General features: G+C 35.5%; 1 protein-coding gene across 2 annotated transcripts; it reads right to left on the minus strand.

Moving 5' to 3' along the window:
• Positions 1 to 1,510: 1,510 nt before the first annotated feature.
• LOC148940353 (uncharacterized) lies at positions 1,511 to 49,659 on the minus strand. Of its 2 annotated transcripts, XM_089105815.1 has the most exons (4): positions 49,566 to 49,657; positions 25,989 to 26,164; positions 15,737 to 15,898; positions 1,511 to 3,660 (listed from the first exon to the last, which is right to left on the minus strand). In XM_089105815.1, exons 2-4 carry the CDS (start codon positions 26,032 to 26,034, stop codon positions 2,813 to 2,815), a joined length of 1,056 nt encoding a protein of 351 aa, XP_088961941.1. In that variant the 5' UTR covers positions 26,035 to 26,164; positions 49,566 to 49,657; the 3' UTR covers positions 1,511 to 2,812. The 2 variants fall into 2 exon arrangements, with proteins under 2 accessions (XP_088961941.1, XP_088961942.1); XM_089105816.1 differs by lacking the exon at positions 25,989 to 26,164 and having other exon boundaries at positions 49,566 to 49,659.
• Between the last annotated feature and the right edge of the window lie 22,430 nt (positions 49,660 to 72,089).

Consider the following 72,089-nt stretch of genomic DNA (forward strand, 5'->3'; position numbering starts at 1 on the left):
GAACCATATATGCCCCCAGGGCATAACTTACAACGCCTGCCCCCGGGCCCTGGGGGTTGTGTCGACACCGGAGTTTTTGTTATATGATCTTCAATCTCAAAATTTTTATCGGATGCATTTGGGAAAAAAGGGCGTGGGGGGGGGGGGGCTGGTTACCCTCCGATATTTTTTGTCTCTTAAAAAGTGAACTAGAACTTTCAATTTCCAACCAAATGATCTCTATTCTGAAGTTTATATACGCATTCCTTCCATAAAAGCCATATATGCCCCCAGGACATAACTTACACCACCTGCCCCGGGCCCTTGGGGGTTGTCTCGACACCAGAGTTTTTGTTATGTGATCAGTGAACTATTTTTAAACAAAATGGCTTTCTCAAATTTTTTTTTTGGATACATTTGAGGAAAAAGGGGCGTGAGGGGGGGGTAGTTGCCCCCCAATCTCTTTTGACTGTCAAAAACTGAACTAGAACTTACAATCAAGTGAGCCCTCGCTGTGTCGACTCCGGAGTTTTCGTTATATGGTCTTTGAACTATTTAAAAAAAAATTGTCATCTCAAAGTCCATATCGGAAGGGTTTGAGGAAAAAAGGGCGTGGAAGGGGGGGGGGCTAGGTGCCCTCCAGTCTCTTTTGATTCTTAAAAAGCGAACTAGAACTTTCAATTTCCTATCAAATGAACTCTCTTTGAAGTTAATAAGAGCATCCCTTCCATAAGAACCATATATGCCCTCAGGGAATAACTTACAACGCCTACCCCAAGGCCCTGGGGGGTTGTGTCAGTACCGGATTTTTGTTATGATCTTTGAACTATTTTTAACAAAATAGCTATCTGAAAATTTTTATCGGATGCATTTGGGACAAAAGGGCGTGGGGGGGGGGGCTGGTTGCCCTCTGATCTCTTTTGACTCTTAAAAAGTGAACTAGAACTTTAAATTTCCAATCAAATGATCTTTATCTGAAATTTATATGCGCATTCCTTCCATAAGAACCATATATGCCCCCAGAACATAACTTAAAACACCTGCCCCCGGGCCCTTGGGGGTTGTGTCGACACCGGAGTTTTTATTATGTGATCATTAAACTATTTTTAACCAAATGGTTTTCTCAAAATTGTTATTGGATGCATTTGAGGAAAAAGGGGCGTGAGGGGGGGGGGGGAGTTGCCCTCCAATCTCTTTTAACTGTCGAAAACTGAACTAGAACTTACAATCAAGTGAGCCCTCGCTGTGTCGACCCCGGAGTTTTCGTTATATGGTCTTTGAACTATTTAAAAAAAATGGTAATTTCAAAGTTCTTATCGGATGGGTTTGAGGAAAAAAGGGCGTGGAGGGGGGGGCTAGGTGACCTCCGGTCTCTTTTGATTCTTAAAAAGAGAACTAGAACTTTCAATTTCCAATCAAATGAGCCCTCTTTGAAGTTTATAAGAGCATCCCTTCCGTAACAACCATATATGCTCCCAGGGCATAACTTATAACCCCTACCCCCGGGACCTGGGGGGGGGGATGTCGACACCGGAGTTTTTGTTATATGATCTTTGAACTATTTTGAACAAAATGGATATCTCAAAATTTTTATTAGATACATTTGGGACAAAAAGGGCGGGGAGGGGGCTGGTTACCCTCCGATCTCTTTTGACTCTTAAAAAGTGAACTAGAACTTTGAATTTCCAATCAGATCAGCCCTCTCTGAAGTTTATACAAGCATTACTTCCATAAGAACCATATATCCCCCAGGGCATAACTTACAACACCTGCCCCCGGGCCCTTGAGGGTTGTGTCGACACCGGAGTTTTTATTATGTGATCTCTGAACTATTGTTAACAAAATGGCTATCTCAAAATTTTTATCGGATGCATTTAGGAAAAAAAAGGGCGTGGGGGGGCTAGTTACTCTTCTATCTCTTTTGACTCTTAAAATGGGCACTAGAACTCGCCATTTTCAATCGAATAAGCCCCTTTTGAAGTTTATATGACGACCCCTTCCATATAAATTGCCCCTGGAAAAAAAGAAGTAAATAATAATAAAGATTGGAGCAGTATGGCCTTTATTATAGGCAACGCTATAGTGTTGCCTCTGACCTAGAGTTTTAGGAGATAATACACACAGAGCAGAAAACTAAAAACTAATTTGACACAAACAAAATGTAGAAATAATAAATAAATTATTATAAAAAAGGGCAGGAAATTTATTGGAGTAATTATGCACTAAAATCTAATTCATGCCAATATTTCTCTATAAAGGGCAAATCTGAATTCATGGTAATATTTCTGCTTCAAATAAAAATTACTGAATATTTAAAGCTAAATTTCTGCTTAATTTGGAAGTCTGCTTATATTCCACACTGAAGCCTTAGATCCCTTCTTTAATGTAAATTCCCTTCATATTTACTCTACTAAACTTGAGAAAGTCTGGCTTTAACTCCAAATCAGTAAAGATATATTACATATTTGAAGGTTTTTAGCCATGTGAATTCCCTTCACATTCAACACCACGGAATATTTTGAGAAAAACTCCTGCTTAAACTCAAAATCTCCAAAGATATCTTATATATTTGTATTTGTTTTTTGCCATGTGAATTCCCTTCACATGGACCAACATGGAACACTTGAGAAAGAGATCTGCTTAAACTCGATGTCTGTACATTTATCTTGCATATTTGAAGTTTTTAAGTCATTTAAATTCCCTTTGCATTTGTCATCACTGATTTTTTTCAGAAAATGTCTAAAGGCTGCAGACGCATCTCACTGATTTCAAGCTTTTGATCAATGAGGATTCTTTTATCCTGACTAAAGCTAGATCTGGTTTTAAGTAGCTATCACATAGAGTGTGTTCTCAAATGTTTAGTCAAATCAGATTTTCGAGAAAAGCCTTTGCTACACACTCCACAGCCGTACGGTTTTTCTCTAGAGTGAGTAATCATATGACCAGTCAAAGTTGACTTAGCTGAAAAACTTTTATTACATATGTCACATTTATATGGTCTCTCTCCGGAGTGTATTGTCAAATGCTTATTTAAATCACATCTTCTAGAAAAACTCTTTTTACACACTTCACAAGCGTGCGGTCGTTCCCCAGAGTGAGTTTTCAAGTGAGTATTTAAATATGACCTTGTGGAAAAGCCCTTTCCGCATATCTCGCAGGCGTAGGGTTTTTCTCCAGAATGGACTCTCATGTGGCAAACCAAATCACATTTTCTAGGAAAACCTTTAGTACACAGCTCACAATTATAGGGCTTGTCACCAGAGTGAATTAGCACGTGGTTAGTCAAATTTGACTTTGTGGAAAACCTCTTTTGGCATATCTCACATCCATACGGTTTTTCTCCAGAGTGTGATCTCATATGTTCGGTCAAATGAGCCCTTAGAGCAAACTTTTTCTTACAAACTTCACAGTGGTGCGGTTTACCGTCCGGATGAATTCGTCGGTGTCTAGATAGAAGAGATTTTAAAGGAAAGCGTTTTTTACATACATTGCATATGTGTTGCCCCAATTTGTCAGTTGATTGTTCATTAGTTGGTGGTAAGTTAACAAACTGAGTTGCCGTAGGTTCAAAAACTGGCTCAATTTCTTCACTTATGTGTACACTGACATAATCCAATATATGAGGTTCTTCATCTTGTTGTCCAGATTGGGAACTGTCCGACAGTGAAGCCACATCGAGGTCTGCAAAAAAAGGAGTAAATATTCTAAATAGCGACGAAGATCACACCGTCTTTCGATAATAAACAATAAGTAAAACAATAGGGATTTTTTTTACAAGACAAAAGACAGTGGAATGTGAACTTCAAATGAATATTCCGACCCTATATCCAAGGGCCGTCCTTAAAAAAGAAAATATAAACTTTCCTGAAGTAATGATGCTAGGACTGTTTTGAAAAGATTTTAGTTTTAAAGCTCGTATTTTAATGAGTTTCTTTTATATTTTTTTTCTTTGTTTTACTGAGTACGGCCCTTGGATATAAGGTCGAAATATTCATTTGAAGTTCGCATTCCACTTTTTTGTAAAGAAAAAAAAATCCTATTGTTCTACTTGCTGTTTATAGTAAATAACCTTTAAAGAATCCATGGGGGTAACTAGAAATTACCTCTTTGAATTAAAATCAAGTTGCCATCAATCCATGGCTAACTGGAGAAAAAGCCAAGACAGTTGATAGTTTGAGTGAGAGGCATAAGCCTTTTTCAGGAATGTATAAAAATGATGTCATTTTCCTTTGTTGATAGATAGCCTATCATCCATCCATTCATCTTGGGATTATTCATTGAGTTATCATGCTGAATTATCTACCCTTCCAACAAAGAAACAAAACAATTGTAAAAAAAAGTAAAAAAATCAAAAACTGGCAGGTAATAAGCAATAGCTATCACTTTGGCTGAGAAAGGATCCAAGTAGCAAGGAGCATCGATCTCCTACCTCTACCCCATTAAACATCTAAAACTTTTTTGTACAATTAATATTTTCTTCTTACTAAATAAAAAATAAAAAAATGTACAATAATGTATCAGATGCAAAAACTAAGTTCTTTTATGGCATTAGCTGTAAATTTCGTTACCTTTAAATACTCATATGAAGTTCGCAACAAAGATGTTTAATGTTTTTTCTAACTTATGTCAAAAACTTAGGTTTTTTCACTGTTGACAGTAAATGCAAATATTCAATATTTGACTAATTCATTTCAAAAGAAATAACAGTTTGATGACTTTTACTTTCTTAAAATCTTGGCATTTGAGCAACAAAATATTTTTGGGAGACCAAAATGTTCAGAACATTTATTTATTAACGTATCCAAAACTGCTCGAAATCTTCCATGCCTTAGCACTCCTTTTTCTAGGAAAACTCGAGTTTTAATTTCAGCAACACTTTCTGAACTGAGGGGGTCCAAGGAGATTGAAAATAACATCAGAATATAAAAACACTATCATTTAAAACCCCGTTTTTACCCTAAACGAGATAAGAGGGAATTAAAAAAATATCAAAATTTCGAAATGTGCAGTATTTTCTGGATATGAAGGTCGTTTTCTAATAATTCGGACTCACTAATAACTCATTTTGAATCGAAGCGTGGAAAAAAGGGGTTAAAATGCCATTTAAATGGCAAAAATGGCAAAGGTTAAAATGCCCATTTTTTCTCATTCTTCATGGGATATGTCAGGATGCCGAACTGGACAAGCATATTCAAGGTGCGGGCAGACAAAGAAAGTATAAATCCTTAAAAAATGGGAGGGGGACGCTAAATGTATTTAAGAGCTTAAGGAGAGAAATAACCGCATTAACTCTAAGGAAAATATCTTTAGGTGGATATCCCACTTCATATTAGAAGAAATTGTGACCCCGAGTAATCTAAAGGATGATACAGAAATATCTGGAGATAGACGGTTGAGGAAAAAGGGTGAGATTTTAAGGAAACAGATTGGCATTATCATAGGTTTAGAGGGGGTTTACTCTCATATCTAAGATCGCAGCGTCGTCAGCAATATCACTGAGCATACTCACAGGGATGCTTACTAAGTTTCTGTAGCAGGTTTCAACAACTGTTAGGTCATCTACAAATTTCCATCTGTTGGGGAATTCCTTATAGAGGCTATTAATCATAATTGAAAAAAGGAGGGGACCTAATAGAGTACCTTGGGGTACTCCATTGTGGACAGGGAGGGGACTGGAATAATGATTCTGATATTTGACTATCTGTAATCTGCTTGATAAAAAGGAGGCAACCAATTTAACCAGGAACGAATCAATACTGAAATCAGTTACGAGTTTCTCAACTAAAATATTGTGGTTAACAAGGTCAATGGAAATAATATTTAGCCAGCAATTAGGTTTTTCGAGAATTTTCCCAATTGAGTTAATAAGAAATACAAGGTAATGGGAAGTAGAAGTGGATTTGAGGTTCCCGCATTGCCTCAAGTCAGTAAGAGGTAGATTTTTTTTCTTTTAGCAAATCTGCAAGGAATCCTTCATATATTTTAGAGAATAAAGACAAACACCTCCAAAGCCGGGTTTCCGTCTTACTTTTTAAAGGGGGGTGATGAAACCCTGTTTCCATATTTGCAGATATTGGACAGACTCAGTAATCTCATTGAAAAGAACAGACAAGAGCATTGAAGGGAAGTCACTGAAAGCACTGATAAGAGGAAACAAGATATCTAAATGGCAGACACTTGTTTTTCGTAGTTTCCTAATTTTTCTTTCCATCTCAGATAGGGATATGGAGGGGAAAGCAGGTGGAGGATCATCAGTAGGTAATTTACAAGACAATGCCGGAAGGCTCTGGACAATGGAAGCAAGGAACCTGTTAAGATTATTACCAGTAACTTCAGGGGATTCATGTAGGTTGAAATTAAGCTGGTCTAGACTCCTACCACACAACTTTTTTTTTACCTCGGAATACCAATTTTTTGGTTAATTAGTAAACAATTCTTCGGCCTTATTCTTGTAGTAGGATCGGGCAGATTTACGTATTTCTTTTTTAATTGCTTTTCTTAGTTTATTAGCTTCATCCAGTTTACCATTTCTGGAAAGATTCAATTTTTTTCTAAATAGCACTTTTACGGGTTGATTAATGAATGGTTTGTCACTAGAGCAATTTTTAAATCTCTTTTCTGGGAAAAAATTAGATATTCATCATTTAGATTTTTATTAATGGCAAAAATTTTTTCATCAAGTTTATGCAAATTATAAATATCGGACCAATCTTCAGTACGCAGCCACGTTCCGAAAGAAGTACAGCTACTACTCAAACAGTACGCAGCCATGTTTCAAAAGAAAGAAGAGCAGTATTTTTAAGAGGGCGGTAAGAGCCCTAAGTTACAGAGAATGAATGCTTAAAATTAAAACCGGGGAGCAGGAGGAGGGAAACATGATAACTCCCACCCAATGGAGGCAAAGCTGAAGGGGGCCTGAAAAAATTATTCATATTAGTAAGAATGACATGTAGAGAGGTGTTTCCCCTAGTTTGGTATTTTAACTATTTGCTTAACTTTGAGAGAGGAGCACAGCGAATCACAAACCAAAACAAGGTCATTGGCATCACCAACAAAAAAAGTCCGGCATTTGGATACTTAAGATATCAGCACTGGTCTACAATTGCTGCATAAACTTACATTTAGAATCAATATTTTGATTTGGTGAGCAATAGAAGACAGCTATTGCAATAACTCTTGTAAGGACAAAGGGTTACATTAGGCCTGATACTTAGCCAAAGGATTTCATCATATTCAGATAAATTAAGGGCGCGGATAATTTTGGGGTAAAGGTTACATTTAGTAAAAAAACAGGAAATCACTTCCTTTTTTTCAAACTGAAAAAAAACGTGGATAATAGCGGCTATATTTCATTTTCAAACAGTTCGTGGTAACGAACTGTAAGTAAGGAGCGACCCGGCTCAACAGTAACCGAAACTCTAAAAAAACGGAATTTTGATACTTATAAATACATCAAAAGAGTCAGATTTTTATGCTGATTTTAAATATATTAATTTAATAAACTTTATCCACAAAATAAGTTTTTCAAAGAAAAGTAAAGAACTCCATTAAACAAAAAATGAGCAAAATAAAATCAAATAATCTACCAAGCTCGAAACTATCACAAATCAGCTTCGATAAATAAATGAAACCCAAAACGAACAGAAATTACAATAAATAACCGAGTCAAACTCAAAACGAGCCGAAATTAAGATAAGCTGGGCGCAAAGCTCCTATGTCTTCCCAAGGCCAGAACAAAATTTGCACTTTACTAAAAAAATATGAATGTTTTTACTTTTATAACTTCTATTAAAAAGGGCAAACACCCTTTGAATTTCTAATCGAATGAGCCTGTTTTGAAGTTTCTACGACAACGCCTTCTATAAAAACCTTATATGCCCCTAGGGCATAGCTTAAAACCCTTGCCCCGAGGGTTGTGGGGGAGTGTCCTCCTCAAATAGATATTTTCTATCTGGAAATCAGCTACGCTGACAAAATGGCTATCTCAAAACTTTGATTGGATTAGTTTGGGGGAATGATGGGTGTGGGGGGGGGGGGCTAGTTGCCCTCCAATCACTTTTGACTATTAAAAAGGGCACTATCCCTTTGAATTTCCAATCGAATGAGCCTGTTTTGAAGTTTCTACGAAAACGCCTTCTACCCCCAGTAGAAGGTGGCATATAAGGTCTATCCCTAGTCGACCTTACATGCCCCCAGGGCGTAACTTAAAACCCTTGCCCTGAGGGTTGTGGAGTTGTCCGGGTAGGGAGAGCCTTTTTTGAAGTTTCTACGACAATGCCTTCTATAAAAACGTTATATGCCCCCAGGGCGTAACTTAAAACCCTTGCCCTGAGGGTGGTTGGGGAGTGTCCTCCTCAAAATCAAATTTACTCTCTTGAAATCAACTACGCTGAACAAAATGCCTATCTCAAAATTTTGATTGGATGTGTTTGGGGGAAGGATGGGCGTGGGGGGGGGGCTAGTTGCCCTCCAATCACTTTTGACTATTAAAAAGGGCACTAGCCCTTAGATTTTCCAATCGAATGATCCTGTTTTTAAGTTGCTACGACAACACCTTCAATAAAAACCTTAGATGCCCTCAGGGCATAACTTAAAACCCTTGCCCCGAGGGTTGTGGGGGAGTGTCCTCCTCAAAAGCATATTTTCTATCTGGAAATCAACTACGCTGAACAAAATGGATGTCTCACAATTTTGATTGGATGTGATTGGGGGAATTAAGGGCGTGAGGGGGGGGGGGGGGCTAGTTGCCCTCCAATCACTTTCGACTATTAAAAATGGCACTAGAACTCTCAATCTCAAATCGAATGAACCCCTTTTGAAGTCTCTACGACGACCCCTTCTATATGAAGTGCCCTGCTTTAAATAAGAAAAAAATAAACTCTACATTGTCAACATTGTCCTTACATGCCCCCAGAGCATAAATTTAAACTTGCCCTGAGGGTTGTTAGGGAGAGTCCTCCCCTAGAGGATGATTTCTGATTAAACGTTAGTTATCTTCAACAAAATGGTCGTCTCAAAATATTTATTGGATGTGTTTGGGGGAATGACGGGCGTGGGGGGGGGGACTAGGTGCCCTCCAATCACTTTCGACTATTAAAAAGGGCACTAGCCACTCCAATTTCAAATCGAATGATCCCTTTTCGAAATTTCTACGACAACTCCTTTGATACGAAGTGCCCGGGTATGGAGAAGTTGAGGAGGGGGCAGCCCCTTTCATATAAGGAATAATTTCTGTTCGTTTTAAGTTTTAATGTCGCTCCTTACTTTCAGTTAAAAAAACTGGTTTTTCTTTATTTAATTGGTTAACAGAGACGACCTATGTATTCACGATGGAAGAGGAACCTTCCATGGAATTGGACATTATTGTAGCGATACCACCAACCCAACAAAAGACTACACTGAGCCTCCGTAGACTGTAGTAGCTAAATGCTCAAGTCCAACAGATCAGAACCACTTCATATCTATCTGCACACCTACATTGGAACAACTCCTGGCACTTTACCAAGCCTCCGTGCGGTTGGAAGGGTTTTATACAGATGCTAGGGACTCATACTCATCCGGTGGTGGCAGATATACAATTCTTACCTAATCTAGACCAAAATCCCACAGACCTATTTTGTATCTACTCGAGGCTATTATTTTTTGCTTTAAAACAGAATTATGGAGTTATTGAAGTAGAATTCAAAGAAATAGAGCTCGATCCAACTCCTGGTCTTGTCTACTGTTTTTTTAAAACATTGCAATGATAGTAAGTCTCTAAACTCGCTGTATAAACAAAACTAATCAGCATGAAATGATTATTGCAAGCAAAAAAAAAAAAAAAAAAAAAAAAAAAAAAAAAAAATGATGCTTGGCAACTTTCACATTTAAATGAGCTATTTAGGAGTCGTACGTTATAAAAATGAATTACTAGGGGCTTTACCATATAATGCAATAAGTATTTGCTCTGAATACGGTCGGGCATATAATTTGTGGCGAAGCTGTTAGACGAGAATGCAAAGGATTTTGATTGGTTGAAGCAGCACTCATTACTGCACTCATTTGATTTGGACCAGGATTGAATCCACAGGCTGAGTAACAGGAGCTAACTGAAGCACTTTAGCTAGCGGAAGTACTATGATACCGATTCATGGCACCAGGGGTCAACTCAGAGGATCTGGTCGATGCAAAAGCCATCAGAGCATCCTTTAAAAAATGAATGACACACAGTCAACACTAGCCAACAGAAGAACCGCGCAAATTTGATTCCCAACATGCAAAGATGGTTTCAATTCTAGGGAGTTTCCTCACTTCTCGACCAGCATCTGCCTTAACCGGCCCTTACGTTTCAATTTAGTACCCTAAGCCTTTCCTGGGATAATACTGATACGCCTTTTGGCAACCTGCATGCACATAGTGAGGTTTAATTTACCCCAAAATCGCCCTCAATATTTTGCGAAAGCATAGGATGGCTAGCCCCTAGCCCCCATAGCATTTCCTGGCTGAAGGGCCATGAAACAGAGATCATCACTGTAATAATTCAATGTTGTATTACTTACTTTAATTACCCTTTCCACATTCTCTACATGTTTCACCTTATAACTCTTAGTAATAGGCCTACTAGTAGTTGTAGCAGTAGCAGTAGTATCCATATAGCACTTTTTCGTTAGTTCAACATCCTCTTGAACAAGCCCTGAATGTTTCAATTTAATAATCTAAGTTGTTCCTGACATATTGCTGATACGCATTTTTGATAGCCTGCATATACACAGTGTGTTTTGATTAAGTTCAACATCCTGCTCAACCTCCCCTGACAATCTCATCTTAATATCCTTAGTCTCAGTAATAGTGGTAGTCATAAAAGCAGCAGCAGTGGTAGTAATATGTATATTCTGCCGTTTGGTTAGTTCAGCTCCCATTCAACATTTCCGGAAATTTTCACCCTCATGCCCCTAGCCGTAGTAGGGTGATTCCAGGACAGCAGCAAGCCACTCCTCTCCTTCCTTAGCAAAGGCCGGTCATATCTACTACCGATAACTCGCCCTTCTGGTGTCCTGCCCCAATAACAATTTATCCCATTGCTGGGAGAAGGTTTTGTGACGGGCGGAACATATCCATAAGCCAAAAGGCCGTGCCCAGTGCCCATTAGAGGGGCCTTCCAACTCCTCCGTCTGAATTTATGATCCCAAGAAGTGAGTGTTCTAGCTTTATTTATAGAGCCCCACAGCCCGGGTCTCCTCCTGGTCGGCGCCTGTCTGTATGGAGGTACCCTGCATATCTGCACGATGTTCCCGTACCCACCACCTGAAAACGCAATGAGTGGCTTGGGCCGATTCAATACAGAAATAAATTACCATGAGGTGCAGTTTGAGTTTTCCCACAAGGAAGGGGAGCAAAACCTCAGAAAATACCTGGAATATATAGATAAATACATATAGCATATAAAACATATAGATGTATTGAGAATACTACTGCTACAGCTACTACTACTAATGGGCTACAGCACCAAGCCGCCTGATGCAAACACAGCTACGAACGCTCCTCTTCCACCCGAATCGATTCAAAGCTCTTTTAACCCTCCAAAGAAGTTCCCATTTTTCTTAGATCTGTCCTTATGACCTCATCCCAACCCATTCAGGGACAACCTGCTTTTCGGTTGACCCTAGACGGTTGGCCAACAAGAACAATCTTTGGCAGTCTGTCATCCTTCATCTACATAACGTGTCCTAGCCATCTCATCCTTATTCGCATTGAACCACATATTCATAGAACTTACTGTATGAGATACGGTCTGTCAGTCGGGTACCCAAAACAATCCATAGGCCATTTCTCTGGAAAACATCTAGCAAATCCCCTTCCGTTTTTCGGAGCACCCACACTTCAGAACCATGCTTGACCACTGTCATCACTCTAGCTTCCAATGTTCTAATCATGATTCGCAGACTTATATTCCTATTCTTCAAAGCTTTTTCAACTGCGAAAAAATATACCCTGGCCCTTAGCTATTCTTGTTTTAATATTTTCAAAGCACTTAAGTGGTATCTTTATTAATAATACCACCTACGTAAGTGAAGCTGTCTGCTTGATCTATCTTCTCATTACTCAGCTTCGTCTCTTCATCTTCACTTATTCCTAGTATTAGCGACTTTGTCTTCTTGACATTAGTTTTCGAACCTATTCTTGTACCCTGAACTCGCAAAACCTCTGAAAGTTCATTCATTGTGCTAGCATTTTCATCTAGGAGGCTTAAATCATCATCATAATCTAAGTCAAGGAGAGTTTTACTTCCTCATTTTATTCAGTTTTTTCTCATTGCCTTTGCTGTGCTCTTTAGGACAAAGTCTATCAAACTCATCTGTATAAGTGGAGATAGAACACAACCCAGCTTAACTTCTGATTTAATATAAAACCAACTACCAACCACATTTCCTATCTTAACCGCAGCAATGTTATTCTCATAAATAACACTAATCACTTTAATGTATTTATCTGTTGTATCATACAAGGACAGGACCATTCCCCAAAGCTCTTCTATCACCTGAATGAAGCGCTAGCTCATTGTCTATAAGACTGAGGACTAAAGGCGGTCGATGATACTTCTGAATTACTAATCTAAGGGTAAAAGACTGGTCGAAGCATCTTCTACCCTTTCTAACACCACACTGTTCTTCTCTTAAAACTTTATAGTATATCTAAGCATAAAAAGTATCTTATTACCAAGTAACTTGCCACCTACAGAAACATGGTTAATGCCTTTATAATTAACACACTCACTCTAATCACCTTTCTTATGGAGGGTTTAATTAGTTTTCCTAAAATCGCCAGGTAGTTCCCCCTTTTCAAAAATCGTATTCATAATCGTCAGTAGCTTATCTCTAACCTCACAACCACCATATTTAAAAAAACTCATATGCCACACAATCAGCACCTGGGGTCTCATTATTTTTTAATCCTGCAAACACAGCTACGAACGCTCCTCTTCCACCCGAATCGATTCAAAGCTCTTTTAACCCTCCAAAGAAGTTCCCATTTTTCTTAGATCTTTCCTTACGACGTACTCCCACCCCATTCAGGGAGAACCTGCTTTTCGGTTGACCCTAGACGGTTGGCCAACAAGAACAATCTTTGGCAGTCTGTCATCCTTCATCTACATAACGTGTCCTAGCCATCTCATCCTTATTCGCATTGAACCACATATTCATAGAACTTACTGTATGAGATACGGTCTGTCAGTCGGGTACCCAAAACAATCCATAGGCCATTTCTCTGGAAAACATCTAGCAAATCCCCTTCCGTTTTTCGGAGCACCCACACTTCAGAACCATGCTTGACCACTGTCATCACTCTAGCTTCCAATGTTCTAATCATGATTCGCAGACTTATATTCCTATTCTTCAAAGCTTTTTCAACTGCGAAAAAATATACCCTGGCCCTTAGCTATTCTTGTTTTAATATTTTCAAAGCACTTAAGTGGTATCTTTATTAATAATACCACCTACGTAAGTGAAGCTGTCTGCTTGATCTATCTTCTCATTACTCAGCTTCGTCTCTTCATCTTCGCTTATTCCTAGTCTTAGCGACTTGCTCTTCTTAACATGAATTTTCAAATCTATTCTTGCACCCTGAACTCGCAAAACTTCCAAAGATTTATTCATTTTGCTAACATTTGCATCTAGGACGCTTAAATCATCATCATAATCTAAGTCTAGGAGGGTTTTATTTTCTCATTTGATTCAGTATTTTCCCATTGCCCTTGCTGTGCTCCTAAGGACAAAGTCTATCAAACTTATCTGTATAAGTGGAGATAGAACACAACCCAGCTTAACTTCTGATTTAATATAAAACCAACTACCAACCACATTTCCTATCTTAACCGCAGCAATGTTATTCTCATAAATAACACTAATCACTTTAATGTATTTATCTGTTGTATCATACAAGGACAGGACCATTCCCCAAAGCTCTTCTATCACCTGAATGAAGCGCTAGCTCATTGTCTATAAGACTGAGGACTAAAGGCGGTCGATGATACTTCTGAATTACTAATCTAAGGGTAAAAGACTGGTCGAAGCATCTTCTACCCTTTCTAACACCACACTGTTCTTCTCTTAAAACTTTATAGTATATCTAAGCATAAAAAGTATCTTATTACCAAGTAACTTGCCACCTACAGAAACATGGTTAATGCCTTTATAATTAACACACTCACTCTAATCACCTTTCTTATGGAGGGTTTAATTAGTTTTCCTAAAATCGCCAGGTAGTTCCCCCTTTTCAAAAATCGTCTTCATAATCGTCAGTAGCTTATATCTAACCTCACAACCACCATATTTAAAAAAACTCATATGCCACACAATCAGCACCTGGGGTCTCATTATTTTTTAATCTTTTTAGTACTGTCACTAATTCTTCCTCAGAAAATAAATCTTCTTTCACTTCAAAAGTGTCACAAATTTTTCATTTATTTCTATATCTTTTCGTGTAACTCTATCACGGTTTAGCACACCCTCAAAACTTTCTGCCCATCTCTCTTCAACTTTTCGTTCTCACTTATTGTAGCCCCGTTCCTCTCTTCAACGGGGACAAGTCCAGATTGAGTATTCCCTCTCAATTTATTAACATTGTAGTACAATATTTTATAATTATGCCGTCTAGTTGCATCTTCCGGAACTTCGGTAATTGTATGCATGGCCTCCACTTAACACCCCCTTAATTCACATTTTAATGCTTTCTCTCCTTTAAGGAAAGAAAGAACCCTTTTTTTTAAAGAAAGAAAGGGTTTATTCATTAACAATAAACATAACGAAACCTGAAGCAAAGCTTGTTTATTTAAATAATCACCCCACTAGGCCTAAATATAAATCAACTTACGAAAAGTAACTACAATAAAACACCAAAAACAAAACAAGAAACGACAAAAAAATAAAAAAAAACGCCACTCTACCTCCCATCATCAATCCATCAAACAAAAAAAAAAACAAAAAAAAACAATAATTTGTGTAACTTAATAAATAAAGAAACGAGAGAACTCATCGCCCATCCTTCTCATAAACCCTAAAACAATTGTATTCCAGCAAACTTCGGAACTTAGTTGGGTTTGTTTTATGTACTAAATTATGTGGCAAAGTATTCCAGGCACTAGGACAAACATGGCGCAAAGAAAATTTTGATCGTGTAGTAACTATTCTAGGATTCCTATACTGACTTGAACTACTTGTATTATGCTCGTAAACACTTGAATGGGGTAAAAAAGATCGTTGAAGCAATTTGGCAACCAATAATTTTGGTACTTAAACATAAATAGAGCATTATAAAATTTTACTTGCTCATCAAATAATTCTTTCACTCAAATAATTCTTTTAAAGGCCCCTCCCGGTCTCCTCCTCTGTTAAACATAAAGCATTTCCCCTAATATTCCTAGCTGCATTTCTAACTTTCTTCCCTAAGACATTATCAGTGACTTTACAAACAATATAATATATAAATATATAATATGTGTGGATATACAGAGTAGAAATAAGATATTAATGCTCTGATTTAGGAATATAGTCCCTTTTGGCTACATATTTGCATTATTTTCTGGTTTTTATTAATCAAATTTTTTCCTTGTTTTAAAGGAGGGTGCTCCAATGAGCTAAATCAAAACCCAAAATAAAATTGACCTGAAACCTAAAGGTGAGGATGTAATTTTAATTTGAGTAGAGTGGAACAGAAAAATTCTCAGAATAATTTGAAACCTTTTCTAAAAATGGTAATCTTTTAATTTGGCTATACATACCTTCATCTCCAAACATAGTTGATGCAAGTAAAAAGTGGTCTGGGTCAGGCTTTAGTTTTTCAGATACATCACTAGGAGAATCATCATCTGTTGGCATTGAAACAAGATTGCCAGTGTCAAAATGTTCGTGGACATTACTCGGAGAATACTGTTCATCAAATTCTGAAAAAATTCATAAATACAAGAACTTAAGGTTTATGCTCACTATGCATGTTTCTGGCCGTTTTTAAATAAACCGCGTACCGTCTTCAAGTTTCAATTAAAGATGACAATTTTTGTATTATTCGATAGCTGAGACTTAGATTTATGAATTCACCGCATTACATTTTTTGAAATATTATTCAATTTTTTTAGACAGAAAAAATTATTTTTAAAAACAGAGAATTTGCGACTAATCTGAAGCTACTTTTTCGACTGAATAGACAAGGTATTTGTATCATATTGTTTATTAGCTTCAGATTTATGTAGTCACCGTGTCAAATTTGTTACATTACTTAGAAGTTTCTGTAGAAAATAACGTAAACTTGCAAGAAAATGCAAAAATTATTACAAAAATAGATAGACTCTGCTTCGCTATTTCTCATTCAAAGAACATAGGCGGATCCATCTGGAAGGGCATTTGTAATGCCTCTAGAGCAGGTGGTTACCGTTTTGTCTACCTGTTTTACAATCAGCCAAGAAAAAAAAGTTCTCGGCTAGGCTGATTTGAATATTCTTTTCTGTGATTCATCTTGACAACCATTTTTGAAAAACAACTATTTAAGAAGAACTAATCAATATTCAATACAGAAGAAACAAAATTTACACTTATAAAGCCTAAATGTGCTTGTTTCTGTTGTCACGTCAAGTCACGAAACTGTAAGGGTGAGGGGGAGATGAATTTTCAAATCTAGAGAAGCAATTATGTAGTTAAAAAAATTTAATAAAAATTTCAAAAAAAGACCTTTTCCTATAAAAATTTCAAAAAGCTATTTTTCAAAATCTATCGTGGGAGGGGCCAGAGAGGCAAAATTCAAGTGTGTGGCAAATGCTCCCTAATCTCCGCACACAATAGGCACCCCTGTGTTCCTGGTGGCCTCTGGTATGGAAAAAGAAGAAGAGATATTTAGCTTAAGTCTAAACTAACCAATGCTCTTTTTTTTAAACAGCTTTATGAAAATATGCACAAGTACTAACATTTAAGGTGAAAATACAAAGACTATTGATTCTATAAGAATTAAATAAAAAAAAACAAGTTTTTTAAACTGAAAGTAAGGAGTGACATTAGAACTTGAAACGCACAGAAATTAGTCCGTAATTAACAAGGACGGTCCCCTCCTTATCGCCTTTCTCCTTACACATAAGTTTTTATTGTTTAAAAAAATAAAAATCTGAGATAGATTAAAACTTTAGCGTAGAGAGCAAGGCGTTGAGGAGGGGACAGCCCTTTCATATACGGAATAATTTCTGTTCGTTTTAAGTTTTAATGTCGCTCCTTACTTTCAGTTTAAAAAACTTGTTTTTTTTATTTAATTTCTGATCGTTTTTAGTTAATGCAGCTTTTATTTGCATAAAAATTTTACTTTTCTTTTGCTAAATGGATGTCTTCACAAATTAACTTACGTAACTAACTTCTATATTCGTATATTTTTCTACTGGCAAAAAATACAAAGTTGCAGATTTTTGCATAGCCTATATGAGCTTGAAACCTATGTAATAGGGTTTTCTGATACGCTGAATCTGACGGTGTGATTTTCATTAAAATTCTTTAACTTGTAGGGGATACTTCACCCCTATTTAAAAAATCGTATAAATTTTCTCAGGTTAGTAGCCTTTGATGAGTAATACTAAACTTAATAAAATTTATATATTTAGAATCAGCATTATAAACACATTCTTTTGACACATTTATTGACATCAAAATTCCGTTTTTAAAAGTTTCGATTACTATTGAGCCGTATCGCTTTTTTTTTTATTGTTTTTTTTGTTACGTATATGTTATTACGTAGGCCTATATGAAGGGGTTCTCCTCTAAGTCAATACCACGCCCTTTACGTTAAAATTTAAAAAAAAATTTTTGATTCACAAACCCCTTAATAAAAATAGCCTCTTAATTATAATAGATAGCTATTTTTAAAGCAATAAAAAAAAATGTAGCGTAAAGAGCGATGTATTGACTTGGGGGAGAACCCCCTCACTTACGTTATAATTTCTGTTCGTTTAAAGTTCTAATATTACTTCTTACATTTCAGTTGAAAAAACTTGATTTTTTTTATTTAATTTCTGATCGTTTTTTAAATAATGCTTGGAAATCCGGCGCCCCCTTCATAGAACTGTCCCTTCCCCCAACGAAACATCCTCCACGGAAATATTCTCCAGAGTAACCCCCTCCTCTAGCCCCCAGCCCCCTCCAGAAAAAATCCTTCCTTAAACTGGTTGTATACTTCCCCATAACCAATAAATAATGCTGGCAAGTCTGGCGCCCCCTTCATGGCAATTTCCCTTCCCCCTTGAAAACTTCCTTCATGAACAGATCCTCCAATATAACCACCGACCCACCCTTCCCTCCCCCTACCAGAAAAAAAACTCCTGAAGACTTCTGTATACTTCCCAATCACCAATTCTATATGTTAACATGGGGTAAAGTTCATAACTTTTAGCCCTCCCTCTGGGAACTTCGGGGGATTAAGTCATCCTAAAAGACATATTTATCATATTTTCGACCATGCTGAACAAAATGGCTATCTCAAAATTTTGATTGGGTGATTTTGGGAAAAAAATAAGCGTGGGAGGGGGCCTAGTTGCCCTCCATTTTTTTTGGTCACTTAAAAAGGGCACTAGAACTTTTAATTTCCGTTCCAATGAGCCCTCCCACGATATTCTAGGACCACTGGGTCGATACGATTACCCCTGGAAAAAAAACAAAACAAAAAAAAACAAACAAATAAATACGCATCCGTGATCTTTCTTCTGGCAAAAAATGTAAAATTCCACATTTTTGTAGATAGGAGCTTGAAACCTCTACAGTAGGGTTCTCTGATACGTTGAATACGATGGTGTGATTTTCATCAAGATTCTATGACTTTTAGGGGGTCTTTCCCCCTTTTTTTGAAAATCAGCCAAATTTTCTCGGGCGCGTAACTTTTGATGGGTAGCACTAAACTTTTGATGGGAAAGTTATATATTTGAAATCAGCATTGAAATTTTATTCTCTTGATATATCTATTGGTATCAAAAACCCGTTTTCTAAAGTTTCGGTTACCATTGAGCCGGGTCGCTCCTTACTTACAGTTAGTTAACACGAACTGTTTGATCAACCAATATGGTTTATTAAAACCCATGCAAGGATTGGTTAAATCCCATTTCATTTTTGAAAGTGGTGCTGAAACCTGCATGAGGAATTACTCTAATTCATTCTGCTTCTAAAATTGTTTGCCCATAGTCAGAATCCCTTTTTTGTTTAGAAAAACTGCCAAAAAAATAGGTTAGGTTAGGTCCTATATCAAACTAAGGATGAGTACATCGAACCTACCAGATTTCATCGTATTGCAATCTGTATGAAGAATCACTCTTATTCATTCCATTTCAATTTTTTTTGCCCTTAGCCTCAACCTTTATTTTAGGTTAGATTATCAATGGGGCTGTTATCAAACAGTTCGTGGTAACGAACTGTAAGTAAGGAGCGACCCGGCTCAATAGTAACCAAACTCGAAAAAACAGAAACTTGATGCCAAAAGATATGTCAAATAAATCCGATTTTTATGATGATTTTAAATATATAAGTTTCATCAAGTTTAGTTTTACCCATAAAAAGTTAAGCGCCTGAGAAAATTTGCCTTATTTAAAAAAAAAGGGGGAAACACCCCCTAAAAGTCATAGAACTTTAATGAAAATCAAACCATCGGATTCAGCGTATCAGAGAACCCTACCGTAAAAGTTCCAAGCTCCTATCTGCAAAAATGTGGAATTTTGCGTGTTTATTTGTTTATTCTATTTTTTTATTTTTTTTTATTTTCCCCAGGAGTGATCGTATTGACCCAGTAGTCTTAGAATATCGCAAGAGGGCTAATTTGAACGGAAATTAAAAATTCTAGTGCTTTTTTTAAGTCACCAAAAACATTGGAGGGCAGCTTGGCCCCCTCCCACGCTCATTTTCTTCCCGAAGTCACCCAATTAAAATTTTGAGATAGCCATTTTGTTCAGCATAGTCGAAAATCTAATAAATATGTCTATGAGGATGACTTAATCCCCCACAATTCCAAGGGGAAGGGCTGCGAGTTATGAACTTTGCCCATTGTTTACATATAGTACTGGTTATTGGGAAGTATACAGACGTTTTCAGGAAGTATTTTTTCTGGTGGGGGGGGGGCAGGGATGGAGGAGGGGGTTACTCGGGAGAATCTTTCCGAGGAGGATGTTTCCATGGGGCAAGGGACATTTCTATGGAGGGGGCACCAGATTTCCCAGCATTATTTAAAAAACGATCAGAAATTAAATTGAAAAAAAAAAAAGTTTTTTCAACTGAAAGTAAGAAGCAACATTAGAACTTAAAACGAACAGAAATTATTACGTATATGAGGGGTTCGCCCCCAAGTCAATACCTCGCTCTTTACGCTACAGTTTTTTTAGTGCTTTCAAAAGAGCTATATATTCTAATTAAACGGTCTTTGTGATTCAGGGATTTGTGAATTAAACAAGATTTTAACTTTTAACGTAAATAACGTGGTATTGACTAAGGGGAGAACCCCCTCATATACGTAAAAACATATACGCTATAAAAAAAACATAAAAAAAGCGATACGGCTCAATAGTAATCGAAACTTTAAAAAACGGAATTTTCATGTCAATAAATGTATCAAAAGAATGTGCTTATAATGCTGATACTAAATATATAAATTTTATTAAGTTTAGAATTACTCATCAAAGGCTACGAACCTGATAAAATTTACCTGATTTTGAAAAGAGGGAGGAAACATCCCCTGAAAGTGAAAGAATTTTAATGTAAATCACACCGTCAGATTCAGCGTATCAGAAAACTATTACATTGGTTTCAAGCTCATATCTGCAAAAATGTGCAACTTTGTATTTTTTGCCAGAAGAAAGATCACGGATGCGTGTTTATTTTTTTTTTCAGGGGTAATCGTACCGACCCAGTGGTCCTGCAACATCAAGAGAGCTCATTCGAACGGAAATTAAAAGTTATAGTGCCCTTTTCAGTGACCAAAAAATGCTGGAGGGTAAATTGGCCCCCTCCCACGCCCCTTTTTTCCCAATTTCGTCTGATTCATAAGGAAACATAAGGAAGCAAGTGTTTTTTGTACTTTCATCAGAGATATTTCTTCTAATTAACGGCCTTTGTGATTAAGGAGTCATTCTTAAAGAATTGGAACACGATTTGAACTTAACGTAATGAGCGAGGTATTGACTAGGGGGCGAACCCTATAATATACGTAATAAAAATATACGAAAATAGAAGTTCGTTATGTAAGTTAATTTTTAAATTACGTTAGAAACAAATTTAGAGAAAGCCATTTAGCAAAAGAAAAGTAAAATTAATATGCAAATTTTGTTTTACTTATTCAATGACGGCGAGCAAAATTAAAAGCTGCATTAACGAAAAAACGATCAGAAATTAAATAAAAAAAAAACAAGTTTTTAAACTGAAAGTAAGGAGCGACAGTAAAACTTAAAACGAACAGAAATTATTCCGTATATGAAAGGGGCTGTCCTCTCCTCAACGCCTCGCTCTTTACGCTAAAGTTTGTATTGTTTAAAAAAATTAAGTTGCTGGAAAGTCAAACTTTAGCGTTAAGAGCGAGGCGTTAAGGAGGAGACAGCCCCTTTCGTATACGGAATAATTTCTGTTCGTTTTAAGTTTTAATGTCGCTCCTTACTTTCAGTTTAGAAAACTTGTTTTTATTTTATTTAATCTGCTTAAGGAATCACTCTTATTCATACCATTTCTAAAATTTGTTTGCCCTTAGCCTAAACTTGTTCTAGCTTATGCTTCAATGGTATCGAAATCTGCAAAGAGAATCATTCTTATTCATTTCACTTCTAAAATTGTTTACCCATAGTCTGAATCCTTTTTTGCTCATAAAAACTGCATAAAACAGGTCAGCCGTATTTAAAACTAAGGATGAATACATAGGGTCTACCAGATTTCATCCTATTGCAATCTGTATGAAGAAACACTATTATTCATTCTATTTCAAATTTTTTTGGCCTTAGCCTTAGCCTTAACCTTTATATTAGGTTACTTTAGGTTTCAATGGTATTGATATCTGCATAAGGAACCACTCTTGTTCATACCATTTCTAAAATTCGATTATCCTTATCCTAAACTTTATTCTAACTTAGGCCTTAATAGTATTCAAAATCTTCATAAAGAATCACTCTTATTCATTTCATTTCAAATTTTTTTTGCCCTTAGCCTTAACCTTTATTTTCGGTTACATTATCTTTCAATAGTATTGATATCTGCATAAGGAATCACTTTTGTTCATACCATTTCTAAAATTTGCTTATCCTTACCCTAAATTTTGTTCTAACATAGGCCTCAATAGTATTCAAAATCTGCATAAAAAATCACTCTTATTCATTCCATTTCAATTTTTTTTGCCCTAAGCCTTAACCTTTATATTTGGTTACATTAACTTTCAATGGTATTGATATCTGCATAAGGAATCACTCTTGTTCATACCATTTCTAAAATTCAATTATCCTTATCCTAAACTTTGTTCTAACTTAGGCCTTAATAGTATTCAAAATCTGCATAAAGAATCACTCTTATTCATTCCATTTCAAATTTTTTTTTTGCCCTTAGCCTTAACCTTTATATTCGGTTACATTATCTTTCAATGGTATTGATATCTGCATAAGGAATCACTCTTGTTCATACCATTTCTAAAATTTGCTTATCCTTACCCTAAATTTTGTTCTAACTTAGGCCTCAATAGTATTCAAAATCTGCATAAAGAATCACTCTTATTAATTCCGTTCCAAATTTTTTCACCCTTAGTCCAAATCTTTGCTGTTAAAAAAACTGCATAAATCAAGTTAGTCCTATTTAAAATTAGAATTTTAGAAACAAGTTTTTTTGACTGAAAGTAAGGAGCAACATTAAAACTTAAAACGAACAGAAATTATTCCGTACATGAGCGGGGCTACCCCTTCCTCAATCCCTCGCTTTTCATGCTAGTTTTTTTTTTAGTACTTTAAAAAAGGCTTCTAATTCTAATTAAATAGCCCTTGCATTTCAGGAGTCGTTCATAAAGAATTGTGACTCATTAAAACTTTAGCTAAAAGAGCACGGTATTGGGGAGGGGGCATCCCCCCTCATGTACGAAATAATTTCTGTTCGTTTTAGGGTTTAATGTTGCTCCTTAATTTCAGTTGAAAAACTTTTCTCATTTAATTTGTGATCTTTTCAAAATAATGCAGGGGAATCCGCCTCCCCCTTCATGTGAAATCCCCCTCCCAATGAACAGAGGCGTTTTAAAACTTAAAATAAGCTACTTATTAACAACAAATTCCTTTACATTTTGTGCCTGCATATTGGGCTATAGATTTAAAAGGCTAAACTTCCCAAGTTACTCGTTTAGCAATACAAGGGCCTGACATTTGATTTGATAAAGAAAAACTTTTTTGAAGAAGGAACAGTCTATACCTGCTTTTTATAATTTGTGCCTGTGTATTGGGCTCTTACTTCAAAAGGCAGATTCCGAACCAGTACTTGAGCAATAAAAGGCTACAGCGTCTGTGTTCATTTGGTAAAAAAAAAACATTCTGAAGTTTTATTTTAGAGGAAACAGTCTATAGCTACTTTTTTCTCAATTGGTTTTTGCAAATATGCCACTACTAGTAAAGGCTGAAGATCTTAAGTAACTATTTGAACAATGCAGGGGTCCAACATCTTAATCAAGATATTTTTTAAACCATGTTGGCCTGCCATAATAAAAAGAAGAAACTATCAAAAATGGGAGATTTTTAAGGCCAAACAAAATATGGACAACTGCCTCTCTTCTTCAGCACCAACAAAAAAAAATATTTAAAGAAAGTGCCAAAAAGGAGGAAAGAAAAACCAAAAGCAGTTTAAGGAATGGAATTTTAAGAATAATTAATACAGCAAAAGAGTTGGTTCTTTATGCTGATTCCAATTATATAAAGTTCATCAAGTTTAATGTTACATTCCAAATGCAACAAACCTGAGAAAATGTGTATGATTTTCGAAAAAAGTGAAAAATACCCTCAAAACGGCAAGTGATCGTTATTAAAATCACCCACTAAATTCAGAATATTAGAGAAGCCTACTGTTGAAGTTTCACGCTGCTATTTACAAAGATGTAGAATTTCTCTTTTTTTTAGAAGAAACATAAAGAATGCATGTTCATTTTTTTTTTTTTTATGAAGTAATCACCCAAGTCAGTTGGTAAAAATGAATACTCAGCCGGTAAAATCTATCCTCCCCCCCCCAAACATTTTGGTTGGTGAAGCCTCGGGTCGTTACCAGACTGAGTCTACGGGAAGTAATTACTTGTACTTTTTAGTCCCAGCCTGTTATCTTTGTGCACTTCCATCACAGTGCGTCTTTTCTGCTTTTACTGCCAATAATGAGGTATATTCAATAATGAGGTAATGGCAATAAGCTATCGAAAATAATTCACAACGCAGTTAAGTTCTACAAGTATGAGATGGAAAGAATATTTCACCGCCGTAACAGTTGTACGACATGATTATTTATAGTTATCTTTGAATTTCTGAGACAATCGCTCAGTAGCGCATGTGATTTCATGCAGTAAAACTCGGGCTTCATCTATCCTTTCCATCTTATACCTGTAGAACTTAACTGCGTTGTGAATTATTTTCGATAGCTTATTGCCTTTATCCAGCGAACGAAATAGAAAGTTCGACAGCGAGGAGTAAAAACAAGTTTAATACTCTTAGTTTCTCCAATCATACCTGTATCATAATATGATTTTGACGCACTCTGAAGTCCTCTAGTAAGACTTATTATAGATGACGCTGTTTGACTTCCAAGTAAGCAAAATAAACTAGTAATAGTAGGCAAATCCAGGAAAGTTTTATGCTATTTCCTCTTAGATTAGAAGCTCACGTATGTTTTCTTTACTCAATTAGCAATACACGTCATATACTATACATTAAACAACAATACCCATTACGCAATGTGGTGCAAGGTGTATTCCCCGTGGAAGATTCCCCCACATACAAAAGTGAGCAGTCAAAAAGAAAGCAAGACAAATAAAAATAATGAAGATAAGAAGGAATTCTGAAATTTTCTACCTTTATCCAAAATATAGGCAGAATGTATGATGTAGAATATCTTATAGTATTAGTTTTTACATGTTATTTACTTTAATTCTTTTTTCGCGTTTTGGAGGGTTGAGTTATCATAACAGTGTAAAATCAAAGAAAATAAATTGAATATACCTCATTATTGGCAGTAAATGCAGAAAACATGCACTATGATGGAAGTGCACAAAGATAACAGGCTGGGACTAAAAAGTACAAGTAATTACTTCCCGTAGACTCAGTCTGGTAACGACCAGAGGCTTCACCATCCAAAATGTTTGGGGGGGGGGAGGATAGATTTTACCGGCTGAGTATTCATTTTTACCAACTGACTTGGGTGATTACTTCATAAAAAAACAAACAAAAAAAACATGCATTCTTTATGTTTCTTCTAAAAAAAAGAGAAATTCTACATCTTTGTAAATAGCAGCGTGAAACTTCTACAGTAGGCTTCTCTAATATTCTGAATTTAGTGGGTGATTTTAATAACGATTACTTACCGTTTTGAGGGTATTTTTCACTTTTTTCAAAAATCATACAAATTTTCTCAGGTTTGTTGCATTTGGAATGTAACATTAAACTTGATGAACTTTATATAATTGGAATCAGCATAAAGAACCAACTCTTTTGATGCATTAATTATTCTCAAAATTCCATTCCTTAAACTTTTGGTCGATATTGGCCTCAGTTTCTCCTTACTTACAGTTCATTACACAAATTGTTTAATTCTACAGTGTATATTCCATATATCTTTGGCTGCTCAATGTTACAAGTAAGGAGCTTTGATAGCAATTTCTTTGAATAAATATATTATCTTATAATATATGACAACAATAGAACTGTTTAAACATCTGTTGCCAAAATTATTGTTTATTGGCACAAAATGGCAGCTTGTACTAGCATAATCACTTTTATTACTAAACAGCAAAAGTAAGCTAGACTGTTGAACTGGTATACTTACCCTGCTTAACAACAGGGGGCTCAGATATCATGGTCAATTCGGTCATTTCTATGATTCCCTTTCCTGATGCTATTGGTTTCGGGTGTAACTGAAAATCTGGTTGAAATCTTCAAAACCATAAGAAGAACAAGCTTCAACGTTCAAGTTAAGAAAATTGGACATGCTACACAAATTCCCTGGAATATATATATATATATATATATATATATATATATATATATATATATATATATATATATATATATATATATATATATATATATATATATAAAAGTGCCGAAGAGAGAGAAAAAAACAACAAAAAAACAAACGCAGAAAGTCAATGTGAAAAGAACCAAAAAACCAAAGAAAAAGGTTTTTTGGTTCTTTTCACATTGACTTTCCGCGTTTTTTTGTTGTTGTTTTTTTTTCTCTTCGGCACTTTCCTTGGATACATCGTTTCGTTTTGTGCTGAAGAAGAGAGGCTTTTGTCCTCTCGAAATATTTGCTTTGTTTTTTCAGTATTTTCATTTGACCAATAAAAACCCCATTTTTGCTCGTTTTTCTTTCTTTATGTTATATATATATATATATATATATATATATATATATATATATATATATATATATATATATATATATATATATATATATATATATATATATATATATATATATATATATATATATATATATATATATATATATATATATATATATATATATATATATATATATATATATATATATATATATATATATATATATATGAAAAATTCAGCTTTATATATATATTAATTAAAAAAACGTTTTCAACAAAACAAGTTTTTCAAAGAAAAGTAAAGAACGCCATTAAACCAAAAATGAGCAAAAATAGAATCAAATAATCTACCAAGCGTGAAACTATGACAAATCAGTATCGATAAATAAATGAAACCCAAAACAAACAGAAATTACAATAAATAACCAAGTCAAACTCAAAACGAGCAGAAAATAACATGAGTAGGGCTCAAAACCCCTATGCCTTCCCAAGGCCCGAACATAATTTGCACTTTACTGAAAAAATATAGATGTTTTTACTTTTATAACAACTTTAATAAATCAAATAATATTAGCATTTTGATTACTAAATATCAGTATATGTATATTAAACTGACAATGCACATTCATTTGTATTTTTTTCAGTAAAGTGCAAATTATGTGGTCTAAAGGGAATAAAGGGAGGCAACGTAAGAAAAAGGACTGGATCAGTAATCACTCCCTTGCCATCATAGAGCTCAGGCAAGAAGCACGTCTTGGCGGGGACATGGCTACATACAGACTGCTAAACAAAGAGCGCAATTCCATGCTGCACAAAGACCGCAAGGCTTTTATTGACAGCAAGGCATCCGAACTGCAAGAGGCTGCCAAGAAAAAGGACAGTGGAGCCACCTACAAGATTCTTCGTGAGCTGTCAGGTCAGCACACTCAAACTACGCCATACCTTCGAAGCGCTAGCGGTGAGAATATCTACGACCAATCACAATGCCTCCGCCAGTGGGAGGACCACTTTGAGAAACTGCTCAACTCAGATCCATTAGACCAGACGGACCATGAGCTAGCAGCTGCTGCTACCATACCTGCTCCTGATGGTCCTGAATTTACAGCGGAGGAGATGAAAGCTGCCACCCGCAAGCTAAAGAATAACAAAGCGCCAGGAATATGTGACCTAACATCGGAATTCCTTAAAAATGGGGGTCCAGCCATGATCCTCTGGCTACAAATGCTGTTTAACCTTGTATGGCACTCTGAAAAAATACCTTAGACTGGAAAAAGGGCCTACTTGTGCCAATCTACAAGAGGAAGGGGAGCAAAGCAGAATGTATCAATTATCGTGGCATAACTTTACTCTCAGTTCCTGGAAAGCTCTTCGCTATGCTGCTTCTCAAACGGGCAACAAGATACCTCCATGCCCTGCGTCGCCCCCAGCAGGCTGGCTTCATGCCAGGCAGGTCCACCACCGAGCAAATCCATACGATTAGACAGCTAGTAGAGAAAACTCTTGAATATAAGAGGAAGGCGTACATTGCCTTTGTCGATTTTTGATCTGCCTTCGACACTGTCGATAGGGAGTCACTATGGCTAATCCTCCAGTCTGCTGGCGTACCCACGAAAACCGTCCGTCTCCTCAAAGAACTGTATAATAACACTGACAGTGTGGTGATCGTAAATGGACGGCCTTCTGGATATTTCAAAATTAAAAATGGTGTCCGGCAAGGATGTGCTGCTGCACCTGAGCTCTTTAACTGTGTAATAGACCACATCCTGAATAAAACACAGCAGGTGCAGCCGTTTGGCATAAGCTTTGCTGGAAGAGTTCTTTCAGACGTCGACTTTGCCGACGACGTGGCGCTAATATGCGAAAACATTAGTGACCTCAAAACTACACTGGAAACACTGGCCTCTGCCGCTGAGAAATTTGGTCTGAAAATAAATTGGTTGAAGACCAAGATAATGCCCGTTGAGAAAAAGCTGTCCAACCCCCTGTCATCTGTGGAAATTTGTGGCCAGACTGTAGAGGTAGTCAAGCAGTTTACCTACCTTGGTTCAATTGTCTGCTCAAACGGAAGCCTAGATGCCGAAATATCAGATAGAGCGGCAAAAGCAAACTCTGTCTTTGGTCGCCTTCTAAAAACAGTCTTCCATAAACCCCAGATCAGCCGTCTCACCAAAGCACGAATATATTCTGCTTCGGTTGCCAGCATTATGCTCTATTCTGCTGAGACTTGGTCACTGACTCAGACACAGACGCTGAAGGTAGATGCCATCCAGACGAAACACCTCCGAAAAATCGAACGCTCTCGATGGCCCGACAGGGTACGAAATTCAGAAATCCTCAGGTCCTTCAAACTCCCACCCCTGTCCGAGCAGCTTGAGTCTCGCTCGCTGCGTTGGTATGGTCATCTGCTCCGTCTGCCTGCCCAAAAACCCGCTCGGCTCATCTTCGATTTCGACCCAGCTGCAAACGGCTGGAGGCGTCCTAGGGGAAGACCATGCACCAGATGGGCGGACGTCATCCGTGATCGGCTCGCCTCCATAAACATCAACCCGGCTGAAGTGACAACCCTCGCCCTGAACCGACCACTCTGGAGAAGACTGACGGCGCTGACGACTGGTTCCCTCTACGCTGGCGACGCTGCCGAGCAAGAGCTTTAAGAAGAAGAAGAAGAAGAAGAAAGGGAATAAAAAAAAAGTAATACATTGTGACAACGTTGTGCTTTTCTTAGGCAGTGCGATTGTGCTACCTATGATTCCAGAGTTATTCAGCTTCAGAAATAGACTTTAAGCATTACAAAAATTGATTAGCATCTGTGTATTTAGGTCTGTCAACCTCAAGGGGAGTGGGGTAGGAGGAGCCTCTTCATTTTGCCCACACACTGGCCATAAGGACATTCCTCTAGGAAAAACAGAACAGTTAAATAACATTTATTTTCCTTTGACTTTAAATCATTCCATGTTGATTTTAAGTGAGAGTTTACAATACAATTAGAACCTTTGGAATTTAAGGTTTTTGACTCCCTGTGTTGATGTAATGAGCCATGATCCTCTTTGATGTTATTGACATTATTATTTTCTGCTAAATAATAAAAAAGCAGTGTGGTCTTTAAAACTATTTCCACCAGACTAACTGTGCTTGTGTGCAGAACATACACAACAAGAATCACTACCCAAAATATACCATAACATAAATTCAAGTCAGATATTTATCCAGAAAGCTATTTGAACAGCATGAAGAGGCTATTGCAGCAGCAAGCAAGTCAGATCCAAAATGCTTTTGGAATTATGCCTCAGTTGTAAACCAGGCAGACACTCTGTTATGCAACTTAAAGAGAATGACTGTGTAATAGATGACCCAAAAGTAATTACCAACACTGTAAATAGGCATAAGAGACACATAACAGTTGCATAACAAAAAAAAAAGCGTAGACGGCGTGGAAAGAGAGGCGGGCGGCGAAACAGACAGACGGCCATACCCGTTCATGTTTCTGAGGAACGTCTTTCTGACCAGAGGACGGCTGTATGTGAACCAAGGACTCTTGTGAAAATAAGATGTTTGCAAAGGTACGAAATTCCTCCCACTCTTTCTCCATCACAGCTGCAGCCGATCTTACTGTGTTCCTCTGATGAACTTCCCCCACTATTACGTCCTGAACAGTTATCAGCTCAGGCAGAGCTTCCAAATTTCATTCTGTGTAATGCCCGATCCTTAACAAATAAAGTTGACGAGATGGAGATACTGCTGAGAGAAGTGACTGTTCCTATTGCCGCAGTTACCGAATGCTGGGATATCACTGATGAAATGGGTAGAATAAAAGGCTACACTAGCTATTTCAACACTTGCCGTGATAGAGGCTTGAGTAGAAAAGGTGGTGGCGTTGGTATCTATATTCGTAATGACATTGCATCTAAGCTGTTAAATATACCAACCGATTCGTGTCACGAAGTTGTCTGGGTAGAGTGCAAGCCATCCAAACTATTAAAAAAGTGCTCATGTTTGATAATTGCATCTGTGTATTACCCAGAGAGTGCAAAAAATAGGAAAGAGCTTATCAGCTATTTACAGACCTACATCGATAAACTTCGTCGTGCCCATGCCTATCCTGCCTTCATAATAGCTGGCGATTTTAACCAGACAAACAGACTATGGGTATCGATTGCACTCCATCTGAAGCAGGTAATTACTAGTGCTATGTCTCAGAGGGGCGGTACTCGAGGTATAATTTTTACTAACATGATAGACACGTAGTACTCCCCTAGGTTGCGGGATAAAATCCCCAGCTAGTATAAATATTTAAATCTATGGCAAACCAAAGATAGCCACCTAAAGCCCACAAAAGACAAAGTGACTATTCGTACGCTTAACTCTCAATCAATCTTTGCTGGCATTTGTACCACCTACCCCTCAATTACAGAGCCCGAACTGGTTGATCTCTTAGTCGATTGTGAAACTGACGAAATAAAACAGTTACCGAATTTGCTGTTTTTAAAGAACTTAAAAAACTAAAACCGAATTGCTCTTCCTACCCTGGTGAGTTGCTGGTCTAACGTATTCGCGAATATGCCTTGTTTTTAGCCAAACCATTGGCATCGATCATCAATCAGTGCTTCAGTGAACAAACCTTTCCCGATGCTTGGAAGCGAGCCTATGTTCGCGTAATACCCAAAGTTAAAGGACCTAAGACATGTGATCAGTTAAGACCTATTTCGATCACACCAAACTTTGCTAACGTTGCAGAATCTTTCATATATCGTGAACTTCTCACGGAAATTTCACCGTCACTTGACCCCTTCCAGTATGGTTGCTTGAAGGGATGCAGCACGTCTGTTTATTTAGTACGACCTTATCACATAGTTGATGAATGGTTGGAGTTTAGAAACTAGTTTGTAGATTTACTTCTGGTGGACTACCGAAAGGCATTTGATTTGATTAAGCACCCTCTTGCCGCCCGGAATCTCAAGTTAATGGGGGACCGTAAATACATCCTCCAATTGATAGTTGATTTCTTACGTCACAGGTATCAACAAGTGTACGCCTTTTTTCCCAGTGATATCGAATCGGAATGGGTGGAAATTACATATGGCGCCCCACAAGGTACCAAATTAGCAGCTCTTCTTTTCCTGGCTGTTATCAACTATGTACTTTCTGACTTTGACGATCGTTTTAAATTCGTCGATGATTTGTCTGCGCTTCTTAAATACCACGTAAAGGATTCGCAAGCTAAAGCCCAGTTCGACCCCAAATTTTTCGATCAGTTTAAATCACAGTGTACTGCGAACAGTCTTCAAATTAATGAGAATAAATCAAAGGTTTTGAGGTTCATCCCACTTAAACGCGATTTTACCTACCCCGCGACTTTGTTCCCTTCTGCTTCGTGTGCGACTATCTTGGGTGTCACCTTTAGTGTGGACTGTTCGTTCTCTATTCATGTACAAGAGATGGTTAAGGAGGGAAATTATGCTATGCGGACACTGGTGGCGATGCGCCGCCTAGGTTTTCCAGTGTATCAGCTGAAAACAGCATACCTCACTTTTATTCAACCCATCCTTGAATATGCGTGTCCCGTCTGGGGCCCACAAGTTCATCACATAGATTACTTAAGTGATGATTTGGAGGGGATCCAGAAACGAGCTGTAAAGATCATTCTTTGCGACAAATATGTAGATTACAGCTCCGCTCTGAAGTCACTTGAAATACCAAGCCTTCACGATCGCCGTTTTCAGGTGATGATTCGTTTTGGCCAGTTTTTATTGTCTAGTCCTGTACATAGGACAATATTACCACCTAAAATGCCTGTCCGCGCAAATACCAGAAGCAAAAGCAAACTTATGCCCGTCTCGTGCCACACAAACAGACTTAGTAACTCCTTTGTTCCTTTTTTTACAAGTGCTTTTAATAAAATGTAGAGAAGTGTTTTCATGTAAAAAAGTTTTCATGTAAAAAACAGCGCCTTTTAGTGCATTTTTTTTAATGTGTCTATGACAGCTGTTTTCATTAAAATGATTCTGATTCTGTTAAAAGTTGCATAACAGACACTCTATTATGCAACTTAAAGAGAAGGGGACTATGTAATAGATGACCCAAAAGTAATTGCTAATGCTGTAAATAGGCAGTTTACATCTGTATTTACTCCACCTGGTAATGTCCCTCTTTTAGACCCCCACCCCCTATACCACCATAACCCCTAAGTTTCTGATTACAGTCAACAGGGTAGATGAAGAGATACGCCTAAAAAAGGTGAACCCAAATTATTGGGAATATATAGAAAAAAATCGATGTCCATAGTCTTATTTAAAACTTCTATATTATTATATTTTCTTTTATAGTTATTATATTGTTTTAGCAACATGTTTCCTTTCAATAGGCCTAATTGACACTAAAACCATTTACTTTACAAAGGACCCCCCCCCCCCCTAATGATCAAATATCAAATATATGCAATGAATCTTCCTTATTTTAGTAAACTTTTAAAGCTGGGAGATCAGGTGCAGGATACTAAACCATTTACCAACAGCCCCTGAAAAAGCAACACTCATAAACAAATTGAGAAAAAACTTCAACCTCATTGATTCTCCTTTAGGATAGTGTTTTTTCTTTCTTGTCTTCTCCAAGCTTAACATACGGCAGAACTATTAGCTCAGTTTAATCCAGATACTGACACAAAACACAACCTAGCTTTTGCCAATCTATGAATTTTGCAAAGATTTTGATTTTTTTTTCTGGGAGGCAGGTAGTTATTAATTAGATGAAATTTTGTTCACTTATGAAGGATAGTATAGATTATAAATTTTTTTTTCATAGGCAGGAATGATGTTAGCACAATGTATTATTTATTATTTTTTGGTTTCTTGGTTTCTTTCTTATGACCAGTACACTTTGTATAGAAGGAGTTGTTGCAGAAACTTTGAAAAGGGCTCATTCATTTGGAAATTGGAAGGGCGTGTGCCCTTTTAATAGTCGAAAGTGATTGGAAGGCAACAAACACCCCTTCTATGCCCGCCATTTCCCATAACGCATCAAATCTAAATTTTGAGATAGCCATTCTGTTCAACGTAGTTGAAAGTTCTAGAAATCAGGTCTTTGAGGATGGCAACACCCAAATACCTCACAGCAAGGGTTGTAAGTTATGACCTGGGGGCATATAAGGTTTTTATAGAAAGCGTTGTTGTAGAAACTTCTGCACTGAGGACATTCAAGCGGAGGTCTTGACCAAAATATTTGCATAGTTTTTCAATTTTTTCACTGGCTGTTAATTGTCCTGGTTTTCTTCCTTTCTTCGCGATTTTATGTTTTATGAAAGTGACTGGAGGGCAACAAGCCCCCCAGTCAAACCCATCATTTCCCCAAAACAAAAACAATCGAAATTTTGAGATAGCCATTTTGTTCAACATAATTGAAAGTTTTGGAAATTAGGCCTTTGAATATGATAACCCTCCTCAGAGCCCTCATGGCAAGGGTTGTAAATTATGACCTGGCGGCATATAAAGTTTTTATAGAAAGCATTGTCATAGAAACTTCAAACAGGGCTCATTTAATTGGAAATTGAAAGGGCTAGTGAATTGAAAAGGCCCTTTATCATAATCAAAAGTGATTCAAGGGCAACTAACCCCCCTTTTACGCCCACCATTTCCCCAAAAACATCCAATAAAAATTTTTAGATAGACATTTTTTCAACGTAGTTGACTTGACTTGACTTTATTTAACAAAAACATATACATAAATTTTATACAAAGGAGAAGAGAAGAATCTCGTAATGTCTCCTTTATCAAACAATAGGGGAAAAAAATACACTTCCCGCTAACTTAACATCAGAAATAAACTAAAATTTTATAATAAAATAACACGATTTAAATTAAAATTAAATAAGAAATGAGAAAAAAAAAAACAAAAAAAAAAAACAAAAAAAAAACAAACAAAACTTAACTATCGACTAACGGCGATAGGGATGGGATTTACTTAAAAATTTATAAATAAATCAATAATACAATCAATCCCCGCTACTGTAGACTGAAAGGACCATCTTTTTCAATTTCTTTTTATATATGTATAGTGATGGTGATTCAATTACTAATTCAAATAACTTATATTTATTCGCAATATGAGGAAGTTTATATCTTAAACTTAGTCTGGATCTCTCTATTTTAACAAACGGGAAAAGAAACTTAATCCTAGCTCTTGATAAAAAGCTATGTTTATTTTCAACCAAAAGTTTCTTACTATTGAAAAAATGATCTTTATGTTGGATTTTCAAAAACCATATGCCCAAATGGAGGTCCCAGGGACTTCTTGCTGTCCGGTTCTAAGCCGGCTTAAGCACTTCGGTGTAGACTTGAGAAGATATGTGATCCCCGTCCTGCACTGGTATCCGGGATCATTGCTTTTCCTGAGGCGAAAAAAATTTCAATGATTTAAAGAGCATGAAAATTGGAACGTGGAATGTTACGACATTAAAAATGACTATCGTATCGACATTTTGACTGACGAATTCAGACGATTCGAAATGGCTTATAAGGAGTTTCAGGAACTGATATCCCAGGGGTAGAAAGCATGAAATTAGGTGATATAGAAATTGTTTATTCAGTCAGGAAGGATGAGTTTCGTAGAAAGAGAGTAGGGCTCATGATGAATAAGGAAGCTGCTAAGTCTTGTTTAGGCTGGGAATGTATTAATAATAGAATACTAATTGCTCATCTTATGACTAGAAAGTTCAAGGTATCAGTTATAGTAGTATATGCCCCTGTAGAACCGACTGATGGAGATACTAGTGACTCAGATGAATTCTACTTACAGTTACAGGAGCAAATAGACAAGGTCCCAGGTAGAAATATGATGTTATTGCTGGAGGATTTTAACGCCAAGGTTGGTAGAAATAAGGATAGATTGTATCCCAGCTTAGGTAAATTTGGTGTAGGAAAAGAAAACAGTAATAGATACAGACTTTTGCAATTTTGTAGGTATAACAATCTAGTTATAACCAATACGATGTTTGGTCATAAAATGGCTCATAAGTTAACATGGCATTCACGTGATGGTAAGACAGAAAACCTTATTGGTTATGTTATAGTAAATCGAAGACTGGCAGGATCAATACAAGATACTAGAGTATATATGAGTGCCGTTATTGATGTTAAAAGTAAAGATCACCATCTAGTAGTGTCAAGGGTTAATTTAAAGCTGAAATATCGGAAGGATAATTACCTCCCGAGAAGTTATGATGCTAGTAGACTCCAGAATGAGAATTTGAGAGAAACTTTCCAGGAACAGTTGAATACTAAACTTGAGAGTTTAAAATTTGATAATGTGGAAGATGGTTGGAATAATTTTAGAAAAATAATTTGTGAAGTTGCTGAAGGTGTATTAGGGAAGAAAGCTAGAACTGCAGCTAAGAATATTAGTGAAAAAGCTTTAAGTTTAATAGAAAGGAGAAAGGACTTGTACAAGAATTATCTGAGTGATAGATAATATGAAAACATAAGAAATGTAAAGAAAGTGGAGAAAGCATTGAAATATGAACTAAGGAGGTGTGAATTGGAGGCCATGGATAAAATTGCCGAGGATTTAGAAGATGCAGCTAGACGGCATAATAGTAAAATATTGTACTGGCACGTTAACAAATTGAGAGGTAGTAGTCAATCCGGACTTGTCCAAGCTAAAGATAGGAATGGGGTGGCAATTAGCGATAAGACAAAAGCTAAAGCAAGATGGGCCGAACATTTTGAGAATTTGCTTAACCGAGATAGAGTTGCAGGAAAAAATATAGAGGAAAATGGAAAAGTTTGTGATACCTTGGATGTGAAGGAAGATTTGTTTTGTGAGGAGGAATTAGCAACAGTACTAAAAGGATTAAAGAATAATAAGGCTCCAGGTGCTGATAGGGTAGTAAATGAGTTTCTTAAATATGGTGGCTCTGAGGTTAGAAATAAGTTATTGAAGATTATGAATATGATTTTTGAAAAAGGGGAAGTACTTAACGATTTTAGGAAAACCTTAAATAAGCCACTTTATAAGAAAGGTGATAAAAGTGAGTGTGGTAATTATCGAGGCATTAGTCTGGTCTCTGTAGGTAGCAAATTACTAAGTAATATGATACTTTTTAGACTGAGAGATGCAGTAGACAAAGTTTTAAGAGAAGAGCAGTGTGGTTTTAGAAAAGGTAGAGGGTGTGTTGACCATATTTTCACTCTTAGGTTAATAATTGAGAAATGCCTAAGTTTTCAAACACCTTTGGTCCTCAGTTTTATAGATTATGAGCAAGCGTTCGATTCTGTTGATAGAGGAGTTTTAGTAAAGGTTTTATCCCTGTATGGTATACCAGACAAATGCATTAAAGTGATTAGTGCTATGTACGAGAATAAACCGTTGCGGTTAAGGTAGGAAATGAGGTCAGCAGCTGGTTTTGTACTAAATCAGGAGTTAGGCAGGGTTGTGTTCTATCCCCATTTATATGGGTTATTTTGATGAATTTTGTCTTGAGGAGCACAGGAAAGGCAATGGGAGACCACGGAATCAAATGGGGAGGAAAAAGTCTCCTGGACTTGGATTATGCTGATGATTTAAGCATCCTAGATGAAAGTGTGAGCAAAATGAATGAAGTTTTAGAGGTTTTGCGAGTTCAGGGTGCTAGTATTGGTTTGAAAATTAATGTTAGGAAGACTAAGTCACTAAGGCTAGGAATAAGTGAAGATGAAACGGTGACGTTGGGTAATGAAAAGATTGATCAGGTGGGCAGTTTCACTTACCTCGGTATTATTTTTAGTAAAGATGGTGGGAGCAGTTAATATGTTAAAAATAGAACAGCCAAGGCTCAGGGTGTTTTTCCATAGTAGAAAAAAGTCTGGAAGAATAGGAAGATAAGTCTACAAACCAAGATTAGAATATTAGAAGCTATAGTGATGACAGTGGTCAAATATGGCTCTGAAGCATGGACGCTCCAAAAAGCGGACGAAGATTTGCTAGATGTTTTCCAGAGAAATTGCTTAAGGAGTGTTCTGGGTACCCGGCTGACTGACCGTATTTCAAACAATAGGCTATACGAAAAATGTGGTTCAATACCGCTTTCTAGGTCTATAATGAAAGAAAGGTTGAGGTGGTTAGGGCTTGTTGCTTGGATGAAGGATGACAGATTGCCGAAGATTGTTCTTTTCGGCCAACTATTTAGGGCTAAACGGAAAGCAGGTCGTCCCCGTCTGGGTTGGGAGGACGTCATAAAGAAAGATTTAAAGGAAATGGGAACTACGTGGGCGGGTGTAAAAAGGGAGGCTTTGAATAGATTGGGGTGGAGGAGGAGCGTGCGTAGCTGTGTTGGCCTCAAGCGGCTTGGTGCTGCGATGAGTTGTTAGTAGTAGTAGTAGTATATGCCCAAATTAAGGTGCAAAATTTGTTGTAAATCCAGAATATCAAGAAATAGAAAAGATGTTTTAATTTCAGAAAATTTCTCTGTCTTCCTAGGGTGTGCTAAAAAATGGTCCAGAATTCTTATTGATTTATTTGGAACAATTGGGAGTCCTCGTAAATTTGAAGGGAAAGTCAGCATCCAAACAGTCGAACAATACTGGAAATAAGAATCAATTAATGAAAAATATAAAGTTCTAATGATTTGGTATGGAAACAGAAACTTTAATCTATGCAAACAACAGAAAGTCTTGTATAATTTTGATTTAATTTTAATAACTTGTGCCTTAAACTACAAAGTTGAATCAATATAAATACCTAAATATTTATATAAATCCACTCTATCTATGGAGGACGCTCCAATATTAATACTTTGAAATGACAAACGCTTCACTGACCTCGAACTTCTCCCAAAAACCATAAATTCCAACTTCTCTAAATTAGGTATTAATTGGTTATCATGAAACCAAGAATTTACATTCAAAGCAACAGTCTCCAAGGACAATCATAGGTCCTCCTCGTTGCCCGCCCTCAAACTAATTGCTGTATCATCCGCAAATAATATTGATAACTCATCACCTGAGGGCATGCAATTTGGAAGATCATTTACATAAATCAAAAAAAGTATCGGCCCCAATACAGATCTCTGCGGTACCCCTATCTTTTTTAACGGGAAAATATGAGATGATTCTTCACAAACTTGGACTTTAAAACTTCTGTCAGATAAATATGATCTCATTAAATCCAGAGCTATTCCACGGATTCCTATATTTTCCAGCTTATCAAAAAGAATTGCATGATCTAATGTATCAAAAGCTTTTTTTGTGTCAAAAAATATAGTTGCCGCCAAATAACTATCATCCATAGCCTCTGATAAGAAATGATGTAAAGCAGCTACTGCTTGCTCTGTTGATGTACCACTCAAAAAACCAAACTGATTAGGAGAAATAAACTTATTCTTTTCCAGAAATGAAATAAATCTACTTTTTATTATCTTTTCAAAAACTTTAGAAACAGGTGATAAAATAGTAATTGGCCTATAATTGTTTGGGTTATCTTTATCACCTTTTTTAAACAAGTGTAAAATTTTAGCTACTTTAAGACAAACTGGGAAATATCCATTTTTTAAGCAAGAATTGAAAATTTTTAAAAGTGGCTAAAAAAGTACACCAACTAATTCATTAAACCGAGAAGTCAATATGCCATCACTTCCTGCCCAAAATCGATTCCTCAAACTAGTAACGGCTTTTTGGTATTCCGAGAACCAGATAGGGCACATAAATATAGTCTTATCTACTTTATTTGGTAAAAATTTTCTATGATTATGTGTTCCGGCAGACATTTGATCCACCAGACCATGTCCAAATTTTCTAAAATGGTCAGCAAATGCTTCCGCCATCCCTCTCTCATCAGTTATCTTGACTCCTTCATGACTTGTAATGTGAGATGGAATATTTCTTGTTTTAACATTATTAATTTTTTCATTTATTAATTTCCATGTTTCCCGAGGTGAATCACATTTGCGAAATTCATTTTGATAATATTTTGCTTCCGCTTCTCTGAGAACAAGAGTTAACCGATTTTTATATTTTTTAAAATTTTCAATATTAATTTCATTTGGGTACTGCATCTTCACCTTATACAATCTATGTTTTTCTTTTATACTCTTTAACAGGCTTTCAGTAACCCATGGTTTACGAGGCAAATCATTACTCTTTCTTAATATCATAGAACATACTTGGTAAAAAATTTGGTTAAATTTAATATAAAATAAAACAATTGACTGATTCGGGTCTTCAAAATTTAGGACATCATTCCAATCTATATCTCCTATTTTTAATTTCATCTCATCTATCTTTTTTTGGTTAATTATCCTTTTATAACTTTTATTTGGTCTCTTTTCACGTTCCACTCCTGATCCAGAGAAGTCAGAAACAACAACACAATGATCAGATGTATCATTCAAAATAATATGGGTATCAAGGCAATTTTCAGATGTAAAAATGTTATCAATAAGAGTTGCTTGGTTATCACAAATTCTTGATGTTGGTAAACAAGTAATTCACAGAATCTGTGGAACATAAATATTAAAAAACTATAATCCCTTATTCGTTGTCAAAACATTACTTTACAGTGAATAAATAATAGAATAAACAATTACATGAAGGGAAGGGCGTTGCTGGGCGAGGACATCCAACAACGACGCGTATTGACTTAAAAACTATTGAATACTAGACGATGGTGGCAGATATACTACAATTACCAAAAAAGTATTTCTTCCATCATTCACTTCTACTACACAACTCTCAAATAGCATCTCAACATTCCAAACCATGAATTCATTACGTAAAGAAGATGCAAAATCATCTCGTATAAAAATACCAACTCCTCCTCTCTTATTCTGTTTTCGACTAGCATCAAAAAACTTATAATTATAATTTTAAAAAACTTATAATTTTATTAATGTTCGAATGTATTATTTTTATCAAGAAATGTCTCACAAATTCCTAACACATTTGTTGACAACCTTTTAAGAAAATCATGCACAAAATTTAAGCTGCCATTTAATCCTCTACAATTACAAAATGGCAGTCGTGTTAGATGTTTAATTAAATTGGAAAGATATTGAACAAAATAAAAATTATTTTTATGTTGATTTTAAACATCTTGAAAAACTTTTTATTTTGTCGAAAACCAATGAAAGAAATTATTAATATAAAGAGGATTTTTTTCAAGTTCCTATAAACCTACCAGCAGGAATTTATACAAAACTTAACTCATCCATAATCTAAACTCAAAAAAAACTTCGCATCCCGTCTCTGTTAGCCGATATAAATAAAATAAAAAAAATAAAGAAAAAAAATAAAAGGCAACAAAAAATTTCGAAAATAAAAAATAAGAACAAAAAAGTAATACATAAACAATATTTGACATCATACTCACTCTAACCATTATCCTTACCATCACCCAAAGGCGAGCGCAATTTAATCATGGATACCTGAGCTAAATCATAACTAACTACAATCATAAATCCATTCAAACATACTAAAAAACCACTTTAATCCACTTCCGATACATTTTTTATGCATTTGACTTATACGACATTATACCATTTAAGCTTCACTTTTTGCTCATTCTCAATCAAGCATAATACAGGTGGGACGACTGGGGGGATCCAAGCACTGACTCCCTTTTCTCTCAATTCTTTCTGTTTGATTTTCAGGGAGTTACGAATGTCACGAACACCTTTCGTCACATCGTTTGTTATATAGACATAGGGAGATTCAATTCTGGCTTCTCTTCTGAACAGGCTTTGACGCAATTTCTTGTTTTTCTGGATGATACAGAATTTATCCTTATCATCCTTGAACTGGATTTTGATAAATCTATGCGTAAACTCAAGTAGCTCATATTGGGTAATAATCCCAAGATACTGGAAAAGTAAGGCGTTACCTTGCTCCTAAGCTTTTGTCTTAGATTCACCTTTAATTTTCCAGAGAATAATATTCCTTCTTCTATCCATGTTTTCTACCACAAGGACTCTCGTAGCTAACTCACCAAAACCGGGTTCCTTTGCAATTTGTTTACGTAGTGCCGATATTTCCTGCTAAATACTGGATAACTCATTTTCATGGGTCACTTTTGCTAATTCCAAATCTTCAACACGAGACGTTAGGGACGCTAAACCAGACTTAATGTCACTGATTTCCCTTTTTATTTCCGAAATATCATTCTTAGTTTCTTCGACGATTGCAAGGATTTTATCCAACTTTGAAAAATTATCAGTCGATTCCGTGGACCCTCTAGACTCGTCCAAATCGCTTTGTCTTGATCGCTTTCCACTTTTCTTAACCATATTAGTATCCAATAATGTTTATTATTTTCAAATAGCTCGATAAACGAACGCCCAAGATAATTCACTAGGCACTTCAATTGTCAACTTATCAAATAATTTTTTGTATTGTTCTCTACCCAATAATGTTTATAATTTTCAAATAGATCGATAAACGAACGCCCAAGATATTTCACAGCAAATTTTACACAGCGCTCGCACAGGGATGTTACTACTCCGGGTGCATTGAATGATTTTTTAGATAGACATTTTTTCAACGTAGTTGAAAGTTCTGGAAATCAGGTCTTTGAGGATGGCAACACCCGAATACCTCACAACAAGGGTTGTAAGTTATGCAGTGGGTGCATATAAGGTTTTATAGAAAGCATTGTCATAGAAACTTCAAAAACAACTGATTCGATTGGAAATTGAAATGGCTATTACCATTTTTAATAGTTGAAAGTGAATGGAGGGCAACTAACCCCCTGCTCATGCCCATAATTACCCCAGACACAAGCAATCCAAATTTTACGACAGCCATTTTGTTCAACATAGTTGAAGGTTTTGGACATTAGGTCTTTGAGGATGATAACCCTCCTCAGAGCACTCATGGCAAGGGTTGCAAGTTATGACCTGGGGGCATATAAGTTTTTTTTTTATAGAAAACGTTGTTGGGGAAACTTCAAAAAGGGCTCATTTGATTGGAAATTGAAAGAACTACTGCCCTTTTTAATAGTTGAAAGTGATTGGAGGGCAATGAACCCCCCTCTCACACCCACCATTTCCCCAAACACATGCAATCAACATTTTGTGATAGCCATTTTGTTCAATGTAGTTGAAAGTTTTGCAAATTAGGTCTTTGAGGATGATAACCCCCTACAGTTCTCAGGGTAAGAGTTGTAGGTTATGCCCTGGGGGCATATAAGGTTTCTATAGAAAGTATTGTTATAGAAACTTCAAAAAGGGCTCTTTCAATCGGAAATTGAAAGGGCTAGTGCCCTTTTTGATAATCAAAAGGGATTGAAGGGCAATTAACTCCCTTTTTACACCTACCATTTCCCCAAAAACATCCAATCAAAATTTTTAGATGGCCATTTTGTTCAACATAGTTGAAAGATTTGGAAATTATGTCTTTGAGGAGGACACTCCCCCCACAGCCCTGAGGGCAAGGGTTGTAAGTTACGCCCTGAGGGCAAGGGTTGTAAGTTACGCCCTGGGGGTATATAAGGCTTTTATTGAAAGTGCTGTTGTAGAAACTTCAAAAACGGTTCATTCAACTGGGAATTGAAAGGGCTAGTGCTGTTATTAATAGTCAAAAGCGATTGGAGGGGTGCAAACACTGCCAATCAACATTTTGATATGGCCATTTTGTTGAAGGGTCCTGAAATTATGTTTTTGAGTGCAACAATCCCCCCACAGCCCTCAGGGCTAAGGTTGTAAGTTATGCCCTGGGTGCATAAAATGTTTTTTTATAGAGAACATTGTCATAAAAACTTCAAAAAGGTCTCATTCAATTCGAGTTGAGAGGGCTGTTGCCCTTTTGAATAGTCAAAGTAATCAGAGGGAGAATCACACCCCCCCCCCCACATCCATCATTTCTGATCAACATTTTGATATAGCCATTTTGTTCAACGTAGTTGATGGGTCTGGAAAATATGTATTTGAGGATGACAACCCTCCCCCTATAGCCCTCAGGATAAGGGTAATAAGTTATGCCCTTGGGGCATATAAGGTTCTTATAGAAAGTTTTGTCGTAGAAGCTTCAAAAAGCGATGATTTGATTGGAAATAGAGAGGACTAGTTCCTTTTTTATTAGTCGAAAGTAATCAGCAGGCAAATGCCCCCCATGCCCATCATCTCACAAAGTATTTACATTCAAAATTTTGAGATAGCAATTTTGTTCAGCATATCAGAAAGGTCTAGAAATTATATCTCTGAGTATAACAAACCCCTAGCATTTAGGGCAAGGGTTGTAAGTTATGCCCTTGGGACATATAAGGTTTCTTATAGAAAGCGTGGTCAGATAAACTTCCAAGGGGGCTCATTGGATTGGTAATCAGACATTCTAGTGCTCTTTTTAAGGGTCAAAGTTATTGGAGGGCAGCTACCCCACACCACACACACACATGTCATGTTGTCCTGAGATGCATCTGATAGAAATTTTGAGATAGCTGTTCTATTCAAAATTGTCTAAATATCATATAACATGGCTTTTGGGGTTGAAACAAACCCCAGAGAGTAGGGGAAAGGGTTGTAAGTTTTACCCTGGAGGTATTTAAGGTTTTGATGAAAAGGATGGTTGTTTAACTTACAAGAGGTTCAGCCTTTCTCCTTGAAAAAGACTATGTCAATATAAAATGAACAGAAATTGATTAAAAAACTTTTTCCACAAAATAATTTTTTTTTTAAAGTAAAGAATTCCAATACAGCAAAAATGAACAAAACTAGAATCAAATAATCTACAGTACCAAGAACACAGCTACCACAAATCAGTATCAATAAATAAATGAAACTCGAAAGAAGCAGGAATTAATATGAGTAGGGTTCTAAAACCCATGCTTTCTAAAAGCCAGAATATAATTTGTACTTTACTGAAAAAATCCTTTTAAATATTTTCACTTTTATAGCTTTAAGAGATCAAAAATTAATTAAGATTTTAAGGAATAAATATAAGTATATTGTATATTAAACTGATAATGCGCATTTTTTTCAGTAAATTCATTTGAATTTTTTTCAGTAAAGTCAAATTATATTCTGGTTTTTAGAAAGCACTGTCCTGCCCTTAGTTACTGTCCTCTTGTGTATGATTATAGTAGAGGAGCAACTTGATCCCTTGATACTGCTAAAAGGAAAGTGTCCAGACACAAAACTCCACCAGAATATGCCAAAGGAATCATGGCAAGATATGAGATGGGGTGGATGAAGCAGGCCACATTTCTTGACTCAAAACCCTCTTAATTCCATGGCTAAAAGCAAGAGGTCTGCAGAAAAACAATTCTTATGCTTGACAGCTATTCAAGTCCCACTTCTTATGATTTGTCAATCCTTTCCCAAGACAATCTGCTACAATTGCTCAAAAATGCATCACATACTCTCCAGGCTGTAGACGTGGGGGTCTTTAAATCTTTTAAAACTGCATGGAAAAACAATATCACTTATTTTAAAAGCTGGTCTTTGTGATTAAGAGGGAAATCCAATATCATTTCAGGCTTAAAAACTAGATAGAAAAATTATCAAATCAACCATAGCCCAGCATTTCCCTTCAATTTTGAGCAGATCCTCATCAAGTCTTTGCAAAATGCATTCAGAAAGTTTGAAATTCATCCTTGGCAGGCACATGGAGTTGACTATACCAACTGCCTACACCAGATGCAAAAACACATGAAACTCCAGTGACTTCGACTTCAGCTACAGTGCCCTAGATATGAAGAAATGTCAAGGCTTGTTACCCCTCTCCAGACCATCAAGAATAGACTTGAGCCTGACATCCTTCAAGAATTTCATCTACAAATGGACAGACCTTCTTAGAAACGAGAAACCTCCCACAAAGTTTTTTTTTACTTTTGGTGAGACATAAAATGGGCAAACAAGGCTGAAGAGATTCAGACAAGCATATGAAATCTTTCACTACATATTGTTTCTGATATAACTATCATGAACAACTCCTTTCTTTGCAATATTAAACCAGAATCATCACTCCTTCTCCTTGCAGAAACCAAAACTGACCAGGGTCCTTATATGGTTGGAGGTTCTATCAACATAATTTTTTTAGCACATTCTTTATTAACATTTTAACATTTAAATACTATCAACAAATGGACAAACCTACTTGGACAGGATGAACTTTTGGCAAGACATAAAATAGGCAACCAAGGCCATGGAGCTTCAGACAAGCATACCAGATCTATCACTACTTTCTGTTTCTAATACAACAACTTTCTGTTTCTGATGAACAACTTCTGTCTTTGCAACATTATGCCAGAATCATCACCTATAGAAGCCAGGTTCAACCAGGGTCCGTCAATGGTTGGAGGTGCTTCAGTTAAGAATCAGTCTGGTCCCTCTTCATTCCCAGAAGACCTAGCATCAATCCCTTCAGCCCCAGTTTGCCAAAAAGATCCTCCAGAACCAAGCATATCTCAAGGACAAAGCTCCCAAGCATCTAATCCTCCTGTTCTTCTACAAGCTCAAATGATACCAGGAACATCAAAGGCAATGAGTAACCAAACATTTGGGTTTTCTACACTGATGAAGGCCCTGCTAAGTTTTGAGGAGAAAAACCCAGAGCAGAGTAAGCAGAAAGCTCATGCACCACTAAAATACTTGCTATCCAATGAAGTAAGCATCAAGGCCCTGATTGAAACATCTGAGAAGAAGCAAAAGACAGCAATAAGTATGGTATTACTTCATTTCTTTTCTCTCCTTTTTGGCTAGGCTTACATTCTGTTTGTATTTGCAAACCACTAAAAGGCATTCTAGTGAAGCTTTCAGGGCAAATTCTAGGCTCTTGTATTTAGACACTTGGTTGTTTTTTTTAACACCATTCCAACATTTTGTGCAAGTATTTCCTACAAAAAAGTCATATATTTGTTTTCATCAATCAATAGTAATTCTCTCACATCTTTTTTGCTCTTATTATTTTTTCAGATTAGCAATCCTTCTTGACTACTAAGGTTCTTTTGTTGTTCCTGCAGTGTGTTACTACAGCTAAGTTTTGAACTCTTGACCCCATATTACCAAGCCAAAATCATACCTAATATACTACCACAAGACTCTAATCTTTCATCAGAGCAATGCTTTTAAGTATGGAAAAACTAGTCAATTTATCCCCTCACATCATAAGCTGCAATATGGGGAAAAACTGACAGAATTCAATAGAAAATATGCAAACTAAATAAATTGCCAATTCTCACCTGGAATTAAAAATAGATTTCCAGTTTGGAACTTGGAATCTTTTTTAGGTTTGCAGATTTACTTTATTTTAGCTTTTTGCAGCTACATTTTCCATTTTTTTTTAGGTAGAAGTAAGCCTGCAGCAAGGTCAGGTGACAGTGTTGATAGTTAGTTCTGTATTTACTGCTGTAGAGATTGGAATGATTTTGGGTAACTTGTGACAGATGTGAGGGGCATATGAATCAATGATGTATCCTTGAAGATATTACAACCAACCATGCTGGATCATCAGAAGAGCTGGATGAGTTCCTAAGTCAAAAAGAGCTACCAGAGATGTTTGGAAGAGTAATACTGTTCTATTAATTACTACTGTGTTTTATTTTATACTTTTACTATTATTTGTTTTCAATACAAGTATCTGAAGATTTGTAAAGCAATTAGTCTTATCTGTGTTGAAAAACCAGTTGTCTTCTATGTCAGTCTTCTAGTTGACAAGTTAGAGCATCTTAATAAAAATGCGTGTTGGAAATTGTGTACATGTTCATTATTAGGAGTTTTAAAACATTGCAGCAATGCTGCTTTTGGAGTATATTTCAAAGTGGATAAAAATAAACATTGAAAAAGCTTTCAGGTAATGTATAAATAATATCTGGGTCATTATTTGTGATTTTTGGGCTTATTAGAGAGTAGAACATTGGGCAAATATTGAAAATTCTACCTTTCTGACCTACAAACAAAGTGAAGATACCACTCAGTGCCTTTTTTTCTGAATAAAACAATTGCTTTTAGCACAAGTTCAATTTTAAGTCCTTTACAGACCCTCAAAGAAGATACCTTTTTTTCTAATTTTAGATATGGCTTATATACCTCTGTTAGCATCACTCTTGTTAAAACTGATTTACTCCTAGGGTACTAAACCAGTTAACAACCCCCCACAAACAAAGTGAGACCATCCCAAAATTCAGAAAAAAACCTTATACCTATCAGAACAAAGCTCTTAAGTCTGGGAAAATTAGCCACTTTATCCCCTTCCCATCACAAACTGTACTATAGGACAAAACTGATGGAATTCAAAAAGAAAATGTAAGAAATAAATAAATCCCCAGTTTGTGCCTGAAACTATGAGTAGATTTTCAGTCTGGAGCTTTAAATTTTGTTCAGGTTTGCAGTTGTACTTAAATTTAGCATTTTATTCAAGCATAAGATATAATACTTCAGCTAAATTGCCTGTTTTTGTTTAGGTAGAAATAAGCTAGCAACAAGTTCTGGTGGTGATGGTGATAGTTGCTGTTGCATTTATTGCCATTATTGCTTGGAATGACTGTGTATGCTTTTGAGTCACTTGTAACAGGTGAGCAGGAGCAAATCTCCAGCATTTTTATTGGGAGGACAAGAAGGGTCCATATCTGGATAGTCAAAGGGCATGGGAAGTATAAATTTTTTTCCTTACATTATTGGGGGGGAGGGGCAACTGCCCCCCTAAAAAACATCCCTGGGTATGAGGGGCATATGCACAAGCATAGGATCCCTGAAGACCTGTCAACAAATTATACCAAATCATCAAAAGAGCTAGATGACTTATTATAGACAAAAGGAACCAAGTTTCACTGCCAGAAGAGTGGCAGTTTTGTTTTCTCATTTAATATTGTTTCTTTTTATATTTTTTACTTTTGGATATTATAATTTTATGTGTTTTCAATTCAAGTATCTGAAGGTTTAAATGTTTTTTTCTTACTTTTTGATATTTTTACTTTAATTTGTTTTCAATACAAATATCTGAAGGTTTAATTGAAAAGTTGTTCTGATCCTTGTTGGAAAACTGGTTGTGTCCAATGTCTGTCTTCTAGTTAAAATGTCAGAGTATGTGAAAGTATGGGTGGGAAAACTGGTTTGGCATGTTGAGTATATCTTCATTGTGGTGAGTGTAGGAAAAGTATTTTTGCATATCAGCAATGCTGCTTTTAGCATATATTTCAAAGTGTGTTGAACAAGCAGTGACAGAGCTTTCAGGTGATGCACAAATCATATCCAGGTAGCTTATTTTGTGGTTTTTGTTCTGATTAAAGAACTGAACATTTTTCCAAGGGTTGGTCTGCTGGTTCAGTACCCTGAATTGAATCAACAGTGACAAAATCTAGAATAAGAAAACACATGGGCAATATATACATATGGGCTATATTTAGATAAGATAAGAAATATTAGGTTAAAATTAAATTTGCACCAAAAGCAATTATTACATTCAGAAAGAGCACAAAAAAGGCATTGGATGTTATGTTCACTTTATTCATAGGTCTGAAATGTGGACTGGTGAGTGTTTACCAAACATTGCACAAACTGTGGGCCTTCTGGTTTAGTACCCCAGCCTATAGGCCTACATACAAATCAGGGTAGGCAATATATTTGACCATTAAAAGGGGGAGGTGTAAACATTGCAATGCAAGTGAATGTTTTATTTAGAATTAGGATAAAATTCTGATTCTAGGACTATGGATATTTCTTAGCCATCTCAACTGACAGATAATCTGCAACTTTACTGTTTTGTTATTATAGTAGCCTAGGCTATTTACTTCAGAAGAGCCACCATCCCAAACTGCTAGACTACTGCAAAAACAAATGTCAAGGCCTATGAATATATTTATTGCTCCAGTACTAGCCTAAGCTACATAAAATTTGAAGCTAGGCTATTGAGAAGCCCATTATACATAACCAAGGCTGTACCCAGAGGGGAGGGGGTTAAGACCCCTCCCAAAACTATTTTTTGACTCGTAGAAATGTAATAAAAATGGATATAAAAAATTTTGCATGCGTTTTTTTTGTGTAACACCCCCCCCCCCCCCCCAAAAAAAAAAATCTTTCGAGTCAAACCCCCTCCGAAGAAAAATCCTGGGTACGACCTTGTATATAACCATGTTAATCTAGGAACCAAAATACATGAAAAGCTTACATCTACATTGCAAAGCAAGTAGACAATTTGGAAATTAAGTGTCAGAATTCATGAACTTTCTTATAAATCTCGAAACCTTCTATTTGAGAATGGCCCCATTCAGCAGTGTTGCGACAACACAAAAACCAAAAAGCGGTGCTGGCCAGTGAAAAAAGCGGTGTTTTTGCGGTATCCTTTTATTGAAACACGGTATAATTTATGGTATATTTTGACATCCGTAATGCAATTAAACCGTCACTAGTTTCAACAAAAAACTTACTTTTTAAAAGCAATTAATTCCTTGCTACTTTTCTAGCAAATGAATACTATTCTATATTAAATAAAAAAAAGTTTTTTTAACTGAAAGTTAGGAGCAATACTAAAACTTAAAAACAAACAGAAATTATTCTGTATATGAAAGGGCCTATCTCCTCTTCAACGCTTCGCTCTTTACACTAAAGTTTTTTATTGTTCTAAAAAATGGAGTTGTGAGAAAGAGTCAAACTTTAGCGTAAAGAGCGAGGCGTTGAAGAGGGTACAGCCCCTTTCATATACGGGATAGTTTCTGTTCGTTTTAAGTTTTAACGTCGCTCCTTACTTCCAGTTTAAAAAAACATTTTTTTACTTCAATTTCTGAGTGTTTTTAAATTAATGCAGGTTTTGATTTTGGCTCACGTACATGAATAATTAAAACGAAATTTGCACATTAATTTTACTTTTTTTTGGCTAAACGGCTTTCTCGAAAGCTGTTTAATTTTGTTACGAATGTTTTTATTAGTAATAAATATACGTAACTTACGAATTAACTTACGTAACGAACTTTTATATTCGTATATTTTTATTACGTATATTAGGGGGCTTACCCCCTTAGTCAGTGCCTCGCCCTTTACGCTAAAGCTCGAATTTTTTCCAATTCTTTAAGAATGACCCCTTAATCACAAAGGCCGTTAATTAGAATAAATAGCTCTTATGAAAGTACTTAAAAAAACTTTAGCGTAAAGAGCGAGGCATTAACCAGGGGGCGAACCTAATCATATATATAACATTTTCTGTTCGTTTTAAGTTTTGAGGTTGAAAAGGTTTCAGTTGAAAACTTGTTTTTTTTATTTAATTTCTGATCGTTTTTTTAAATAATGGTGGGAAATCTGCCGCTTCCTTCATAGTAATGTCCCTTCCCCCATGAAAAGATCCTCCCACGTAACCCCCTACCCCCCCTAACTACGAGAAAAAACTCTCCCTGAAAACGTCTGTATACTTCCCGATAACCAATACTAAATGTAAACATTGGGCAAAGTTTATAACATGCAGCCCTTCCCCCGGGGACTGTGGGGGATTAAGTCATCCTCAAAGACATATTTATTTTATTTATAGACCATGCTGGCCAAAATGGCTATCTCAATGTTTTGATCGGGTGACTTTGGGAAAAAGTGAGCGTGGGAGGGGGCCTAGTGGCTCTCCATTTTTTTGGCGACTTGAGAAGGGCACTAGAACTTTTAATCTTCGTATGAATGAATCCTCCGGCAATATTCTAGCACAACTGGGTCGATAGGATCACCCCCGGGGGAAAAAAGTAAATAAACACGCATCCGCGATCTTTCTTCTGGCAAAAAATACAAAAGTCCACATTTTTGCATATAGGAGCTTGAAACCTTTACAGTATGGTTCTATGATAAACTAAACTTGATGAAACTCATATCATTTGAAATCAGCATACAAATCTGATTCTTTTGATGTATCTATTGGTATTGAAATTCTTTTTTTTAGAGTTTCGGTTACTATTGAGCCGGGTCACTCTTTATTTACAGTTCGTTACCACGGACGGTTTGATTGGTTTTTTTTAAGTGGTGGATTTCGCCATGAGCTTTGAACAAGAAAGGTAGAATAAAAATGAAAAGAGACATCCCCCAAACACTCACCTGTATAAAAAAGGGAAAATAGTCCCCAATGATAAATTTATATCTTTTTCCTACTTTCTGGCACTCTCACCCGTTCTCCCGTCCCAAAAAACTGGAAGTAGGATAATTTACTCTTTTCTGTTTTAAACTAGATTAAAAGTTTATTTATCAATATTTGTTTCATTTTCGGTGCTTTTTCTCCAGATATACTGTGTATACTGTCGTGTTTGTATCATTTTTCTATTTTTTAATACTCTGATATAACGGCCTTTAAAACGAAAAAAAGAGACAAATGTGTCAGTCTACACTTCCGGTCTTCCGCCACATCTTTTTTTTTAAAGAAAGTAGACAATTTGACGCACTCAAAAAGACGAGAATGCTAGACTGAAAAGTTTGTACTGGCTCAGCAAATATGCAAAACGACATTCTCGAACCAGATGCTCATTTTTTCCTCTTTTTAATTTTAGACGCTTTGCGCTACAAAAGTAGTTTCCACACAACTTACTTCCTTAAAATATATTTCCAAAATATAAATGTAAAGAAAATAAAATTTGTAGCAATGATTGTCTACAATTTTCAACTTTTAGAGAGAGTATATTATTTACTTGCCAAAAAATCCTCAGTATGGTTCGGTTTTTGGTTTGTCAGCATATTTTTATTTCTTCCCTCGCCTCAAAGCAAAGAAGGTAGTAACACCCTTGTCTATATAAGTGCCCAGGACATAATTGTTTGAAAATTTATTTGTTGACCCACCCCCCTTTCTTTACCGAAGCTTGACTCCATCACCAGGACAAACCCAAGTTAAAATGACTGATCGAAATCAAATGTTGAAGGTATTTGAAGAAATGAAAACTAGGCTTCAAAAGATTGCATCTAGCTTCATGTGCACTCACTAGGTTTGTGGTTACCTTAAAGCCATTTTTTTATACCAAAAGTGACTCTTGCAGCTTTTATGGGAGAAATAATGTATGTTGACCTTGAGATGTGGTATTGTCTGAAAAAAAAGATGGAAAAATAGAAAACGAAATGGCTTGCAAAAGAGCGTTACTATGATCACGACTAGATTTTAATGACAAATATCATATTAAAGATACTAAAAATTGGAAATGAATCATTCGCATAGACAGACAGAAGTCACTCGGTGTCAGACAGCTTTGTCATGCTTGTCAAGATCTGCATTGGCCGCACTATACAAAACATTTTGAATCCCAGCAGTGCTGTCACTTGAGGTTGCTTTACCGTTCACTTGAAGTAAATGTTTAACAAGTCTCAGTTCTAGCCCCCCCACCTACCTTTGTCATGGCTTGCCCTACCTTCTTGTTGACGGTTCAGACTACATTCTGCTTTTAATGTCAACGAAAGAATTAGCAAATGAATCTGCTGACGTTTTAACTAACTAAAATGATTTTGCTGACGTTTTATTGAACTAAGATGATTTTGCTAACGTTTTATTGAACTAAGATGATTTTGCATGTCAGTTTTGACTTCCTCTAAAAAACAAAAAAGGCGCTCGGCAATGACATTTGATATTGGTAATGAAAAAAGTATCGTATTAATTTTGTAACGTTCGGAAACATTACTGCTCCTGTTGCAGATTTTAGTGTAAGGATATGGCACCAATGCGCTACTATGGCAGAGTTGTCCAAATTTTCAAGATTCAAACCTTCACATAAAGTTACACTTGATATGAACTGCCATTCCTGGTCCGTCTTTGCCTTATTCCATATGCCACAGGTATAGCACTAAAAGAATTACTCATGACTAGGAACTCTTTGCTCGTAACTAGAGTGGTCAGAAAAAAGAGAATGTCATTTATCTTTTCAGAGAAGTGAAATCGATCTAGATATGGTTTGATGTTTACATGTGAGAGATCTTTAACAATAAGAGTCCCAATACAATGTGTGAATATTCCACAGCTCGAGAATATGCCTTGTCGAGTTTTCAAATGGAAGCCAACAGGTGGGAGCCAAAGCAAAGAATATATGTTGTTCCATCTGAGTGAATACGATATATTTATTCCTATATGCATCTTGTCATTTTGCACTGCGTTAAAAGTGATTGCAAAATTTTTTTTATATAAATCTTCCAGACTGTTATATTTTTTTTTACAATTATGACTTGCAACCAGAGCATATTAATGGCAGCTAAATTTCACAACTGTAACCATGGTTATATTCTTCAACAAACCTCTTGACTAAGTGTTTTATTCCCATTGGTGGCGCAATATCCTGTCTTGTTCCTTATGGGAACGCCCGTCTTCTTAACATAGTCCGTCCCTCCAACCAACTGACTGAAAATAACAGATACTGATCCATGATTAAACTCTGACGGAGCAAGTAAATCTACCTGTAAATCCATTTTGACATTACAGAAACTGACATAAAAAGAGTTGTTTGGCTACAGAATGATCTCTTGTCTAGTCAATATCCACTGAGAAACGGTTAGTTTTTAGGTTGACAAGAAGCTTTTCATGAAAATGAAATGCCAGAACCTGTTAGCAATGTTGGTTGCTTTTATTCTAATCAGACTAGCATGGCTCTGCAAATTCGGCCATGGCATACTTTTCATGAACTTCAGCAAGTTGTCAGTGACCAAATAGGGTATATCATGTTCAACAAGAAATGAGACAAGCCTTGCTTCAATAGTGGTCCCCTTTTCGTTTTTGAAAAAAATGATGAACAAGTGGCAGAGTCGTAGAAGACGAAGCATTCCATATATTTTCATTAACCCCTGACAATAAAGATTACAGATGGGCTGCCAAATGGAACCGTGCAACAGCCTAGGCTGCAAGAATGAATAAGGGACTTATAAACTGCTTCCTCTGTACAGCAACTCTGCAACTTTGCATTCACATTTGATTTAAATGAATGATATGCAAAAAATGAGGTAAAAATTAAGAAATAGATAATTTTCTAAATTTTGGAATGCGTGTTCTACAGGAAATAAATATAAGCCTATATTTGAATACAGTATTAAATTCTAAATGAAATAGTATTTTTATTTTTTAACCATTGTTTTGCATCCTGAATTTCACATATATTTACAAGAACTTCTTTTACTGTTCAGTCTATTGGGCTGTAAAAGTGGAAAGGTAATGTCCAAAAGAAGCAAGATAGGATAGCCCGAGACTACTTATTTACTCAATTCTAGTATAGTATTCGCTCTGCTTTGCAGTGTCTGTACACCTTTACCATACTAATGGTTGAAAATTACTTTCATTCAGGCTCCAAACTGATATGTAAAATATTTACTCTTGAAAGCACGCTAATTAATTTTTTGAATTCTTGCGAGTTCCACAGTAACCTATCCAGCCATATGTCATTAGAAGTAGAGAGCAAATATTTGTCCCTTTTCCCGTACGGTGACATTACTTAGTATAAATTCAGTGATAAAAGTCATTTCACGGTATAAATACGCTGATCAAAGTCATTTCGCGGTAACATTGCGGTATGCGGTATAATCACAAAAAAACGGCATTTCCCTCCAAATTGCGGTATTATAACGCAAAATGCGATATAAGTGGCAATACAGCTTTTCAGAGTATATGCTACAGATGGCAAGATGACAATATATCAACACTAATAAGCAGGGTTGCCACCAGCTCAAGAAAAAAAGATCCATGCCAAGCGTAAGAAAAATCCATGGCTTGTCCATGGCACCCTACCCCCAGGCCTGCCACCAGCCAAAGAAAAAAAATCCATGGCAAGCATTACTGCCAGAAGTGCAGAAAAATTTTGCCGCTCGCGAGACCTCGCGTCGCTCGCAGGTACGGGTTTTCGATAACAAAGATCTTCGTTCAAATAGATGTGACGCGGAAGTGCACGGTCTGCATTTTTTTTTTTCATGTGATAGTTCGTCGAATGCGGTCGGGATTATTTCAACGTATCACGCAAACCAGCAAAATGTAGAATATTCAGACATTTGGGAGAAACAGCGAGTAAATTCAAAAACCGTGAGATCACATCTGTGTGAACCAAGAGTAAAGATAGGTTCTGACCAGAAGTAAATAACCGTAAAAGAAGTAGGAAACTGCCGTAAGCACAATGCTGGTCTCAAATCAGGCTAGACCCTCGTTTTCATTTTCTTCCGGCTGATTTCTTCGCATGAAAAGATAGGCGATTCAGCCGGAAGAAAAAGTTTGCATGAAGAAATGTGGGGGGGTCTAGCCTGATTAGATGTGGTCGACTTTCCTTTATTCCGACTTTTCTTGACTTTCGACTTTATTTACTTTTGGTTCTGATAGAGCAGGATTCTGATTCGTGCCCCGAATCGACTGTTTTGCAACATGGCGATAAATGGCGTTCTGTTGCTAGGTGACGGAATCAAAAAATGTTGTGATTTCAATCTCTGCTGATAGAAGTACTGTGGTGCACAAGAATGAAAAGCTGACTGACCTTTTGCCTTAAACAGAACTTAATCGATGCACAACATTTGGAAAATACAATATAAACAGTGTTCCAATCCCAATCAGGAAGGGTTTATTCTTGAACTTCAAATCATCGGCATCGCAATCGCGCTTCCTATGTAAAGAACGATGTTGGCACAATGTATTATTATTTTTTTTTATTCCAGACCAGGGCACTTCGTATCAAAGGAGCTGTCGTAGAAGCTTCGAAAAGGTCTCATTCGATTCGATATTGGAGTGACTTGTGCCATTTTTATAGTCCAAAGTGATAGGAAGGCAATTAACACCCCTTCCACGCCCACCATTTCCCCAAATACATCCAATCAAAATTTTAAGATAGCCATTTTGTTCAGCATAGTTGCTTTCTAGATAGAAACTATGTTTTTGAGGACACTCCCCCACATCCCTCAGGGCAAGGGTTGTAATCTATGCCCTGGGGGGCATATACGGTTTTTATAGAAAGCTTTGTCGCAGAAAATTCAGAAAAGGATCATTCGATTGGAAATTCAAAGGACTAGTACCCATTTTAATAGTCGAAAGTGATTGGAAGGCAACTAACCCCCCTCTCACGCCCACCTTTTCCCCAAACACATCCAATAAAATTTTGAGATAGCCATTTTCTTCAATGTTGTTGAAAGTTCTGGAATTAGGTCTTTTAGGATGACAATCCCCCCCCCCCACAGCCGTAAGGGCAAGGGCTGTGGGTTTTACTCTGGAGCTATTTAAGGTTTTTATAGAAAGTGTTGTGCTGGAAACTTCAAAAAAGGTTCAAATGATTGAATATTCAAAGTGCTAGTGCCCTTTTTAATAGTCGAAAGTGTTTAGATGGCAACTAACCCCCCTCTCACGCCCACAATTTAACCAAACACATCCAATCAAAATTTTGAGATAGCCATTTTGTTCAAAGTAATTGAAAGGTCCGGAAATTATATCTTTGAGGATGACACTCCCGCACAGCCCTCAGGGCAACGGTTATAAGTTATTCCATCGGGACATATAAGGTTTGCATTGAAAGCTTTGTCGTAGATACTTGAAAAGGGCTCATTTGAATGGAAATTCAAAGGGCTTGTGCTCGTTTTAGTAGTCAAAAGTGATTGGAGCGCAAATAACCCCTCTCTCACGCCCACCTTTTCCCTAAACACATCCAATAAAAATTTTTAGATAGCCATTTGGTTCAACGTAGTTAAAAGTTTTGGAAATTAGGTCTTTAAGGATGACCACCCACCTCCCATATCCCTCAGGGCATGGGTTGTAAGTTATGCCTTGGGGGCATATAAGGTTTTTATAGATAGTGGATGTTGTAAAAACTTCAAAAAGGGCTCATTCAATTGAAAATTTAAAGGACTAGTGCCCATTTCAATAGTCAAAAGTGACTGGAGAGCAACTAACCCCCCTGTCACGCCAACCTTTTTCCGAAACAAATCCAATTAAAATTTTGAGATAGCCATTTTGTTCAACGTAGTTAAAAGTCTTCGAAATTATGTCTTTGCTATTAAAGCATAAATAAAACTTAAAACGAACAGAAATTAAATAAACAATCAATGCAAACAAATATACAATAGACATTAATGTAAATGAATAAATAAATCTTAAAACGAGTGAAACTGAAATTGAATATGAAAATCGAGCTTGAAACGATTAAAAATCCCCACAAACAAGAGTTTGGGTATCGCCTCCTTCTCTCGCTGTAAAAGTCTAAAACCTACTGCGTATTGGCACTTTACTGAAAACTATATGTGCTTTGAACTGTCGTGGAAAGTATAAATAACATCAAAATGAATATTTGATGTATAATGATATTAATTGTTGAAAGATCCATCAGTTCAAGGATTTATTTCACTGTAATTTTATTTTTATTTTCAATGCTGTAAGAACTGGAAAAGAAAATATCTGTAATATAATTCGTTTTCAGTTAAGCGCCAATGACGCAGTTGACTTTAGGTTTTTATTTACAGTTAAGGAAGAAGGCAGTATCCAAACTTTTGTTTGTAGTGAAACTAAATTCGTCTTGAACAACTTTAGAAAGAACTACTGAATTAAACTAAATATTTGATTTAATAATGATATTAATTGCTGAAAGCTCATCAGTTCAAAATTTTACTATAATTTTAATGTTTATTTTCAATATTAATTACAAAAGAAAATATTTTTAATAAAATTAGTTCTCAGTAAAGTGCCAATGACGTAATAGGTTTTAGAGTTTTACAGTGAGAGAAAGAGGTGAAGCCCAAACTCTTGTTTGTAGTAATTTTTGTTCGTTTGATGCTTGATTTGCTTATTCAATTTAAGTTTCACTCGTTTTAAGATTTATTTATTCATTTATATTAATATTTATTGTATTTTTGTTTGTATTGATTGTTTTTTTTTAATTTCTGTTCGTTTTAATTTTCATTTATAATTCAATAGCAAAATATTTTTCTTCGTTTTAAGCTTAATTTTCATATTCAATTCAAGCATTACTCACTTTAAGATCTATTTATTCATTTATATTATTACTTGTTGTATGTTTTTGCTATGATTGTTTGAATAATTACAATAATTAAGTATGGCTGTAATTTTAAGTATTTTATAAGAGATTTACTATGTGTTCTTGCCATAACTTGCAAAAACTTTGCCTTATTAAAGTCTTTGGAGTGGGGGCAGCGTAGTTGGCATACAAAAGAAAACTTTAGCGTAGACAGAAGGAGAGGGGGAGGGTGAGGTTGGAGACTCATCGAATACGGGGTGGAACTTCACTTATCTCCTCTGTTCCCGATTTAGGGGATTAGAGAGACTCTTTGGGTTGTAGAATGTTGGACCGTTTGAGTTGTGGAAGACGTTAAAATACTCAAAATACTTTATATTTTTAGTTATTGCAGGATTGCTTTCATATATTGTGGAATGGTGAGCCTTCTGGCCCATGATTTGGGTGAGCCTCAACTCCTAATATGCAATTTTGATTAATTGTTCCGTGTTATGTGCATATATTATTCTATATATATTATTTTGGGTTATACTTTAATCGAATTGCGTTCATTTTTTAGCCTTGAGATAAAAACTGAAACCTTAGCGCAAAAAGTGGTGGGGGGAAGTCTCCCCCCACATGCATAATTGAGTAGCCACAGAGAAAGTAATACAAATGAAAATAATCTGTCTTTTGAAAATGTCTTTTTTCAAGACACAAAAATAGTTGTCTAAAGGAACCTGAAGCGCTATCTCTTATTTCCATTGATTTTTAATTTCCGTTACTTTCAGAAGTAAAATTTAGAATATTATCAACTGGGTTTAGTCTTCCCCTCCCTGAATAATTCACATTTGGAAAACTCACCCACTGGGAAATTCTTCCCCCCGCCAAGAACGTTTTTTCTTTTCCTGCTGATAATTCCCCCGCGTCAAATTCCACCCAGCAGAAATTTCCCAGCCGTGGAATACGCTCCCCCATACATATCCCCCTCGGATAATTTCAGATATTCATAAAAATGGAAGCTGAAATTTCTACTCAACTTTTTTGGTCAGAAGCAATGCTATAGCGTTACCTAAGTAAAGAGCCATAAGGGCTCAATGAATTAATACCTATTTATTTGTCCAGGGGCACTTTATGGGGAAGAGGTGGTCGCATAAACTTTGTAACGGGGTTCATTGAATTACAAATTAAAAGTTATAGTGCCCTTACACCTGGGGTGGATTCAGGATTTTTGTAGAGGGGGGGGGGCGCAAAATAGGTTGATCCGATAAACTTGCGTTAGGAGCAAGTTTAATTATATCTATCTTGCGTTAATTAAGTAAATTACATTACTTTAGACTACGTTAGGGGGGGGGGGGGCTAGTTGCCCACCAATCTCTTTTGACTATTAAAAAGTGAACAAGAACTTTCAATTTCCACTCAAATGAACCCTCTCTAAAGTTTATAAGAGCATCCCTTCCATAAGAAATAATATGAAGGATTCGGAGAATCATTAAATTACAACCCTTGCCATGAGGGCTGTCGGGGAGTTTTCATCCTCAAAAACCTAATTTCCAGAACTTAAAACCATGTTTAGTAAAATAGCTATCTCAAAATTTTGATTGGATGTGTTTGGGGAAAAGATGGGCATGAGAGGGGGGTTAGTTGCCCTCAAATCACTTTCGCCGATTAAAATGCGCACTAGCCCTTTGAATTTCCAATCGAAGGAGCCTTTTTTGAAGTTTGTACGACACCACCCTCTATAAAAACCTTATATGCCCCCAGGGTATAACTTAAAACCCTTGCCTTGAGGGTTGTGGGGGAGTGTTCTCATCAAAAAATATTTTCTCTCTGAAAATCAAATACGCTGAATAAAATGGCTATCTCAAAATTTTTATTGGATGTGTTTGGGAGAATGATGGGCGTGGGGGGTTAGTTGTTCTCCAATCACTTCCGACTATTAAAAAGGGCACTACCCATTTGAATTTCCAATCGAATGAGCCTTTTTTGAAGTTTCTACGACAACGCCTTCTATAAAAACCTTATATGTCCCCAGGGTATTGAACAAAATGGTTATCTCAAAATTTTGATTGGATGTGTTTGGGAGAATGATGAGCATGGGGGGAGGCTAGTTGCCCTCCAATCCCTTTCGACTATTAAAAAGGGAACTATCTCTTTGAATTTCCCATCGAATGAGCCTCTTTTGAAGTTTCTACGATAACGCCTTCTATAAAAACCTTATATGCCCCAGGGCATAAATTAAAACCCTTGCCCTGACGGTTGTGGGGGAGTGTCCTCCTCAAAAATATATTTTCTATCTAGAAATCAACTACGCTGAACAAAATGACTGTCGCAAAATTTTGATTCGATGTGTTTGGGGAATGATGGGCATGGGGCGGGGGGCTAGTTGCCATCAAATTATTTTCGACTATTAAAAAGGGCACTAGAACTCTCGATTTCCAATCGAATGAGCCCCCTTTCAAGTTTTTACGACGAACCCTTCCGTATGTAGTGCCTCTGGGGAAAAAAACTAAAACATTGGAGCCGTATGGCCTTTACTATAGGCAACGCTATCGCGTTGCCTCTGATTTCTGGTAGTTTTGAGTTTGAATTTTAATAGGTCTTTGTATCTGCTGAGCTTAAGTTTAAAATGGGCTTTACTTTTCTTTGAAAAACTTATTTTTCGGAAAGATTTTTAAAATTAATTTTGAAAAAAGGGGAAACACCCTCTAAAAGTCAAATAATCTTAATGAAAATCACACGATCAGATTCGGTGTATAAAAGCCCCATAATTTAGGGTTTTCAAGCTCCTATTAGCAAAACTATGGAATTTTGTATTTTTTGCCCGAAGAAAGATCACGGATGTGTGTTTATTTATATTTTTCTGTTTGTATTCCCCAAGGGTGATTGTATCGACCCATTGGTCCTAATAAATAGGGAGAGGGCTCATTAGAACATAAGTTAAAAGTCCTAGTGCCCTTTTAAGTGATCAATAGGATTGTAGGGCAACTATGCCTCCCTCCCACACCTCTTTTTTCTCAATATTGTCTGATCAAAATTGTTAGATAACATTTTCTTACAGTATTGTTGAAAGGCCGGATAACTATGCCTTTAAAGGTAACAAGACCCCCCCCCCCACAACCTATGGGGAAAGGACTTTAAGTTAAAAAAATTGCCCATTGTTTACGTATAGTATTTATTATTGGGAAGTATGGATACATTTTCTGGTGAGGGGGGGGGGCAAATTTTCTCCTGGGAGGATTTTCCACGGGGAGAAATTTCCGTGGGGAGGGAAATTTCCAGGGGGTGAATTTCTCAGGGGAAATTTTACACTGACAGAGTTCCTCTACGCTCCCTGTTAGAAATTCTGCTTATGTCTTGCTTTCTCTTTGCCGACTCAATTTGACGCGTGTGGATGTTAAGGATAATTGTTCATGGTAAATTTTCACCAGGATTGAATTGTCTAGAGGATGTATCTGTGGGGAGGAGGGATTTTTCTGCGGAGGTTGAGCGAGATTTCCTGGCATTATTTAAAAGCAATCAGAAGTTAAATAAAATAATAAGTTTTTGTCAACTGACAGCTAAGTAATTAAAACTCAAAATGAAAAGAGATTATTAATTATATGAGGGTTACCCCCTCCTCAAGACCTCGCTCTTTACGCTAAAGTACGTTAAAGAATGACTCCTTAAACACAAGACTCGTTTTTTTTACAACAAGCTTTGTTAAAAGTACTAAAAAGTTTTAGCACAAAGAGCGAGGTGCAACCCCTCTCGTATAAGTAATAATTTCTGTTTGTTTTAAGTTTTAATGTTGCTCCTTACTTTCAGTTGGAAAACTGAAATATCACTATATTTTCAATGTCCTTGGGATCTTTACCGATCCGTCAAAACAATTCAAATCCCACTTCATTTTCGTTATTCATGGTGCTTTTACTGATCAAGCTATTTCAAATTCTATTTCATTTTCACTGTTATTGGTACTTTTACCCATAAAACCGATTAAAATACCCTTTCATGTTCATTCTTCTTGATATCTCTACTGATCAAACCAATTCAAGTCCTCTTCCATTTTCCCTTTTATTGCTACTTTTACTGATCCATCCTATTCTAACCCTATTTCATTTTCCCCTGTTCCTTGTACTTTTATCGATCAAGCCAATTCAAATCCCATTTCACTTTCACTGTTGTTGGTATTTTTCCGATTAAACTTCTTCAAGGCCCGTTCCATTTTACCGTTCTTAGTACCTTTACCGATCAATACTCTTCAAATCCTATTTAATTTTCATTCTTCTTGCCGCTTTTATCAGTTAAATTGTTTCAACTCCGTTTCATTTTCAGTCTTCTTGGTACTCTAACTTGTCAAATTGGTCCAAATACTCTTTTAATTTTCTCTGTTGTTAGTACTTTTAGTGGTCAAACGGATTCAAATATCATTTCACTGTCTCTGTTCTTGATAATTTTACAGATCAAACCTATTCGAATCCCTTTTCATTTTCACGGTTCTTGGTATTTCTACTGATCAAACCGAGTCAAATCCTCATTGATTTTCATTCTGCATGCCACTTTTACTGACCAAACCGTTTCAGACTCCCATTTAATGTTCACTATTCTTGGTAATTTTATCAGTCAAACTCTTTCAGTCTGATTTCATTTTCAGTATGCTTGGTGCTTTAACTGGTTAAATTGATTTAAATACTTACTTCATTGTCTTTGTTGTTGGTAATTTTAGTGGTCAAATGGATTCAAATCTCATTTCATTTTCACAGTTCTCAGTACTTCTATCAATCAAACAAATTCAAATCCCATTTCATATTCACTGTTCTTGGTATCTTTACCTATCAAATCTATTCAAATCTCACTTCATTTTCACTGTTCTTGCTACTTTTATCAGACAAAGTTTTTCAACTTCATTTCATTTTTAGTGTCTAATAACTGAATAATCTTACAGTGTTCTTACTTTTACGTGTTAATAACAGTAGATATGACCCTATAACTCCCACGCCAACACCATATATGGGCATAGAGTCCCTAGGGAGAACACCTGTCCTGTCAGTCGTGACGGGGCACCATATATGGGCATAGAGTCCCTAGGGAAATGGATTTCTGAGAATTGTTTCCGGGCAATTGTTTCCGGGCGAATGTTTATTAATGTCTTTGGAGTTCTTCCAGGAGAATTGTTTCCGGGTGAAGTTCGCAAATGTGCATGAATGGTGGGGAAGAGATATTTTGATCTTAGAGATGAAGAGATTAACGCGGGAAAGGGTTTCCTAGTAATTTGAAATGTGACAGCGCAAGGATGCCAAAAACAAAAGGAACACGAAGAAATTATGTTTAGGGGTTATTTGGGCGAAACCGTTTTAGACATTTTAGGGAATTATTTCGGCAAAACAGTTAGAGGCATTTAAAAAAATGATTTTAGAAGATATTTTAGAAGAGGATTTGAGTGTAGTCGTTATAGTACACAAGTTCCATTTGAACAGTGTCGTTAGGTCCCCTACCCTAACCCCAAAGGGCTCCGATCCCCCTACCCCAACCCCAAAGGAAGCCCCAGGTCCCCAAAGGTCCCCCGGGCTCCCAAAGGACCACCCCCTCCCCCTCCCACCATTTTTGTAAAATAATTTTTGAATTTTTTTAACATGACATTTTTTAAACTTTTTTACGTATCTTAAAATGACATGAAATATGCTTTCGGATCTACCTATCGTACTCTGTGCTTGTTCATAGACACGACACGGCTTTCCCACTGGTACTCTGTGTGTAAGTTTCTGTGTGTGTGTTAGTTTTTTTGTGTCTGTTTGTTTTTGTGTGCGTGTAAGTTTTTGTGTGTGTGTGTGTAAGTTTTTGTTTGTGTGTGTGAGTTTTTGTGTGTGTGTAAGTTTTTTTGTGTGTGTGTGTGTAAGTTTTTTGATTTGTTTAAGTTTTTGTGTGTGTGTAAGTATTTGTGTATGTGTAAGTTTTTTTTTGTGTGTGTGTAAGTTTGTGTGTGTGTATAAGTTTGTGTGTGTGAAAGTTTTTTTGTGTGTGTAAGTTTTTGTGTGTTTGTAATTTTTTGTGTGTGTGTAAGTTTTTTTTGTGTGTAAGTTTTTTGTGTGTGTTTGTTTTTGTGTGTGTGTAAGTTTTTGTGTGTGTGTGTGTGTGTGTGTGTAAGTTTTTGTGTGTGTGTGTGTAAGTTTTTGTGTGTGCGTAAGTTTTTGTGTATTTGTGTAAGTTTTTGTGTGCGTGTAAGTTTGTGTGTGTGTGTGTGTTTGTTTTTTTTTGTGTGTGTTTGTTTTTTTGTGTGTGTTTTTTTGTTTTTTTGTTTGTGTATTTTTTTTTGTGTGTGTATTTTTTTGTGTGTGTGTGTGAGTTTTTGTTTGTGTGTTAGTTTTTGTGTGTGTGTCTTTTTGTGTGTGTAAGTTTTTTGTGTTTGTGTAAGTTTTTTTTGTGTGTGTTAGTTTTATGTTTTGTTGTAAGTTTTTGTTTGTTTGTTAGTGATTGTGTTTGCTTATTTGTTTGTGTGTGTGTAAGTTTTTATGTGTGTGTAAGATTTTTTGAGTGTTTAAGTTTTTGTGTGTTTGTGTGTGTAAGTTTTTGTGTGTGTGTGTAAGTTTTTGTGCGTGTGTGTAAGTTTTTGTGTGTGTGTAATTTTTTGTGTATGTGTGTGTAATTTTGTGTGTGTGTGTAAGTTTTTGTGTGTGTGTGTGTAAGTTTTTTTTTTGTGTGTAAGTTTTTGTGTGTGTGTGTAAGTTTTTGTTTGTGTGTAAGTTTTTATTATTTTGTGTGTAAGTTTTTTTGCGTGTGTGTAAGTTTTTGTGTGCGTGTAAGTTTTTGTGTGTGTATGTGTGTAAGTTTTTTTGTGTGTGAAAGTTTTTTTTTGTGTTTGTAAGTTTTTGTCTGTGTGTTAGTTTTTGTGTGTGGGTAAGTTTTAGTGTGCGTGTAAGTTTTTGTGTGTTTGTAAGTTTTTGTTCGTGTGTGTAAGTTTTTGTATGTGTGTAAGTTTTTGTGTGTGTGCAAGTTTGTGTGTGTGTGTGTAAGTTTTTGTGTGTGTTTAATTTTTTTTGTGTCTGTTATTTTTTGTGTGTGTGTAAGTTTTTGTGCGTGTCAGTTTTTGTGTGTGTGTAAGTTTTAGTCTGTTTGTAAGTTTTTTTGTGTGTTTGTAAGTTTGTGTGTGCGTGTTATTTTTTGTGTTTGTGTTAGTTTGTGTGTGTGTGTAAGTTTTTGTGTGTGTGTAAGTTTTTGTGTGTGTGCAAGTTTTTGTGTGCGTTCAAGTTTTTGTGTGTGTTAGTTTTTTTGTGTTTGTGTAAGTTTGTGTGTTTGTGTTTGTAATTTTGTGTTTGTGTATTTAAGTTTGTGTGTGTGTGTGTGTGTAAGTTTTTTTTTTGTGTGTTTTAGTTTTTTTGGTTTTTTTAGTTTTTGTGTGTTTAATTTTTTTTTTTTTTTTAAGATTGCGTGTTTTTTTTTTTTTATTTTTTTGTTTTTTTTTGTTTTTTTGTTTAAGTTTTTTTTGTGTTTGTAAGTTTTTTTTTGTCTGTTAGTTTTTGTGTGTGTGTAATTTTTTTTGTGTGTGTTTAAGTTTTTATTTTTGTTTGTGTAATTTTTTTTGTGTGTTTAAGTTTTTGTGTGCGTGTAAGTTTTTGTGTGTGTGTAAGTTTTTGTGTGTGCGTAATTTTTTGTGTGTCTGGATGTTTTTGTGTGTGTGCAAGTTTTTGTGTGTGTGTACGTTTTTATTTGTGTGTGTGTAAGTTTTTTTGTGTTTGTTAGTTTTTGTTTGTGTGTAAGTTTTTGTGTGTGTGTAAGTTTCTATGTATGTGTAAGTTTTTTTTTGTGTGTAATTTCTTATATGTGTGTAATTTTTTTTGTGTGTGTAAGTTTTTGTTTGCGTGTGTAAGTTTTTGTGTGTTTGTAAGTTTTTTGTGTATGTGTAAGTTTTTTGTATGTGTGTAAGTTCTTGTGTGTTTCTAAATTTTTGTGTGCGTGTGTAAGTTTTTGTGTGTGTGTAAGTTTTTTTGTGTGTGTGTAAGTTTTTGTGTGTGTAAGTTTTTTTGTGTGTGTAAGTTTTTGTGTGTGTAAGTTTATGTGTGTTTGTAAGTTTTTGTGTGTGTTTGTTAGCTTTTTGTGTGTGTGTAAGTTTTTGCATGAGTGTAAGTTTTTATGTATGTGTAAATTTTTGTGTTTGTGTTAGTTTTTGTGTGTGTGCTATTTTTTTTGTGTGTGTAATTTTTTTTTTGTGTGTGTAATTTTTTGTTTGTGTGTAACTTTTTTTGTGTGTGTATGTTTTTTTTTTTGTGTGTGTAAGTTTTTGTGTGTGTGTGTAAGTTTTTTTTTGTGTGTGTGTAAGTTTTTGTGTGTGTGTGTGTGTTTGTGTGTTTGTGTTAGTTTTTGTGTGTGTAATTTATTGATATTTTGTTTGTGTTTTTGATTTTTTATTTTTTTTTTTTTGTTTTAGTTTGTGTTTGTTTTTAAGTTTTTTTTTATGTGTTTAAGTTTTTGTGTGTCTGTAAGTTTTTATGTGTTTGTAAGTTTTTGTGTGTGTGTGTAAGTTTGTTTATGTGTCTAAGTTTTTGTTTGTGTTTGTAAGTTTTTGTGTGTGTGTAAGTTTTTGTGTGTGTGTAAGTTTTTGTGTGTGTGTAAGTTTTTGTGTGTGTGTAAGTTTTTGTGTGTGTGCAAGTATTTGTGTGTGTGCAAGTTTTTGTGTGTCCGTAAGTTTTTTTTTGTGTGTGTAAGTTTTTGTGTGTGTGTAAGTTTTTTTTTTTTTTTTATTTTTTTTGTGTGTGTGTGTTAGTTTTTGTGTGTGTGTTTATGTTTGTGTGTGTGTTTTTTTTTTTTTGTGTGTGTAAGTTTTTGTTTGTGTGTAAGTTTTTGTGTGTGTGTAAGTTCTTGTGTGTGCTTAATTTTTTGTGTGTTTGTTTTTTTTTTTTTGTGTGTTTTTTTTTTTGTGTGTGTGTAAGTTTTTGTGTGTGTGTAAGTTTTTGTGTGTGTGTAAGTTTTCGTGTGTGATTGTGATTATTTTCTATGAAGATAAAAAGTTTCACTTTAATTCTAAATTTTCTTAAATTCAATTCCGACCTTTCTCAAAGAGATGAAAAAATTTAAAGTTCTGTTTAAAGAACTTTAAACAGAAAGTTCTGTTAAAGTTCTGTCAAAATTTTTCCGTAGAAGATAGGAAAAGCTATACTATGATTGCGATTATTTTCCATGAAAATAAAAAGTTTCACTTTAATTCTAAATTTTCTTAAATTCAATTCCGACCTTTCTCAAAGAGATGAAAAAATTTAAAGTTCTGTTCCAAATATTTCCCCGGAAGAAGAAAAGTTCAAATTCGATTCTGAATTTTCTCATTCAGTGTTTTGTATGTGTTTTTGTATATATCCCATAACATTCTGAGTTTTTGTATGTGATTCTGAGTTTTTGTATGTGTGTAAGTTTTTGTGTGTGTTTGTAAGTTTTTGTGTGTGTGTAAGTTTTTGTGTTTGTGTAAGTTTTTTTGTGTGTGTAAGTTTTGTGTGTGTGTAAGTTTTTGTGTGCGTGTAAGTTTTTGTGTGTGTGTGTAAGTTTTTTTTTGTGTGTAAGTTTTTGTGTGCGTGTGTAAGTTTTTGTGTTTTTGTAAGTTTTTTTTCGTGTGTGTAAGTTTTTGTATGTGTGTAAGTTTTTGTGTGTGTGTAAGTTTTTGTGTGCGTGTGTAAGTTTTTGTGTGTGTGTAAGTTTTTGTGTGTGTGTAAGTTTTGTGTGTGTGCAAGTTTTTGTGTGTGTGTATTTTTTTTTGTTTGTTTAAGTTTTTTTTGTGTGTGTATGTTTTTTTGTTTGTTTGTAAGTTTTTGTGTGTTTGTAAGTTTTTGTGTGTGTGTAAGTTTTTGTGTGTGTGTGTTAGTTTTTGTGTTTGTGTAAGTTTTTGTGTGTGTGAGAGTTTTTTTGTGTGTGCAAGTTTTTGTGTGTGTAAGTTTTTTTGTGTGTGTGTAAGTTTTTGTGTGTGTGTAAGTTTTTGTGTGTGTGTTAGTTTTTTTGTGTGTGTGTGTAAGTTTTTGTGTGTGTGTGTAAGTTTTGTGTGTCTGTGTGTAAGTTTTTGTGTGTGTGTGTAAGTTTTTGTGTGTGTGTAATTTTTTGTGTGTGTTAGTTTTTTTGTGTGTTTAAGTTTTTGTTTGTGTGTAAGTGTTTGTGTGTGTGTAAGTTTTTGTGTGTGTGTAAGTTTTTTGTGTGTGTGTAAGTTTTTGTGTGTGTGTAAGTTTTTGTGTGTGTGTAAGTTTTTGTGTGTGTGTGTAAGTTTTTGTATTTGTGTAAGTTTTTGTGTGTGTGTGAGTTTTTGTGTGTGTTTGTGTTTGTAAGTTTTTGTGTGTGTGTGTAAGTTTTTGTTTGTGTGTAAGTTTTTGGGTTTGTCTGTGTGTGTGTGTGTAAGTTTTTGTGTGTGTGTAAGTTTTTTTTTGTGTGTGTGTAAGTTTTTGTATGTGTGTAAGTTTTTGTATGTGTGTGTGTAAGTTTTTGTGTGTGTGTGTAAGTTTTTGTGTGTGTGTAAGTTTTTGTGTGTGTGTAAGTTTTTTGTGTGTAAGTTTTTGTGGGTGTGTAAGTTTTTGTGTGTGTGTAAGTTTTTGTGTGTGTGTGTGTGTAAGTTTTTGTGTGTGTAAGTTTTTGTGTGTGTGTAATTTTTTGTGTGTGTGTAAGTTTTTGTGTGTGGGTATGTTTTTGTTTGTTTTTTAGTTTTTGTGTGTGTGTGTTAGTTTTTGTGTGTGTGTAAGTTTTTGTGTTCGTGTGTCATTTTCTGTGTGTGTGTAAGTTTTTTTTTTTGTGTAATTTTTTTTGAGTGTGTAAGTTTTGTGTGTGTGTGTGTGTGTGTGTTTGTGTGTGTAAGTTTTGTGTGTGTGTGTAAGTTTTTTGTGTGTGTGTGTAAGTTTTTGTGTGTGTGTAAGTTTTTGTGTGTGTGTAATTTTTTGTGTGTGATTGTGATTATTTTCTATGAAGATAAAAAGTTTCACTTTAATTCTAAATTTTCTTAAATTCAGTTCCAACTTTTCTCAAAGAGATGAAAAAATTTTAAGTTCTGTTCCAAATATTTTCCCGGAAGAAGAAAAGTCCAAAGACATAAAAAATTTAAAGTTCACTTCTAAATTTTTCCGTAAAAGATAGGAAAAGTTATACTATGATTGTGATTATTTTCCATGAAGATAAAAAGTTTCACTTTAATTCTAAATTTTCTTAAATTCAATTCCGACCTTTCTTAAAGAGATGAAAAAATTTAAAGTTCTGTTCCAAATATTTTCCCGGAAGAAAAAAAGTTCAACTTCGATTCTGAATTTTCTCAATGAAAATGAAATAAGTTATTGATCAATTCTATTTTCCCAAAATAATAAAAAATTTTCCACTTCAATTCAGATTTGTCTCAAAGAGATGAAAAAATTTAAAATACTGTTTCAAATTTTTCATAGAAGATAGAAAAGATCAACTTCTCTTCTGAATTTTACCAAAGAACATAATTCAATTCTAATTTCTCCAGAGAAAATAAAAAGCATCCACTTCAGTTTTAAGTTCACCAAGACATAAAAAATTTAAAGTTCACTTCTAAATTTTTCCGTAGAAGATAGGAAAAGTTATACTATGATTATGATTATTTTCCATGAAGATAAAAGGTTTCACTTTAATTCCAAATTCTCCTAAATTCAATTCCGACCTTTCTCAAAGAGATTAAAAAATTTGAAGTTCTGTTCCAAATATTTTCCCAGAAGAAGAAAAGTTCAACTTCGATTCTGAATTTTCTCAATGAAAATGAAATAAGTTATTGATCAATTCTATTTTCCCAAAATAATATAAAAAGTTTCCCCTTCAGTTCAGATTTTTCTCAAAGAGATGAAAATATTTAAAATACTGTTCCAAATTTTCATAGAAGATATAAAAGTTCAAGTTCTCTTCTTAATTTTACCAAAGAACACAATTCAATTCTAATTTATCCATAGAAAATAAAAAGATTCCACGGATTATTTTCCATGAAGATAAAAAGTTTCACTTTAATTCTAAATTTTCTTAAATTCAATTCCGTCCTTTCTCAAAGAGATGAAAAAATTTAAAGTTCTGTTCCAAATATTTTCCCGAAGAAGAAAAGTTCAACTTCGATTCTGAATTTTCTCAATGAAAATAAAATAAGTTATTGATCAATTCTATTTTCCTAAAATAATATAAAATTTACCACTTCAATTCAGATTTTTCTCAAAGAGATGAAAAAATTTAAAATATTGTTCAAAATTTTTCTTAGAAGATGGAAAAGTTCAAGTTCTCTTCTGATTTTTACCAAAGAACATAATTCAATTCTAATTTCTCCAGAGGAAATAAAAAGCTTCCACTTCAGTTTTAAGTTCACCAAGACATAAAAAATTTAAAGTTCAGTTCTAAATTTTTCCATAGAAGATAGGAAAAGTTATACTATGATTGTGATTATTTTCCATGAAGATAACAAGTTTCACTTTAATTCTAAATTTTCTTAAATTCAGTTCCGACTTTTCACATAGAGATGAAAAAATTTAAAGTTCTGTTCCAAATTTTTCACAGAAGATAGGAAAAGTTATACTTTGATCGTGAATATTCAAGTTCTCTTCTGAATTTTACCAAAGAACATAATTCAATTCTAATTTCTCCAGAGAAAATAAAAAGCTTCCACTTCAGTTTTAAGTTCACCAAGACATAAAAAATTGTAAGTTCAGTTCTAAATTTTTCCGTAGAAGATAGGAAAAGTTGTACTATGATTGTGATTATTTTCTATGAAGATAAAAAGTTTCACTTTAATTCTAAATTTTCTTAAATTCAGTTCCGACTTTTCTCAAAGAGATGAAAAAATTTAAAGTTCTGTTCCAAATATTTTCCCGGAAGAAGAAAAGTTCAACTTCGATTCTGATTTTTCTCAATGAAAATGAAATAAGTTATTGATCAATTCTATTTTCCCAAAATTATATAAAAAGTTTCCACCTAAGTTCAGATTTTTCTCAAAGAGATGAAAAAAATTTTAATACTGTTCCAATTTTTTCATAGAAGATAGAAAAGTTCAAGTTCTCTTCTGAATTTTACCAAAGAACACAATTCAATTCTAATTTCTCCAGAGAAAATAAAAAGCTTCCACTTCAGTTTTAAGTTCACCAAGACATAAAAAATTTAAAGTTCAGTTCTAAAATTTTTCATAGAAGATAGGAAAAGTTATACTATGATTGTGATTATTTTCTATGAAGATAAAAAGTTTCACTTTAATTCTTAAATTTATTAAATTCAATTCCAACCTTTCTCAAAGAGATGAAAAAATTTAAAGTTCTGTTCCAAATATTTTCCCGGAAGACGAAAAGTTCAACTTCGTTTCTGAATTTTCTCAATGAAAATGAAATAAGTTATTGATCAATTCTATTTTCCTAAAATAATATAAAATTTTCCACTTTAATTCAGATTTTTCTCAAAGAGATGAAAAAATTTAAAATATTGTTCCAAATTTTTCATAGAAGATAGGAAAAGTTATACTTTGATTGTGAATATTCTTCTTGAAAATATGGAGCTCCACTTTAATTCTGAGTTTTCTCGAAGAAGTGCAAAATGTACAAGTTTCCTTCTGAATTTTCTTAGAGAAGAGAAAAAAATTTAGCTCAATTCATAAATTTACCAATGAAAATGAAAAAGCTTCCATTTCAGTTCCTAATTTCTCAAAATCATAAAAAATTTAAAGTTCAATTCTAAATTTTTCCATAGAAGATAGGAATGGCTATAGTATGATTGTGATTATTTACCATGAATATAAGAAGTTTCACTTTATTTCTAATTTTTCTTTAATTCAGTTCATTCATCTAACCACCAAAACCAATAGGTTAGGTTAGGTTAAGTTAGGTTAT

Source organism: Artemia sp. Qi Xiang Cuo, chromosome 20 (genome assembly GCF_049724085.1).
Source record: "Artemia sp. Qi Xiang Cuo chromosome 20, ASM4972408v1, whole genome shotgun sequence".
NCBI lineage: Eukaryota > Metazoa > Arthropoda > Branchiopoda > Anostraca > Artemiidae > Artemia > Artemia sp. Qi Xiang Cuo.

Excerpts from the sequence above, each read along its gene's own strand:
- LOC148940353 (XM_089105815.1), bottom strand. The coding sequence starts at position 26,034 with ATGACCGAATTGACCATGATATCTGAGCCCCCTGTTGTTAAGCAGG. Across the intron at positions 15,899-25,988 it reads GCCCCCTGTTGTTAAGCAGG|AATTTGATGAACAGTATTCT; the intron begins GTAAGTATACCA and ends GAATTTTTTCAG. Across the intron at positions 3,661-15,736 it reads AACTATGTTTGGAGATGAAG|ACCTCGATGTGGCTTCACTG; the intron begins GTATGTATAGCC and ends CTTTTTTTGCAG.